The sequence below is a fragment of the Carettochelys insculpta genome, chromosome 1 (genome assembly GCF_033958435.1).
Source record: "Carettochelys insculpta isolate YL-2023 chromosome 1, ASM3395843v1, whole genome shotgun sequence".
NCBI classification, from domain to species: domain Eukaryota; kingdom Metazoa; phylum Chordata; order Testudines; family Carettochelyidae; genus Carettochelys; species Carettochelys insculpta.
The window spans coordinates 338,787,261-338,859,349 of NC_134137.1; positions in this window are offsets into that span (position 1 = coordinate 338,787,261).

A 72,089-nucleotide genomic window follows, 5' to 3' on the forward strand; every position below is an offset into this window, starting at 1 on the left:
CCATTAGACTCTGACAATGGCTCATATCCCCGTCTGATCTGACTTGTTTTTTCCTCTTTTGATACGTACTATTAATAATGGGCCGTTTCCACCTTGCTGAATAGACCTTGTCAGCTCTGGCCCTCCCTTTTACTGGGACCCCATTCTTTAAATACCCCTCCGAAACCCCACCCCCACTCATGCATCTGATGGAGTGGGTCTTTGCCCACGAAAGCTTATTCTCCAAAATATCTGTTAGTCTATAAGGTGCCACAAGACTTCTTGTTGTTCTCAAACCTATAGACTAGCATGGCTACCTCTCTGATACTTAAAGCGCTGACTGTTGCTCAGGCCTTTTAGGACTCATTGTCAAGCCCTCTCATTACTACTACAGGAATCTTTGCAATACACATGATAGGTGGTCATGCGACTAAGTAAAATCATGCTGAATTACAGATGTTGCCAAACAAGAGAGTTCTGGATTAAAGATGTTCAACCTGTGATCTAAGAAAATGCCATGTGATTAAATTGATTGAGTAGATAGCATAGAAGCAACTTGTCCTATGCAATTTAGAGGTACGAAGAAGGAACTCCTGTCTGTGTATCTGAGAAAGTAATAGGAGAAAGTCATTTGTTGAACCTTAGGAGCTGTGCAACTTACACCATTCAAGATATGTAGCACCAGAAAGTAGGGATCATGGTGATGCCTTGCTTTATTCAACCTTCACATTCTAAAGTCATTTATTTTCTTTTGACTTCAGCTGATGCAACCCTCATTGTGAACCTATGATAAACTTTTCACTGCATATTTATACTACCTATACATGCCAATTTTGGAGTAATAGGGAGGACTATCTGTGTAAATTGTGTAAATATGCAGCTCAGAGTCTCATTTAAGTTAGTGATAGTAGTCCCAATTTTCACCACAGCTCTCCAAGGCATTTCTCTTGAAAAGGGGCTTCTACACTGGCAAATTGCAGCTTTCTACTTCATCTTTCAGTGCAAGAGCTGATTGTATACATAAATACATTGGAAATAGTGTGTTCTCATTTTCTTTCAATAGATATTGTGTGCCTTTAAAATCATTCTCCTATACATGTTGGCTACGTCTACACTAGCACACTTCATCGAACTAGCCTCTTTCGAAGTTAGGACATCGAAATAGGCTACTTCAACACGTATCATCTACACGTCCTCCAGGGCTGGTACCATCAACATTCAACGTTGAAGTAGCAGAAGGGAACATCCAAATGAGCCACCCAGGAAGGAAAAGCTGAGCGTCCACACACACAAGCGCTCCCCATTGAAATAAGGGGCCAGCAAAGCCCCAAGCTGCTCCCTTAAAGGGCCCCTCCCAGACAAACTTGCCCTGCACTGCACAAGATCCACAGAGCCGACAACTGGTTGTAGACCCTGTGCATGTGGCACGGACCCCCAGCTGCAGCAGCAGCAGCCAGAAGCCCTGGGCTAAGGGCTGCTGTACGTGGTGACCATAGAGCCCCTCAGGGGCTGAACAGAGTGTCTTTCAACCCCTCAGCTGATGGCCGCCATGGAGGACCCCGCTATTTTGAAGTAGCAAGACGCGGATCGTCTACACATGCCCTACTTCGACGTTGAACGTCGAAGTAGGGCGCTCTTCCCATCTTCGGATGGGAATAGAGATTTCGACGTCTCACTGCCTAATGTCGATTTCAACGTCGAAATAGCACACGGAGCGTGTAGATGCAACACGTGCTATTTCAACGTTGTGCCGGCTACTTCGAAGTAGCCAGCTAGTGTAGACACACCCGTTGTTAGATATGGAAATTCAATGTTGCCTTTTGTTTTGCTTTCCTTACACTAAAATAATCTGAATATCTTATTTTGCTTGAACAAAATAATCACTGTTGGGCAGAGGCTAAGACTGGAAAATATCAGCCTAAAAGATAAAAGTTTTGGAAAGTTAAGAGCAATTAAATATAAAGGTTTAGGAAATGAATACCAGTGCGAGCTTTAAAAAAGCAATTAGTTGTCATTCTATGCATTTTTCTTCATTGCATTACTCTTTAATTTTAGTTTACTGTTTTCAGGGACATTGTCTTAAAATTTTCTTCAATCATTAAGATTTATACCTTAAAAAACACTTTGCAGCTATATCATTGACAGACAGAGCCTTGTATCACATTTCCAAATCAGTAATTGCAGGCCTCTCCTGCACTCCCTACAAATAGGCTTGATCCTGCTCCCACTGACATTAATGGAAAAACTTCTAGTGACTTGAATGATGCCTAATTTGCACATTTAGCTTTGCTTTCTTTCACTGTTTGTTTGTTCAGTCTGGGGCTCTCCTGAAAGCCTCTTTTTTCCCCTGCACTGTCAGCAATTATTGCTGTTATAATGGAAGACTCTAGAAATTTGCAAGCTGAATTAGAAACATCTAAAATTTCTACATTGCTTGAATATTTCTAGACTAAGGCAGAATAATTCACTTATACCCAAATATAATTCACTTATACCTCCTGTAAGCTACCCAAAAACGCCTGGAACTAAAAGTTGTCAAGATAATAATGTTTTCAAGTCACTCATAGCTAGCTTGAACAAAGATGGAATACTTAATACCCCAACCTTTCTGAAACTTTCCCAAACAACTTCACAGGTGGAACAAAAACTAAGTCATACCAAGATTGCTATACCACAACAAAGCTCAGATCATCCAAACCATGCCAGGTTAAATGTGCATTTGAATCACGTACATCACTTACATCTGATAGTTTGTGTCATATTTTATCTTACAGTGAATTAGGGGTATTTTTATTTCTCCTGACTTCCTACTGAACTGTTTAGATGAACTCTGAGGTGGCTTTGTTGACTAAGTTTCCATTGCCTTCCTCAGATGCTGTGGTGCTATGAAGAAGAGTCTTCAAAAAATCCACAGAGGTTTGTTAGACAGAGCAAAATCCTGTGATAGTGTCACAATAAACAATCATGATTAAATTAAAATGGTGAATTTTTTGCCCAGCCAGAAGTTTTAACCTTAAAAGCAAATGGTATAAATAACGTAAAACAAGCCAGAGAGAACTTTTTAAAATAATGACATGTTAAAATAATGACATGTTCCTGATGCTTGCTCTAAGTCACATCTTGGAAAATCATCATTAAAATGTAGAAGTCCAGGCACAACAAAAAAACAAATCAAACCAAAAACAGTCACTAGGGAGTTAGAGATAGGTGGCAAGAACCACACTAATGATATACCATCTAACACTGTCACAGTTCTAGGAAAGTCAACATTTTCAAGCATTCTGTATTGTCTAAACACTGGAATATTCTTGCCAGGACAAGTCTTGGATCTTAAATGAAGTCCATTTACAGGGCACTGCACAGTCATTCATTCATTCTCAGAGGGACAAAGATCTAAGCCACATATAATCAACCGTAAACTAGGTTTGACGGGGACAGGGGAGGAAAGCCCACAGGTAAGTGGACAGCATGAATACATGGGAGATGAATTTGAGATGGGAGGGAGTATGGGATACACTGGGAGAGTAAAAAGAGGGCCAGGGCAAAACTGGGAGGCAAGACCAAATCAATGTCTCAGATGACTATATACAAATGCAAGAAGTATGGGAAATATACAAGAAGAATTGGAAGTACTAATAAACGAATACAACTATGATATCGTTGGCATCACAGAAACTTGGTGGGATAATACTCATGATTGGAATGTTGGTATTGAAGGGTACAGCCTGCTTAGGAAGGACGGACAGGGAAAAAAGGGAGGAGGTGTTGCCTTGTATATTAAAAATGTACACACTTGGACAGAGGTGGAGATGGACGTAGGAGATGGACGGGTTGGAAGTCTCTGGGTTAGACTCAGAGGAGTAAAAAACAAGGATGAGGTTCTACTAGGAGTCTACTACAGGCCCCCTAGCCAGGTGGAAGAGGTGGATGAGGCTTTCTTTAAACAGCTAACAAAATCATCCAGGGCCCAGAATTTGGTGGTGATGAGGGACTTCAACTATCCAGGTATATGTTGGGAAACTAATACAGCAGGGGCCAGACTGTCCAATAAATTCTTGGACTGCACTGCAGGTAACTTTTTATTCCAAAAGGTTGAAAAAGCTACCAGAGGGGAAGCTGTTCTAGATTTAATTTTAACAAATAGGGAGGAAATTATTGAGAATTTGAAAGTGGAAGGATGCTTGGGTGAAAGTGATCATGAAATCATAGAGTTCACAATTCTAAGGAAGGGTAGAAGGGAAAACAGTACAATAGAGATAATGGATTTCAGGAAGGCAGATTTTGGTAAACTCAGCCAGCTGGTAGGTAAGGTCCCATGGGAAGCTAAACTGAGGGGAAAAATGGCTGAGAAGAGTTGGCAGTTTTTCAAAGGGACATTATTAAGGGCCCAAAAGCAAGCTGTCCCACTGCATAGGAAAGATAGAAAACACGGCAAAAGACTGCCTTGGCTTAACCAGGAGGTCTTGCATGATCTCAAACTAAAAAAGGAATTGTATAAGAAATGGAAACTAGGACAAATTACAAAGGATGAATATAGGCAAACAACACGAGCATGCAGGAGCAAGATTAGAAAGGCTAAGGCACAAAATGAGCTCAAACTAGCTAGAAGCATAAAGGGAAACAAGAAGGCTTTTTACAAATACATTGGTAACAAGAGGAAGACTAAGGAGAGGGTAGGGCTACTGGTCAGTGAGGAGGGAGGAACAGTAACAGGGAATTTGGAAATGGCAGATATGTTTAATGATTTCTTTGTTTCTGTCTTCACTGAGAAATCTGAAGGAATGCCTGACATAGAGAATGCTAGTGAAAAAGAGGTAGGCTTAGAAGTAGAAATAGGAAAAGAACAAATTAAAATTTACTTAGAAAAATTAGATGTCTGCAAATCACCAGGGCCTCATGAAATGCATCCTAGAATCCTCAAGGAGCTGATAGTAGAGGTATCTGAGCCTTTAGCAATCATATTTGGTAAATCGTGGGAGACGGGAGAGATTCCAGAAAACTGGAAAAGGGCAAATATAGTACCCATTTATAAAAAGGGGAACAAGAATAACCCAGGAAACTACAGGCCAGTCAGCTTAACTTCTGTGCCAGGAAAGATAATGGAGCAGGTAATTAAAGAAATCATCTGCAAGCAATTGGAAGGTGGTAAGGTGCTAGGGAACAGCCAGCATGGTTTTGTTAAAAACAGATCATGTCAAACCAATCTAATAGCTTTCTTTGATAGAATAACAAGTCTTGTGGATAAGGGAGAAGTGGTGGATGTGATATACCTAGACTTCAGTAAAGCATTTGACACGGTCTCACATAATATACTTATCAATAAACTACGCAAATACAACTTAGATGGGGCTGCTATAAGGTGGGTGAACAACTGGCTGGATAACCGTACCCAGAGAGTAGTTATTAATGGTTTTCAATCCTGCTGGAAAAGTATAACTAGTGGGGTTCCGCAGGGGTCTGTTTTAGGACTGGTTCTGTTCAATATCTTCCGTAACGGTTTAGATATTGACATAGAAAGTACACTTATTAAGTTTGCAGATGATACCAAGCTGGGAGGAGTTGCAACTTCTTTGGAGGATAGGGTCATAATTCTAAAGGATCTGGATAAACTGCAGAAATCGGCTGAGGCAAACAGGATGAAGTTTAATAAGGACAAATGCAAAGTGCTCCACTTAGGAAGGGACAATCAGTGTCACACATACAGAATGGGAAAGGACTGCCTAGGAATGAGTACAGCAGAAAGGGATCTAGGGGTTATAGTGGACCACAAGCTAAATATGAGTCAACAGTGTGATGCTGTTGCAAAAAAGGCAAACATGATTCTGGGATGCATTAACAGGTGTGTTGTGAACAAGACACGAGAAGTCATTCTCCCGCTCTACTCTGAGCTGGTTAGGCCTCAGCTGGAGTTTTGTGTCCAGTTCTGGGCACCGCAGTTCAGGAAGGATGTGGAGAAATTGGAGAGGGTCCAGAGGAGAGCAACGAGAATGATCAAAGGTCTAGAGAACATGACCTATGAAGAAAGGCTGAAAGAATTGGTCTTGTTTAGTTTGGAAAAGAGAAGATTGAGGGGGGGACATGATAGCAGTTTTCAGGTATCTAAAAGGCTGTCACAAGGCAGAGTGAGGGAACTTGTTCTTCCTTGCCTCTGAGGATAGAACAAGAGGCAATGGACTTAAATTGCAGCAGGGGAAGTTCAGGTTGGACATTAGGAAAAAGTTCCTAACTGTCTGGGTGAGCAAACACTGGAACAAATTGCCAAGGGAGGTGGTAGAATCTCCATCACTGGAGCTATTTAAGAAGAGGTTAGATAGATGGCTTTCAGGGATGGTCTAGGAAATGCTTGGTCCTGCCATGAGGGCAGGGGGCTGGATTCGATGGCCTCTCGAGGTCCCTTCCAGTCCTACTCTTCTATGATTCTATGAACCTACAACATCACAGCCATTACAGCAGATTTAGGGCTGCAGTAGCATCTGCATTCCTTGCGCTCCTGTTCATAAGGATTTTAACATCTGTATCCATCTATATAACCTATCGGACATAATCTCCCTGTTCTCTCCTATAAACTCCAGGCTTTTGGTATACATTGTTGCTTGGGATTAATGTGATGACAGTGACGTTCCTCTCAGCTAAACTTCCATACAGCCTCCTCCCCTGTTGTTACCATGAATGGCTATTACAGAGAAGCAGTTACCGGGTAGGGAAAAAAGAAGAGCCTAATGATGGAGCTGAGTCAGTTCTCAAATTAAGGAAGTTTTGGAGTGTGAATTCTTGTTTTTTAACCACAGTTCTGCATTCAGCATTTGTGCAGGGGAAGGTAAGAGTAGTGGAGAGATGTCCTAGCAATGCACACCTCTGGGAGACCTATCTCAGTGAAGCAGAATGCCTTGCGGAGCTCCAAGAGCTCCAGGGGAAAGTGTGTACTTCCTCAACTATGGAGGGCATTCAGCATCTATTTCTCTGCATGACCACTTAGATTCCATTGGGATGTCTTTTAGCCCAGGGGAAACTAGCAAAAAGAAGCCTGTGCACTTCTGAGATTGGAGGGACTGTAACTGTGGCAAACTATCCAGAAAGGGGTCTCTAAAAATAATGTAACCAAAATCTTCTATGAAAGCCCAATACATTCAAGTAGTTCTCTTCTGTGGTTCATACACAAAGGCTATGTCCACACAAGACGCTTTTCCCAGCAAAACTGGGCTTTTGTCAGGTAAAACCGTGGAGCGTCTAGATGCAAAATGTGTTTTGTTGACAGTTTGTTGACAAAACCCACCACATGTGCTGCTGGCAGCATTGTACCTCTCCCTGTTCAGGTATAACGCCTCTCTCGACAATGTTCTGTCAACAAAACAGCCATATAGATGATCTGGGGCCCTTTTGCTGACAGACAGGGCATCTGTTTCACTGTGCAGACCTGTTTGCAGAGCTTCCGGTCGGCTGTTCTGTCGAGAGAGAACTGGGCAGTCTGGCTGCTCTCTGTCGACAGAGCAGATTTCTCTTTTAATCTGCTTTTATGTGTAGACACAATCTGTTGACAGAAGTTTTGCTGGGAACTCCCTTCCAACAGTGACTTCTGTAGATAGAGGCTTCTCAAGGAGAGGTAGTTAAACTGTTTCAGGCTATGTCTATACTAGACGGTTTTGTTGGCAAAACTGCAGAGTATCCAGATTTCCAATGTGTTCTGTTGACAGAAAGTTGACAGAATACAGAATTTTTGTTGACAGCTGTACCCCACTCCCCACGAGGAATAATGCCTCTGTTGGCAGAGATCTGTCAACAGAAAGCCAGTCTGGACATTCCAGCGGGGCCCTCTGTTGACAGATAGGGAGTCTGGGACACTGAGAACCCCTGTCTGCTGTGCTTCTGGTTGGGTTGTTTTGTTGATAGAGCATCTGGGTGGTCCAGCCACTCTCTGTTGACACAGCAGATTGCTCTTGTGATCCACTTAGCAGTTTGTCCACGATCTGTCGACAGAAATTTGTTAGAAGACATCTTTCCACAATAACTTCTGTCAACAAATTCCTGTAATCAAGACATAGCCTCAGATTATTATAAATGGAAGCTATATTATAGCAATAAAAACAATTTTAAATTTAATTTTTCAAATTGTTATGACCTGTATTGTCGTATCTGGAGGATTCAACTGATATTCTTTGCCCCATACAAACACATCAGAAGAGACAGCCTTTGCCAGAGTAATTGTATGGTCTGCTCTACACCATTGCTGGAAGTGAGCCTTCTAGCCTGGATAAGTGGAGTCACAACAGCAGGTTGGGTTTGAGCTAGTAATCTAAAACAACAGTCTGGTTATTGCATCTCAGACTCTGAAGTCTATGATGTGGTGGGCTTGAATGCATGAGCTGCTGTGTCCACACTGCTAATTTTAGTATTTTAGTTCAGATCTGTCTAACTAGGCTGGGAGGCTTCCTCCTGTCTGCAGCGTAGCATGCCCCGAATGAGAGGGGACACACTGGAACTGTAGAATAGTTGGTTTAAGGTGATAGCTGGTTTGCATCCGAGGCAGGAATGGAACTCAGTACTGCAGTGGCTTAGACATTGATATGAATCACATCTCTGTTCTTAAACTTTATAAAGTCACCATTTCACTTTCCTCTAGTGTTGTCCTTAATATGCCTGGCTTGTAAGCTTTTTGAAACCACATGGACAAATTAGTAGTGATACAATAAAATATAATACCAAGGAGAAAATTTGAATCAAGTGTGGATAATTCACCTTTATTCTTATGAAGGAACCTACTACTCCACTTTACTTTATCCTCTTTGCTTTTCTATAGCAGTCTTTTTGAGATTAATGACTAACTTTTCCAGTTGAGGGGTGGTGGGGAAACTACAATACAACGTATTTTTGTTGCTTCTTTCTGCATACTTCTATTTTGCATGGGCTTCTTCTAAATCAGACTCCTTTTGCTTTTACTTATTAATATACTGCACTCTCTCTCCTTCTTATTTCATTAACAATTTTAACATACTATTCCAGCAACGAGCATTATGAAAGTTAGTGACAGGAATAAAGTAAGTGCTACATTTTTGTTTACTGAAAAGGATAAATCCATAACTAAACCAACACATCCTCTATCATCTCTACCCATGAGTCCTTAGTTTTCATATGTGTATCTCAAAAACTATTGATTTCATACAAATAGATGCAATATGTTGGCTATGAAAACTTTTATAGGGCTCAGATGCAGAGTTTTGATTGACTTAGAATGGTCATATTGGAGCTTGTCTCCTACAAGACAAACAAAAAAGTAGAGTCTAATTTTACTGTACTTGCATATGAAGAAAATATTAATATGTTTCACATTCCCTCTGAAGCTGCAGCTATCCCATAAATCAGATTACAATTCTGAAGGAGGCCTAAGGAAAGTAGATAAAGCAAGCACTCTTGCCCTTGTCCTTAATTCTCAAAGAAAGTGCTCCCTGTCCAGCCATTAATAAGAAGGAAACCAGAAGAAATATAGGAAACTGTTAACTATTAGATGAAAGTGTCAGGGATTCCATAAAATCTGAGCACTTCAAATTGAGCTAAAGGATTAACCAAGTCAAATGATTTCATTTGGTTCTAACAGACAACATAAAATTTAGGGCTTTAGCTTTCCTTCGTGCCTTTGCTTTCCAAAAACAGAATTATTGGCCTTGTTTCTTCAGCCTGTGTGCCATGATAACTCTTGTAGTATCATGGCATGAACCAATACCTTTAAAATGATTGATTAATATTCATGATGAACTTTCATATAATTATTTAATACTGATACTAACCTCTGCTTTTATCTCCTTTGTCCAAAAGTAAAACTAATGAGGGTTACGTGTGAACAGAAGATAAAAAGCAAGAGTTGTCTTGTCAAATGTCCTACGAACAACTGTTTTAAAACTCTATCAAGAGTGTCTGCTAAGTTGTTTTTCCCTAGGGAGCTTTTACGGTATTCAGACAAGACAGCTTTCTTCACTTCCAGGGGCATGCCTATGCGCTGTGAGTGATGAAAGCTACGTCTACACGTGAATGCTACATCGAAATAGCTTATTTCAATGTAGCGACATCGAAATAAGCTACTTCAAAGAATAACATCTACACGTCCTCCAGGGCTGGTGCCGTCGACGTTCAAAGTCAACATTGGGCAGTACTACATCGAAGTAGGCACTGCAGGGGAGCGTCTACACACCAAAGCGGCCCACATCGAAATAAGGGTGCCAGGAACAGCAGCAGACAGGGTCACAGGGCGGACTCAACAGCAAGCCACTCCCTTAAAGGGACCCTCCCAGACACACTTACACTAAACAGCACAAGATCCACAGAGCCGACAACTGGTTGCAGACCCTGTGCATGCAGCATGGATCCCCAGCTGCAGCATGAGCAGCCAGAAGCCCTGGGCTAAGGGCTGCTGCACACGGTGACCATAGAACCCCGCAGGGGCTGGAGAGAGCGTCTCTCAATCCCTCAGCTGATGGCTGCCATGGCGGACCCCGCTATTTCGATGTTGCGAGACGCGGATTAGCTACACGTGCCCTACTTCGACGTTGAACGTCGAAGTAGGGCGCTATTCCCATCTCCTCTTGAGGATAGCGACTTCGACGTCTCGCCGCCTTACATCGATTTCAACTTCGAAATGGCGCTCGCCACGTGTAGACGTGGCGGGCGCTATTTCGAAGTTGGCGCGGCTACTTTGAAGTAGCCGGCACGTGTAGACGCGGCTGAAGAGACTCAATTCTTGGGACCTGCATTGGAGCTGAAAAAATTTCACCTGGACGGTATCATTTTCCTTTTAAAATGAAGATTGATTTTAACATTCACTCTCCCCTGTACAATATCTTGAGGGCTGTTAAAGAGCTGTCTTTCTTGACATTAATAGAATAGTTCATTCCGTAGCTTCACTTAAAAGTAAACGTTGTTGGGACAAATTTTTCTCAGTAGGTAAATTTGGAGTCTTTCTACTGGTCTGAGTAGAGTTACTGCGAATGAATGCCTGTAAAGCTGAGTAAAATCTGGTTCCCTGGATCAAATTCTACCCTTTGATAGAGACTCATACCTCTCATTAACATAAATGGGCAAAATTCTGATTCCAATCTATACAACCCCATTGAAATCAATAATGTTATCTTGGGTGTAAAGGCAGAAGCTACGTCCTGTGGAAATTAGTTGGAAACATTTAATAACTTCAGTGCAAGCTGAATCAGATCTTGCACGATAGCCCTAGAGGGCTCAGCTTATGTGTCAAGGTCTGAATTTGTCCCTAAGTTGGAGGGACTAACTGTAATCATTTTTATTCTTCCTTAAATTAGGTATCTATTGCATTTTCTCTTATTTTCTCTTTCTACTTGAACACTGGGTTTGTAGAGAGCTACATTTTTGATGGGTTGATATTGGCATGATCAGGCAAGTCTGCACCTCTATCCGCAGAATTATTGTAGTTATAGTTTCAGTGACTACAATTGTAAATGAAAATGGATATTTCAGCATTTTAGGCAGTAACTGTTTTTACAGAGGTTTTAGGGTAATATTTTCTAGCAACATTTTTCAAGGATACCTGAATAACTTTCATGTTTGAATTGAATGAACAATACTGTGTGCAGTTTCAATAGCCTCTTTAAACTAACACTAACATAATTTAAATACCTCCCCTGGGTACAATTATTACTCCCAAGGAAATTCTGTGCCAAAATTAAATCTTCTGTACACAATATTTTAAACTTCTGAGAAAAATTATGCACATTTTGTCAAAATAACACACGTAACCACACCTTTTTCAATTATTGCTGACAAATTATTCTGAAATAAATCACCAAAACAAACTGCTCCACCCACGGTGCAGAGCTTCGTATAGGCAGGGGGAGCTTCTGGGGCTAGCCCCAGTTGCTCCATGCATGGAGAGGAGAGGGAGGGAGTAAATTTGGTCTTCATCTGCACCCACCACACACAGCTGCGACTAAGGTCCCTAGGTGTCTGGGGCATTCTCTTCCACCCAGTGATTTACATCTACATGGGCAGCCTCTGTCAACAAAACTCTCCGTGTACACAGTTAAAGCACTCTCTCAAGAGTTTGTCAGCAAAACTCAGCTGTTCATTCGGCATTGTTGTTCCTCTCTCCAGTCAGGTATAGTATCTCTGTTGACAGTGTTTTATCAACAGAGCGCCTGTGCAGACAGTTCTGTTGACAGAAAGGGCTTCCGTTTCCCCAGGCAGCCCTATCTGCAGATCTTCTGGTCAGCCGTTCCATCCACAAAGGGCATGGCAGTCTGGCTGCTCTCCATCAGCAGAGTGGCTTGCGCTTTCAAGCTGCTTTTATGCAGACACAATCTGTTGACGGAGGTACTGCTGAAGTTTCCCTGTCAACAGTGACCTCTGTCGACAGAGGTAGCCCAGTTGTCTGTACAGATGCACCTGAGCTGCCAGAGATTTGTAGTGAATATTGGTGCAGCTTCTCTTTGTTTCCCCACAAAAAGCATTTCTTGTAAGGAAACAAAGGGGATCTGCCAGAAGGGTGTGGCATTTGTCTGCTGTGCTGCAGTTGCACAGAGTTTCCCCCGGAGTAAATTATACACGTGACTAAAAGGGGATAATTTCATCTCCATCTCATACATAAAATTAGACAACACAGGGTAACTAACCTCATGGTTTTATTTTGCCAATACACATCCAACAACAGGCCTCTCCTGGGGGAATGTTTTTTTGGGAGAATTTTTAACAAGTTTAATGAAGAAAATTTGTTTACATGGTGGGGAAACTGTTCTCAGTACAAATTCTGGTTCCATTTAATTGCTTCCTGTGCTTTCAGAAGATGGGAAAATAATGCAAGAGTTATAAAACCCAGTTGCAAAGAGAGGAAGGAAGGGAAAGTTGAGCCAGGTAATTTTTTTTTCAGACAAGTAGCTTATCCACCAAAAAATGCAGTTTCAGGTCATCCAAAGCAATTTGTGTATTTGACATCTATTTGCCAAATAGTTTTGGACCCAAAATTCTTCTGACTAGATTCACAAGGAGCTTAGGCATGATTCTAAAAGCAATTGGGGAACAAGGGGCAGTGCTACCCTTATACCCAGAAGTCCTGATAGCGAGGTATCTTGCCTGGATGGGCAGAATTCAGGCCTCATCCCAGATTAGAAATTCATACATGCAACTTCTAAATTGCTGGTGAGTGCCCTAATTACTGGGCTATTGGTTGTCAGGTGACAACTTACTTCTCCGCAGGTTTTGTAAATCTGGTCCTCTGTTTCCTTTGCTTTTAATATAAAGCAGGCAAATGTGCTTAGAAATGAAACTGCTTGTTACAGGTTGAATTAAATGATATTTTTCTTGACTCTCAACTTTTCAAAAATTTTGGGAAAAAAATCAGTTTCAGTGCCAAACTGAACTTTGTCTCTACATTTTGGAACTGCCAACAAACAAATTCACTCAGCTCTAGGAGAAAAAACAATGTCTTGTCACGATGTGTCAACCCTATTAATTAATGTAGGGTCCAGCATTCAAGATGCTGATTTTTCTGGCCCCGATCCAACAAAATATTGAAATATGTACTCAGCATTAAACATGTGAATAGTGCCACTGATGTGCCAGAACACATCAAGGGCTTTTGGAGTCTGATAAAGAAATAGACTACAGGTAGGGAGACTCTAGTTTCTGTGTACAGTCAATTGTAAGTTCGGGTGCTTGTTTTGCTGTATTATATACACAGTAAAATTCCTTTAATCCGGCCTCTGATCATCTGGAAAGCCTGATGGTCCGGCATCCCCCAAGGTATGCGTACCTTGAAATTCATGTAAGTTTCAGGGGTGGGTTGGGGCTGTGCAAGGGGGGCAGGGAGGTTAAGCTGGGGGTGGGTTAGGGCTGCAGGGGGCCGGGGGGTGGAGTTGAGCCAGGGAGTGTGGGGGTTGGAGCCGGGGCATGCGTTAGAGCTGGAGAAGTGCAGGGGTGAAGAAGCTACAGGAGCTCAGGGGTGAAGAGGCTGAGAAGCGCAGGGTGGTGAAACTGAGAAGCCCGAGAGTAGTGAAGAAGCTGCAGGAGTGTGGTATCGAGAAAAAGCTGGAGATGTGCAGGATTGGTGAGCTGCGACAGGGGAGTTTAAACTAGGGTGTGGGGGTTATGGTGATGTCCAATAGTTTGGAAAATTTGGTAATCTGGCATCTGTCTGGTCTTGGATGGGCCAATTTAAAGGAATTTTACTATACAATGCTTTTTTTGTGCTGGTAGAGTTCTGCCATCTCAGGAGCCCCAACCATGGGATTGATTGGGGGTAGTGGGCATGGAGCTGGCTGAGTACCAGCTCTTCTTTTTTAACAAAAAAGGCACTCTGTGTGTGTGTGTGTGAGAGAGAGAGAGAGAGAGAGCAAGCATGCGTGCGCATATATATATATATGAATTTTGCTTGAGAGTCTTCCAATTAATTGGCACTGAGTTAGCGCTACATCTAGTTGTGCCGTACTCCAACTTACTTGATTGTCCCCTTTCTTTGTGTTTGCATTAGTTAATGCCCCTCCAGTACATAGCACCACCCAGCACTGAAAGCTGTCAAGCATTAGCACAGAAGGATGGCAGTGAGAAAAGTGGCAATTGTCCATATCACTTTTCACAGCAAATGTAGCACCCCATTCCTTACTTCTGTACTGCGGCTGCTGTCCTGGGGCTTGCAGCTGGAACCTCATGAACTATAGGTGAGGTATTGGGGACGCAGGGGGTGGAGGACAGCCTGAGTGGTGGGGCTCCAGCTGTCCCCTCCATCTCCACCTCTGAGGTCGTTACAGCCTGTCTGCCAGAGACCCAGGCACCAGGGGCCGTCAGCCCAAGTTCCTTTAAGAAAAACAAAAATACACAGCTTGATACATTCCCACACCTCCCCATTGTTTGAAAACTGCTGATCTATAGCAAAAGAAAAACGTAATAAAATAAATTCACTGATTTCCTAACAAAAGGAGTTTAAGCAAATTATATACCATGTGCACCAAACGTATTATTGTCCAAATCTTGTAGATCTACATTTCAGGCAATCATCCAGCATTGAAGTGACCCACAAAGATAATAATTAATAAATTATTTGTGAATTTCAGAATGATTTATTTTCTTGCCCACAGCACAGATAGACGGCTCTAAACTGTATTTGCACCTGACGTGGAAGTTGCACATGCTTGCTGCACAGATGCAAAATGAGTGAATTGCTGACCTGTGACCATGTCATGGTGTAAACTGTGAGATACATCATGGATGATTGCCCAGCATCATGGAGTTGTTGCTGCCATTCACATGGCTGCCCCTTCTCCGCTGAGCTGAATTAAATACCCTAAGATCCAACTGCCGTCACATTCTTCCCTGCACAGTTCCATTATCAAAAGAAGAAGAGTGCTTTATTAAACATGAATTAAACATATCAACCCCTTTCCCCTAAATGATGGATATTAGAGTAGCAGAGTAAGACACAAAAAGGTTAAATAACTTGTTCAAGTTTATACCCTGCAAATCAATGATAAAGCTGGGAAAAGAGCCCCAAAGTCCTGACTTCCAGCTCCATGAAGCCACTAATCCATACATCCACCTAAAATCTCTTTATCTTATTTCCTTGTTTATCTGACATGCTTAACTTAGACAGGTTCTTGTATTTTATTTTCAATCAGGTATTTTAAAGTAAGGCCTCTCTTACCAAGGCTTATTTCAATAGAATGAATAATCCATTACTAATATACATTTTTCTTTTTTCAGTCCAGACGTACTCTGCCTGAGGCACAATTCATTATCACAATTATTGTTAACGGTAAAAATCAGGTTTTCCAAAATGTACATTAGGTAGCTTAGAGCAATCTTTGTCAATCATTCTTTCAATTATGGAACCCTAAAAAATTTTAATGTGTGTGTGTGAGAGAGAGAGAGACAGACAGACAGACAGACAGACAGACGTTGGATCCTGGAGATCCCTGTGAGACTGTTACTTGATGTGCTGAAATACCTGTGAGCCTGCATAGCTCCCTTTTGGGGTTCTCAACTACACTGTCCTTCTGAGCCAGACCTGCCGGTCTCCTCCAGCATTTGCACAGAGTTGGGGGCTCACAGCCTTTGGGAGGGCTCAGTCAAAGGGACTTGCCACAGCAGCCAAGTAGTAGGTACACAGCCCCAGTGGGACTGGAACCCCAGAAAAATGAGTCTTTCTCTGTATAAAGTTTTATACAGAACAAGCTCCTAAAATGTTCATCCTCTTTATCAATGAAAGAAAGATGTATCCCTGTTTCCTCCTTCCCCATGTAACAATGATTTACACTGTCCAAGACGGTAGTGGTTTTAGTTTGTAGCTTCACAAATAATAAACTGTCCTGTGGCACCTTAGAGATTAACACATCTATTAGGTCATGAGCTTTCATTGGTTTTGCCACAGGATTGATTATTAGTTACACTGTGTTCATTACAAAACAAAAGTGATCTTATTAAGTATACAAAAGAGACAGCAGGTAGAATAATTGAAGTTCCTAAACAAAATAAAACAAAAAGTGCCAGGTAAGTCTAACACGCTAAGAGACTTGTTTAATGAAATGTCTTACCCAGCAGTAGTTATAATAATCTTTTCTCACAGGCTGGAAAACTTCACAGCCTGAACTTAAATCTCCCCCATGTCCAGTCTTAGATGTCTCCATCAGTCTTTCCAGCTGGGGTGGTATCTGAGTGTCCTGCTGTCTGGCAACAGCTGCTTAGCTTGGTTTCCCACCTTTAAAGAGATTTTGCTCAAAGCAGGAAAACTTACTGTGTGCTTTATACTTACATTTTAAAATGGATGCCTATATCATAGCATAAACACGGGAGTAAGCTAGATTGGGGTGCACAAAGTAGGGGAGTGAGTTTCCTCATGGGGTGGGATATTTCATAAGAGGTGCACAGCATGATCAGGGCTGGGTCTCAGGATCATACATCTCAATAAAAGGTTGAAATATGGCACTGTTTTATGTATGCGCATTCACATTTATACACTGTTTACTAAAGTGTTTACATTCTACAGACCTATTTTCTGACACATTATGAACTTTTTTGTTTTGTTTAACATAACCAAAATTTCCATTGGTTTGGATGACATTAGACATGTTGGAGGTGGGGGGGGGCAGCTAATTGCAGTGATGAAAGTGGGGCCTGATGTAAAAATTTTGCTCACCCCTGCACTAGGTCACATATTGCAAGCATTCTCACAGCATGGGACACTTAGCAGAGCAATTGCTTATGTCACATCTACTCTCGGCAGCTATGCATGGAAAAGAGCACTTTGCTTTAGCCTGATTCTATTCACATTGGCCACTTTTGATAATCCCATTTATATACAGCAATTCCATACAGAAACCAGTAATATTTGGAAAGGACTAAGGTGATAAATTCCACAACTAACAATTCTAGCCTACATACAGATGATGAAACCATCCCCTTCTCCATTAAGTCAAAGAAATTTCAAAACCAAACAATAGCACCCAGACAGAGCACCACCTGCTGGTAGAGGTAGCTCTATACTGGTTATTACTTTATAGGTGGAAAAGAGAAAGAATTTTTGTTTGTTAGTAATGGTTTAGATGTTCTATTAAAAATTGGTAACTAACACAATCCCAGCTGTCTCCCCAATTCTCTGATGGTTACTAAGCTCTTGCTGCCAAGAACTTCAATCTACTAAGAATCAGAAATTTCTCATACCATTGTTAGTAGTTGAGAGTGCTTCTTACTTCCTCATTAGAAGAATAACTTTCAGTCACATAACAGTTAACAGTGTAAATTTCCAGGGCCCGAATGGCTTATGGGTTTTGGCACTGTGAAATATTTCAAACAAATAAGAGGATGAGAGGTCTTAAAAAGACTGCTTTTTGAAATAAACAAAATATATTATCTGCTACCTAATCCAGGATGATTGGATATGAGGACAAAGCTGGATGAGATAACTAAATAATATGTCAACCTCACTATAATGTTCCAGACACTTAAGGGGAATCTGACAAGTGTTTCTGATAAAAGTGGTTGTGTATGAAGATTGCAGAGCTGAACATCTTTATGTCTGGATAAGAAGCACTTGTATTAATAGTAAAATGAAAAATGTGTTTCCACAGCAATAGTAAAATGAAAAACGTGTTTCCGCAATGATGAGTGACACTGTAAATTTGTTATGGTGTTCCTCCTAACTGGAAATCAAGTAGGAGGATGAACTTACATCAGGTTAAAAACAAAGGTTCCTTGGTTAGCTAATAAAATAGATGTAAACACATAACATTTAATAGGCTTTTCAACTTGAAGCTAAAACAACTCCCTTACAGGAAACCCCCATCATTAATCAACATCATTGAAATGGGGAAGATCTAAACACTTTCCAAACTCCAAGAAAAAGAATTTAGCGAACATTTTTCTACCACTAAGATTCAAATCGATAACCTTTCCGATAACCCTTTCTATTTCCTTCTTTTTGCCAAGAAATGACAGGAGTCCTGGAACTATTTTGTTTATTCTGCAAAACACAGGCTTCTTAGCTTGTAAGCTTCCTCTTTGCCAATCTTTTACGATAAGGGGCATTTGATATATAATTTCAGATATAGTTCTAAAATAAGAGACAAAGGAAAAGAAAGGGATGTTGCCATCATAGAGATAGAAAATGCAGACACCAGGAACTAAACACTCAGAAATATATCTTATTGGACTCCCATTAATTCAACCTTTCAAACATTTGTTTTGCTTCTTTCAGCACTAACTACCTGGAGAGAAAGCTTTGAAAAGTATCAAACTCTTCCCTCTGTACTCCCCTACACCCTTGGGGATGAAACAAGTATATATAGTTAAGAATGAGGCTGGTGCTGTCTTTACTGACCATGATTCTTACTACTATCTCGCAGCACTACTTTGCTGCCTCACTGTGCCCATCAGACTGTAAGATGCCTGGGGATATGTATCATATGCCCGTGAGAAAATGGCCAGGTTTACAAATGCAATTGTAAAATCATCATCTTTTCACTTGGCATGCACCAGTGTATTCAAGAAAAAGAAGGCTGGGTTTTTCACATTACTTCCCTGAGGCTGAAACAAAATCTGTATTGTGAAAGGCTTCATAGATGTAACAGACCTTGACAGGCTAAGAACCTATATTTACTGCCTAACTTTATCTGAACTGCTACTGTTTCCAGTAGTCTACATTTCTTTAATAAACTTCTTGTCCCTCACTGAAAGTTGATTGAAATCATTGGATGGCTCATTTTAGATTTCTATCAAACCCTTAATGAAATTCTAATTTGTCACTAAGGGATAGTTGGATTTTTAATTTAAAGAAATATATGGACACTTTATGTTCTGTCGGTAGTTAAGTGGTCAATGTGAAATTGCCATGTGAACTACAAAGCATTCATATTATCTTTGGTGATACTTTTGGCACTTTTTCCCATCTCCTTCTGAGGATTGTCCAAGGCCTCATGGTTTGTAGGCATAATGGGTTAAGCCAGGTCTTGGCCCCATTCATATTCCACCTTCTCTGCCAAGCTCAGGTCTTGTTGGAGGCCAGCAGATGGCTAGGTAGGCAAGTGGCCTGTGCTGGGGTGTCTGATGGCCTGGCATTGGGGAACAAAGGCAACCCAGTGCTGGGGCTGGGGTTGAGGGCAGGTAGCAGCACCACACTGAAGCCGGTGCAGAGGCCAGTAGCTGATCCAGCACTGAGGGTGGCGCGTGCCCCAGTGCTGGTGCCAGGGCTTGGTCCAATGGGTAATCTAGTGCTGGGACTGGCGCTGGGGACATAAGGTAGCCTGTGCTGGAGCCAATGACAGCCTGATGCTGGAGGCAAAAGTAGGGTGTTGGGTGACCCAATGCTAGGGGTGGCCAGTGAGCGGCAGTGGCCAGTGATGGGAGCAGCTTGCAACCAAGTGTTGGGGGTGACTGCTGAGCCAGCACTGGGGGAAGTCAGTGGCCTAAGCTGGTTTGACCAGGACTTCTCAGGCCACTGGGATGAAGACTTGGGTGAAAGGGAGAGGGTCATGTGGCTAACCTTGCCAAAGGGTGGACTCATACACTGCCCATGCAAGGCCCCAGTTCAGCCAAATACTAAGACACATGCTTTACGTACCATTGATTGAAGTGTTGTACAGAACAAGAGTGGACAAAAGTATATGCTTAAAGCAAATTACATGCATAATGCTTTTCAGATTCAAGACCAAGTTACTCAATATCTTATAGGGTCATTTCTCAAATAACTGATCTTCTCTGCACTTCCTTTAAAAGTATTATTTTATTAGCTGGGTGTAAAAGAGAACATCCAACTGGTTTTTCATATCTATGGTCAATGGTCCTGAAAACATTATGAAAGCATTTTTATAGATCATTCAGTTGGCTGCATGTTGTGCCATTATCAGTCATGCAAGTCTTTTGCTGTGTTTCTTGAACTTGCTTTGACATTTTTACTCTGATTGCTTTTTCAATGGTACCTATTGTGTGTTCGTGTATCTATCTATCTATCTCGTGGCAGAATTTGTTAGGAGAGCCAACTGTGCAGATCTAGGAGGAATTTACTTGACTATGGATATATATTTTTTTATTTGAAAGTTTGTTTCAGAATTAAAAACAAAACATTATTTAGGCAAAGTCCGTGTTATTCTTAGGGGTCTGAAAGGGTATATACACAGCACAGAGCAGCAAATCTGCCAGCCAGTGTTGATATATATGGGCTAGCAGGGCTCATGCTCATGCTATAAAAATAGTTGTTTTGAAGTTGCGACTTGGGCTTGACCTTGGGCCCTGAAGCCTCCCCCCAACACTTCTCGAAGGCTTCAGCTTTCAAGTCACACCTCCAAAGAATTGTCTATGCAACTGCTTGTAGAATGCTAGGGCAAACCAGAGTCCACTGAGTTGAGCCTGGAAGCTTCTGTGGGTTGTTTAGGTGCATCCAGAGATTAAGAGAGATTTCTAAGAGCACTGAAAATTATGCATTTCATTTAAAGGGTTTTTAATTTTGCACAGTTTATCTCCCTTGGCTACTCATTAATCTCACTATAAACTTTCCTGTTCTATTATGTTTGAGGTCACAGTAGTTGAAAGCAAATTAACACTTGCAATTGAAAAATACTGAGTTCATAACCACTTCACATTAGAAAAAAAAACACTATGTTATAGATATAGATAAATACTTATGACCTTTCAACAAATAGCCTCCTTGTCCTTTTCCTTGACAACATTTCATATTTAGAGAAAAATCAGCCCAAATAGTTCACATTTAGTAACATTGTAAGTGACTGAAAACAGGGTAGTCATGGCTCAGAATGCTCTGAACCTTTAATTTCCTCAGTCCGCATCAACTCCAAATGATGTGCCACAGGTTCTATACCTGGGTTCAGACCTCTACATCACCTTCAGGTTCACTTCTCTCCAGTGTCGCAATATGTCAAGGTGATCCTTGGAGAAACTTTTCACTAGTTGGTGGATGTGGGTTCCCAGGGTCATGTTGGAAACAGGGACATAGGTGGTCTAGAGTGGTGGTCAGAACAGAAATAAGATCAAGCGGGGGAGCTGTCGACCAACTTGGGAAAGGAAATTGGAGTCAGAGCTGGTGTAGGGAGAGAGACACACTGCACTGCTAGAAGGATACAACTCAAGTACCAGATCCTTAACGGTTGCTACACAGTGCTGCAATCTACTTTTAGAAAAGCATATATTTACTAACAGATTCAAGTGAATATTGAATATTAATGGAAAATGAGATTTAATAGCCTACAATACACCAAAAGCAGCTTCTCATCCTCAAAATCCTTCTGCAAAGTTTACTGGTATTCAGTCGTTCCAGGATATATTCCTTCACAAGCCACCCCCCTCCAGCATGGATTGTCCTCCAGTGCACTGAACCAGAGGGTGCTATCCTTGTACTTCCTGTTATAGTCTAGTACACCTTTGAAGTGAATTTCTGTTGTTTGTTTTCCAATGTGCTGCTACCATGTTGAGTTCACACCCCGCATCAACCTGCTTTTCCTGTTGAGTTTACATGATACTGCAGCTCTCATTGTTCCTTTTCTCACAATGCTCAGTCTGCATATCAGACACTTGATTTTCCTTAAGTCTAGAAGAAACCTGTTTTTTTCTATTTATTTGAATACAGACTTTGAAGCCTAATATTAGTGGGTGCACATAATTTCTCATATAGTTAATATATACGATATTAACCACCTGTGTGTGACCAGCTTTCACCTGATACCTCAGGAAACATTCTTCATAGATATATAATAAGTATTAAGTGTGATGAGTTTGTCAGGTCTGATAGGAGTCGCTGACAAAACAATGAATCCTTACAGAGTTGCCGTCAGTGTTCCCTGTAAGCTGAGAACTTGAGCAGTTGCCAAGGAGAGATTCAGGTGCTGCCCAGCTGCCTAGCAGAGTGCCCACAGCATGCAGAGCAGGCAGCATGTGTTTCTATTGATGGTGTACATCTTCACATGCCTGGATAAATACAAAAAAATATATTCTGCTCATAGATGGAAAAAAATTGAGGGAACACTGGTCGTCACTGAGGGTTCTTCAGGTCACGTCAAGCAAGTTCAGTCAGAAAAAAAGAACTCTATTTTGAGAAAAAAAACACTGAGATGTTGAAAATTGTTTTTATTCCAATGCAGAACAAAATCAACTTTTCAATTTCCCCCATGAAAACCAGATAGTGAGTCACAATCCATAATAACCAAGTAGTTGGGACCCATCTTCAAGTTCCTTCAAACTGCAAACTGCCTTTTCCACATCTTATTGAATGTCATAAGCACTAGACTAGCACCTGCTCTTTGATGGGGTTCTGACAGTTTCCCTGGGTTGCAACCTGGAAAAGGAGTGTGGTTGAGTCCTCTGGATTTTGAACCTGGGCTCCCTCTCACACTGTGATCAGAGAACATTGTGATCATTTTCAATGATCTAGAAAATGAGGTAAGCAGTGAGGTGGCAAAGTTTGCAGATGACACCAAGTTGTTCAGGACAGTCAAAACCAAAAGGGATTGTGAAGAACTACAAAAAGATCTCAGCAAACTGAGTGATTGGGCAGCAAAATGGCAAATGAAATTTAATGTGGGTAAGTGTAAGGTAATGCACATTGGAAAAAATAACCCAAATTACACGTACTACATGATGGGGTCAAATTTAGCTACGACAGATCAGGAAAGGGATCTTGGAGTTATAGTAGATAGTTCTCTGAAGACATCCACGCAGTGTGCAGCGGCAGTTAGTAAGGCAAATAGGATGTTAGGAATTATTAAAAAAGGGATCGATAATAAGACAAAAGATATCATACTTCCCCTATATAAAACTATGGTACGCCCACATCTTGAGTACTGCGTGCAGATGTGGTCTCCTCACCTCAAAAAAGATATATTGGCATTAGAAAAGGTTCAGAAAAGGGCGACTAAGATGATTAGGGGCTTGGAAAGGGTCCCATATGGGGAGAGGCTAGAGAGACTGGGACTTTTCAGTTTGGAAAAAAGGCGATTGAGGGGCGATATGATAGAGGTATATAAAATCATGAATGGTGTGGAGAAAGTGAATATAGAAAAATTATTTACCTTTTCCCATAATACAAGAACTAGGGGACACCAAATGAAATTGATGGGTAGTAGGTTCAAAACTAATAAAAGGAAATTTTTCTTCACACAGCGCACAGTCAACCTGTGGAACTCCTTGCCCGAGGAGGCTGTGAAGGCCAGGACTCTATTAGGGTTTAAAAAAGAGCTTGATAAATTTTTGCAGGTTAGGTCCATAAATGGCTATTAGCCAGGGATAAAGTATGGTGCCCTAGCCTTCAGAACAAGGGCAGGAGATGGATGGCAGGAGATAAATCACTTGATCATTGTCTTCTGTTCTCCTTCTCTGGGGCACCTGGCATTGGCCACCGTCGGCAGATGGGATGCTGGGCTCAATGGACCTTTGGTCTGAGCCAGTATGGCCATTCTTATGTTCTTATGTTCTTATGTTCTAACATTAAGGTTGGAAGAGACCTCAGGAGGTCATCAAGTATAACCCCCTACTCAAAGCAGGACCAATCCCAACTAAATCATCCTAGTCAGGGCTTTGTGAAGCCATGGCTTTAAAACCTTGAGCGATGGAGATGCCACCACCTCTCTAGATAATCTATTCCAGTGCTTCACCACCCTCCTGATGAAATAGTTTTCCTAATATCCAACCTAGACTTCTCCCACTGCAGCTTGAAGCCATTGCACTTCATTCTATCATCTGTCACTACTGAAAACATCCTCTCTACGTCCTCCTTGTAATCCCTCTTCAGGTAGTTAAAGGCTGGTATCATATCCCTCCTCACTCTTCTCTTCTGTACACTAAATAAGCCTAAATCCCTCAGCCTCTCCTCATAAATCATGTGCTCCAACCCCCTAACAATTTTGTTGCCCTCTGCTGGACTCTCTCCAATGTGCCCACATCCTTTTTGTAACGAGGGGCCCAGAACTGTAGCAGAGTTGAAAAATGGGAAGAATCACTTTCTTAGATCTGCTGGCAATGCTCCTACTAATGCAGCCCAATATGTTGTTAGCCTCCCTGGCTACAAGGGAATATTATTGACTCATGTCCAGCTTCTCAATCACTGCAATGCCCAGCGCCTTTTCTGCAGAACTAGTGCTTAGCTAGGCAGCCTCCCAACTGTAGCAGTGTTTGGGATTCTTATGTCCTAAGTGCAGGACTCTGCATGTCTCCTGGTTTAACCTTGTCGGATTTCTCTTGGCCCTATCTTCCATGCTGTGATAAACTACAAGCCCCTCCAGGCACTGCACTTACAGAGCCATATACAGGCAGGAACACACCAGACAAAGTTACATGAATGCTTTACCAGCTACTCATGAGTCAACAATAGAGATGCTTCAGACAATTCCCCACAGCTTCGCAGCTGAGGGCCCTAGAACTATTCTGTCTTGCGTCCTGAACAGATTTTCTAATTACCTGGACCAAAATGTACTGTTTTAGATAAAATCTGCAACAGACATATTAACCAAAGAAAGATAGACATTTATTATAAGCAGTAAACATACAGATCAAAGTTTGTTACCTAAGAAGTGAAAGCAAAATTGCATCCTGAGCTTTGTAAACCAGACTGGATTTGAATCAAGTGGTCTCTCACCTGCTAGATGGTAGAGTTCCATAATGCACAGGCTGGGACTCTTCCCCAGCTTGGGACCACTTGCCCTGTTCAGTTTTAACTCCAGATGTGTTTCCAGGTGTTGAGTAGTAGGGGAAGTGAAGCCACATGATTACGTCAATTCCCTTCTTTTATTGTTTCTTCTAGATTGCTGGAAAGATCCTTTGCTATGAGATGAATCAAGTAGTGTCTGTCTATTTTCTACAAGATCTCTTGGAGAAGTCTCCACTGTCTATAGCTCCTAGGTTAGCTGTTGTGGGCCATCACCAGTGGGTAGCTTCTTCATTGTTGTGCTTGAAAGGTTGGTTGTGGGTGTTCCAAGCCTTATAAAATATTTCATTGATACACACATGGAAACACTTTATAAATTCCCATCACAAACTGATGCACTTCTGTAAAAACTTTGATTCTTTAAATGGGCATTTTCTGCAGAAAAATTTGTTATTAAAAAAATCTGGCCAGCTCTCTTCATAAATATAAATTTTCCTAACAGATGTTTTGGAGAAGAAGTGGGTCTTTGTCCATGAAAGCTTATGCTCTAAAATATCTGTTAGTCTGTAAGGTGCCACAAGACTTCTTTTTTTTTTTGAAGATACAGACTAACAGGGCTACCTCTCTGATAAATTCTCCTGACATCCTTATTTGACATTTGCCACGGTTATTATGACAGTCTGTCCCTTCTCAGAGTCTCCCTGGTCCATTCCCACCAGGGAGTCAAAACTCAGGCCTCTGCCTCATTTGGAATAGAGTTCTACAATTTGCCTTATCTTAGAACAGGTCCTGGCCTGCATCCTTTGGGCATCCGTCAACTGCTTCAGCTGGGTCAATGGTGTTTGTCACCTGCAAGCACTTTTTCTCTGGAAGCCTGCAAGAGATCCATTAGCCAATGACACAGAAATGGCTTTTTAAATCAAAGCATCATTCATGTGTTACTCACAGTACCATGTTTATGCAGCAAGGGGTAAAACAACAGCAGACGTACTTTCCTGGGTCTTATTTACACATGGGTACTCAGTCCATCTCTGGAAAGGAGATATAGCTGGTACTGCAGCAGTATATTCCATGTCTCTACATGACTCAGTCATACTCTGCTGATATGGTCTAGTGAGGTCTCTTAGCCCACCCCAAACTGCATTTACATATAGAATCTTTATGAATTAGGATCTCCTGTGATCCCAGCCTATAATCTTGTGAAGAGTAAACCATTCCCAGCCGGATGGAGCCAAGCAGGTATTTTCTTTCCATTGATTGCTTAGCCACTGTAAAGTTAAGGAGCCTTATCTTTGTTATTGTGTTTCCTGTGGGTTTCTCGCCTAACAGCCTTTTATGGATTTAACAGTTGGCAGTCAGAGTAGGTGATAGCAAACATCACCAGAGAGTACATTGAAACAAAAAAGCAGTCATGTCGCACTTTAAAGACTAACAAAATAATTTATTAGGTGATGAGCTTTCGTGGGACAGACTCACTTCTTCAGACCATAGCCATACCAGAACAAACTCAATATATAAAGCACAGAGGTACAAAATTGTTATCAAGGTTGGCAAATCCGAAGAGCAGAGGGGCGGCAGGAGTGTGGTGTGGGGTGGGGAAGTTAAGAGTTAGATAAAACAAAGTATGTTAAAGAGTCCTTATAATGGAGTCCTTATGATGAGTCTTTATAATTTGTATAATGTATATATTGTAAAAGAGTCCTTATAATGAGTCTGTTTTGGTATGGCTATGATCTGAACAAGTGGGACTGTCCTATGAAAGCTTATCACCTAACAAATTATTTTGTTAGTCTTTAAAGTGCTACATGACTGCTTTTTTGTTTCAGTAGAGTACGGACTAAGACGGCTACCTCTCTGTCACTGAAGCTACGTCTACACGTGAAGCCTACATCGAAGTAGCCTATTTCAATGTGGAGACATTGAAATAGGCTATTTCGATGAATAACGTCTACACGTCCTCCAGGGCTGGCAACGTCGATGTTCAACATCGACGTTGCGCAGCACCACATCGAAATAGGCGCAGCGAGGGAACGTCTACACGCCAAAGTAGCACACATCGAAATAGGGGTGCCAGGCACAGCTGCAGACAGGGTCACAGGGCAGGCTAGCGCTTCCAGGGCAACAGCTAGCCGCTCCCTTAAAGGGCCCCTCCCAGACACACTCAGCCTGCACAGCACGCAGTCTGCAGAGCCACAGGCACGCAGACCTTGGGCGACGCAGTCATGGACCCCCAGCAGCAGCAGCAGCAGCAGCAGCCAGAGGTCCACCCAGCCGCCCCTGCAGCAGCAGGGCTCGCCCTGCTCCATGCCATGCGGGAGTCAGCTGAGCACCTCCTTGCCACACAGGAGGAGGAGTGGCCTGCAGGGGAGGAGGACTCAACCCCCAACCCTGCAGCACCCTGACCCCCCCCACCACGCCTCACACGCTGGCGGCTGTGGAGCTACCCCACCAGCACCGACTGGTGGGAGCGGCTGGTGCTTGGGGAGTGGGACGACGACCGCTGGCTCAGGAACTTTAGGATGAGCCGGCAGACATTTATGGAGCTATGCCAGTGGCTCACCCCCGCACTCAGGCACCAGGACACCGCCATGCGGCATGCCCTCCCAGTGGAGAAATGGGTCGGCATCGCTGTCTGGAAGCTGGCCACTCCAGACAGCTACCGATCCATGGGCCAGCAGTTTGGCGTTGGCAAGGCCACCGTCGGGGCTGTCCTCATGGAGGTAAGAGGACCCACGGAGGGAGGGGGGGGAGGCAGCCCTGGATGGTCAGGGGGGCCCTGGCAGGGGATGGGAGGGCAAGGGAGGGCAGGGGGGCCCTGGCAGGGGAGGGCCACGCACACCCTGCTCACCCCTCATTGGTGCTCTCCCATGTGCTTCCCCTGCAGGTCATGTGCGCCATCAACGCCATGCTCCTCCACAGGCTCGTGAGGCTGGGGGACCCAGATGCCACCATCGCCGCCTTTGCCACCCTGGGCTTCCCCAATTGCTTCGGGGCTCTGGATGGGACTCACATCCCCATCCGCGCCCCGGTGCACAGTGGAGGACGCTACATAAACCGGAAGGGCTACCACTCAGTGGTCCTCCAGGCCTTGGTGGACAGCCGGAGCCGTTTCCAGGACATTTATGTGGGCTGGCCTGGCAGCACCCACGACGCCCGGGTTTTCCGGAACTCGGGCCTGTGCCGCCGGCTGGAGGTGGGGACCTACATCCCCCAGCAGGAGATCCCTGTGGGGGACACCACCATGCCCCTCTGCGTCATCACAGATGCGGCATACCCCCTCCAGCCCTGGCTCATGCACCCGTACATGGTCCATCTGTCTGCCAGCCAGGAGCACTTCAACCAGCGCCTGAACCACGCGCGCCAGGTGGTGGAGCACTCATTTGGCCACCTCAAAGGGTGCTGGAGATGTCTCCTCACCCGCCTGGATGCGGGCCCCACCAACATCCCCCAGATTGTGGGTGCGTGCAGCGCCCTACACAATCTGGTGGAGAGCAAGGGGGAGGCCTTCTTTCACGGCTGGGCTGTGGAGTCCGGCAGGGCCGACGTGCAGCCACCCGCTGCCCCCAGTTGCCAGGTGGACACCGAAGGGACCCGGGTCCGGGAGGCCCTGCGGGCCCACTTCGATGAACAGGCCGCGGGGTGAACGCTGGCAGGCCCCCCACTGCCCCCCCATCCTCCACTACACTCCCTACCCCTACCCCCACACCACGGAGCGCCCAACAGCACACCCCCACCCACACTTTTCCTGGACAAATAAAAGCAGACACTTGTTTGTGAAATCAAACTTGTTTACTTTGAACTCTCTTCTAACTAAAACTAACTATATATAGGGACTTCTAACTAACTTAAATATGAAAAGTGTATGTATATATTAACAAAAAAAAACAGGGATAACAAGGAAGGGGAGAACTATTTACATGTGGGGGAAGGATCAGACTGGGCAAACGGGGGGCGCAAATAAATAAATACAAACTATATATAACGCAAAGAACAAAACAGTGGGGGGAATATATACAAGAGGGGGGGCCTGTCCTGGGCCCCACGCCCCTATAGTCCAGCACTGGGAGTGGGCGGCCGGGAGCCCCGCCTCTGCCGCAGCCCTGTCCGGGGCTGGCTGGGGGCCGGGCAGACAGGCAGATACGGCCGGTGAGTGTCAGCTGGCCCCAGGTCTCCCTTGGTGGAACAGCCCTTGGTGGCGGGTGGCGGGGCGATGGCGGACAGCGCGGCGACGACAGGAGCAGCAGGTGGCGCGGCTGGTGGAGCAGTCAGGGCGGGCGCAGCGGCGGCCGGCGTGGCATGGGGGACCAGGTAGTTCGCTATGCGGTTAAAGGTCTCCATGTAGGCCCCCCATGCCTCTTGGCGCCAGGCCAGCGCCCGCTACTGGAGGTGGAGGAGGCGTTGCTCCACCCGCAGCCGCTGCTTCACGACCTCCACCTGCCGGCGGTGGAGGGCCAGCAGCTGGGGGTCCGTCGCCATCGGGTGGTGGTGCTGGGTCCGCCGTCTTGCCCGCCGTGGGGCCAGTCAGTCCTCCGCCGCGGGGCTAGCCTGGAGCGATGGCCCCGGAGGGGATTCCGGGACCACTGACGCCTTGCCGGCACTCTCCAGTCCTTCCAATGGTGCAGCTGCGGAACACAGGAGGGGGGGAAGAAGAGTGGAGACAGCCGTTGGTGTGGGCCCCGAGCCATGGACCTTGTCCCCCCACCCCTGTGCTGCAGGTTCCCCATCCCCATCCCCGGGAGATGCTGCTGTGATGGGGTTCAAGGGTCCCCCTGCACTGCACCCCGTCCCCCGGCGGGAGTGACTCTCACTTGACTCAGCAGGGTCTGACAGGAGAGGTTACTTAGGCAACAGATGCCCAGTTTCTCCCAGAAGTGACAGTACAGCAGTCAGAGACAGTCCTTCAAACCTGTCCTGGGGAGAAGGCCCCAAGGGGTGCCCCTCTGGGGTGTAGCTTTCCCCCTCCTCAGGCTGGCTGCCTTCTAGCTCTCCCTTCCCCTAGCCTCTAACTGAGGCCCCCGATTCAATCCCAGTTTGGCTCCTCCCTCCTCTTTGTTCAGGGCAGAGGTGTAACCTGCCAGTTGTAGCCCCAGGATCATCCTTGGCCACTGGGAGCTATTCAGCTTGTTGCTCATATCTAGCTTGAGATTCGCATTTACACTCCCCCCACTCCATCACATGCTGCTGCTGCTGCGGCTGCTGCTGCTGCTGCTGCTGCGGGGTGTCCCACCCCCTCCTCCCGGGGGACCCTAGAGGTTCTGCTCCTGCCAGCCCTGGGTATGGGGCATGGCACTGTCGTGCTGGGGGGTGGCGGGGCAGGGGCTGATGCACTTCTGTGAGGGACATGGAACTGCTGTCCTTGGGGCCATGGCCATCTGGACATGTGGAGGGCCCTGGCCACAAACCTATTACCCCCACCCCTCAATCCCGGGAGTGTACACTGGGGGGGTACATACCTGTAGGTCCACTCCCACGGTCGGGGGACACCTGGGGGGCGGATGGCTGGCTGCTGCTCCTCGATGGCAGGAGGATGTGCAGGCCGGTGTCAGTGGAGGAGGAGTCCCCCTCCTCCTCCTCCTCCTCTTGCTCCGGTGCCCCGGGGGTGGGCTCCAGGGGGCCCCCCGGGGTGTGGGACTTACCTCCGGGGCAGACTCCGGCTCCGGGGCCTTCTGGGACTCCTCAGCCAAGGTATCAAGAGTGGCCAGAGGGGAGGAGGTGTGCCGGGGGCCCAGGATGTCCCTGAGCTCCCTGTAAAAGGGGCAAGTGACGGGGGCGGACCCAGATCGGCCGGCTGCATCTTGGGCCCGGGCGTAACCCTGCCGCAGCTCCTTGACTTTACTCTGGACATGGTCCGGAGTGTGGGCAGGGTGACCCCGGGTGGCCAGGCCCTCGGCCAGCCGAGTGAACGCATCCGCGTTCCGCCTCTTGCTCCCCGTTACCTGGAGCACCTCCTCCTCACTCCAGAGCCCCAGCAGGTCCCAAAGCTCGGCCTCTGTCTAGGAGGGGCCCCGCTGCCGCTTGCCGCCCTGGCTGCCAGCCTGCTAGCCCTGGCTGCCCTGGCTCCCCTTGGCGGGGGGGCCCTGGGGGCGCTGGGGTGGCTGTCTGTGCTGGCTGAGGAACGTGCAGGCTGGCCACGTGTCTGGGCTGCCGCCTGCATGTCCTCTCAGCTTCCTGCACAGGAAGGGAGGGGGCGGGGACCTTTAAGGGGCCACTCCACGCGGTCACCATTGAGCTCAGGGGCTGGAGAGAGCGTCTCTCAACCCCTCAGCTGATGGCCACCATGGAGGACCCTGCAATTTCGATGTTGCGGGACGCGCAACGACTACATGTTCCCTACTTCGACGTTGAACGTCAAAGTAGGGTGCTATTCCCATCCCCTCATGGGGTTAGCGGCTTTGACGTCTCGCCGCCTAACGTCGATGTTAACATTGAAATAGTGCCCAACACGTGTAGCCGTGACGGGAGCTATTTCAAAGTTAGTGCCGCTACTTCGAAGTAGCGTGCACGTGTAGACACGGCTTGAGAGTGTATAATATCGTATGTCCCTATTCATAACAATTTTCTTACAATATTTACAGGGAGGTGAAAGTAACTTAAATTTCTTAAAACTACTGTCCTATTGTAACCTTGCCAGGCTGGTGTCAGGGCAGGGGGCTGGGGAGGGGCTTGCAATAGGATAGTCCCTGTAAGAAATGTAAGCATGGGATGGCGTGCAAGGGCTTAGTGTAGGCAGTGGCAGTGCAGGAGTCGTGGCAAGAGGTGGGTTGCCATATCCCTGGGGCTGGCTGGGGTGGTGGGGAACTGCACTGCCCAGCCTCCCAAGCATCAGTGTTGGGTCATCTAGAGCCCCTTCCCTCCCTGGCCAGTCCCTTCTTGGGGCACTGAACTGGGGTGCACCAGCTGACTCTCTTCTTTGTTTGCAGAGGAATTAACTGACATAGGCTACGTCTACACGTGAAGCCAACATCGAAATAGCTTATTTCGATGTAGCAACATAAATAACGTCTACACGTCCTCCAGGGCTGGCAACGTCGATATTCAACTTCGACGTTGCGCGGCACCACATCGAAATAGGCGCTGCGAGGGTACGTCTACACGCCAAAGTAGCACACATCGAAATAAGGGTGCCAGGCACAGCTGCAGACAGGGTCACAGGGCGGACTCAACAGCAAGCCGCTCCCTTAAAGGGCCCCTCCCAGACACAGTTGCACTAAACAACACAAGATCCACAGAGCCGACAACTGGTTGCAGACCCTGTGCCTGCAGCATGGATCCCCAGCTGCCGCAGCAGCAGCCAGAAGCCCTGGGCTAAGGGCTGCTGCCCACGGTGACCATAGAGCCCCGCAGGGGCTGGAGAGAGAGCATCTCTCAACCCCACAGCTGATGGCCGCCATGGAGGACCCGGCAATTTCGACGTTGCGGGACGCGGATCGTCTACACGGTCCCTACTTCGACGTTGAACGTCAAAGTAGGGCGCTATTCCGATGCCCTCATGGGGTTAGCGACTTCGACGTCTCGCCGCCTAACGTCGAAGTTAACTTCGAAATAGCGCCCGAAGCGTGTAGCCGCGACGGGCGCTATTTCGAAGTTAGTGCCGCTACTTCGAAGTAGCGTGCACGTGTAGACGCGGCTCTTGGCCTCTAAGGACAGAACAAGGAGCAATGGGTTTAAATTGCAGTAAGGGAGGTTTAGGTTGGACATTAGAAGAAAACTTCCCAACTGTCAGAATGGTTAAATATTGGAATAAATTGCCTAGGGAGGTTGTAGAATCTCCATCACTGGAAATATTTGAGAGCAGCTTAAATAGACATCAATCAGGGATGGTCCTGACCTGAGGGCAGGTGACTGGATTCGATGACCATTTGAGGTCCCTTCCAGTTCTAGTATTCTATTATTCTAATACACTTCTTCTTCTGGGATTTTTTTGCAACTCTTTCCAGTTATTTCATTTGTTATTTCATACATTCTGTCCATGATAAGGCCTCTTCTTCCATTTGCAATAATCTCTTTTCTGCCTGGTTTTCATGCTTTCAAATAACCACAGAGTTTTAATTTCTCCTTTTAGGCCACCATCCAGAAAAACCTGTATGCATGTGTGTAACTTTGAGCACATGAATGGCTTCACAAGGACTACTTTTGTACTTAAATTATGCATATGCCTAAGTGCTTTGCTGGATCTTATTTAGCTCTTCTGTTGTTGTTTTTTTTTTCCCTCATCCAGCCTCTAGGGAATAGAGATTTATTCTTGATATTGTTCTGTGAATTCCCTGCATTTTTTCAAAATCCTCTTGATTCTGAGGTGGTCAGAATTGAATCATCTAATTTAGTTTTAATTTCACTGGTTCATTATACTAAGGGATTCTCACCTGCCTCATGTGATGATAGTAAAGAATCGCAGAAAGTATTTTCTTTAAACACTGAACAAAAAACCTTAAGTACCTGCATAAATAGCCACACAGTACACTGGTTTCATTTTTCATTGTATTGCATGGCATGATTATATCCATTTTTGCTGCCCACTATTTCCCTCAGGTTTTTATATGCTTTACTGGTTTTCAGATACAGTATTTCCTCCCCACTGAAAACTGCATTGCAGTTTGTTTTCTCTCAGACATATTACCTGGCACTTTTAAAGACTGAGAGAATGTCAGTTGGTTCCTTCCAGTATTTATTTAAATTACATCTGTAAGTCCTTAGGCAGGGAGGAAGAATGAGCTAGTGGTTGGGGCACCAGCTTAAGCCAGGAGATACCCCTGTTTAAGTCACTGTTGTGCCATGGACTTTTTATGTAATGTTGGTCAAGTCAGATAGCTTCTTTTGGGTACATCTACATTACCAAGTTTTGTTGAGGAAATGAATGTGAACACACAGAAGATGCCAAAAATAAGTTATCAAAGCATGTGTACACATGCTCCCATGTCTACAGATTGTGTTCACATCTTTAGCTCCCTCATCAAGGGGGGAGCAATGCAGTGTAGGTATATATCTCCCAGTGCCTGGCAATACCATCTGTCCATAGATGTTGTGATATGGTGGAACGAGTGCAGAGCTTCTTGGAACCATGGAAAACATTCCATCAGGCACTATTTTGTTCAGGGGCTTCCGGCATCCATTCACACCTTTTTTCCCACCATCATTCTCTGCTGTGCACTCCAGTGTCTGCAGCAAGAAAGAATGGATCCCATCTTTTCATATTTGTGCAGCTACACCTATCACACTGCCTAACCACACTTGGCTCACAACACAAAGGGGAAAGCTAAATGGCTATCCCACAGGATAGTGGCATGGTGTGCTAGGAAAACATAGACATGGGACAATAACAGCAGCATTCAGGTCAATGCACCTGGGTTGGTCTATTATACATAGAGCTGGCAGGGCGGAGATTCCACAACTATTTCATAGAATGAGGAGATACATTTAGCCAAAATCAAGCAGTTAAGTGGTGTATAACCAGGAGCTCACATATGTACCAAACATGCCTGAAATATTTGTTTTGTACAGCAGGAGTTTTGCATTAAGAGGGATGTCCTCACTTGAAAATATGAGGGTTCTGCAAAAAGTCTTCATGAGTGCAAGCAAGCCTATCTGCAATAACTTTGCATCTTCCCTCTATCTGTCCTATATAGATCAGACCTCACATTGTATCATTTCTGTTAAACCTTCCCATCAAGCTTCATTCATGATCACTGGCTCAGATCATCCATCATTTAGTGTCATCTGCTGCTAGTCATGAAATCAGAATCTGGGCATTTCTTTACCTTGAGCATTTGAGCAGGAGCTGAATTTTAGAGCTTGAAGCAATCATCTAGCTTATTTGCTGCCCCTAATCCTTTCATTTGTGTATAGACACATAAGAACATGAATAATCTCTTTGAAAAATCTTATTATCAACCTTATTTCCTCAGTGTTTTCTCCCTTCTATATATCATCTATGTATCCTTGTAAACATCAGTGTTTGTGAAAGCCAAGGACACACTCAAACTAACTTAATATGGACATGTAATATCATGGAATTTTAACAGATTTTCACCCTGCACTCTTGTCATTTTTGCCAGTCCTATAAGAGAATCTGAAGACTGCTTTAATTATATTATATTATATTATATTATATTATTTCAGAAATCCTCATGTTCATGAAACATGACTTTTCTTAAATGGGTCTGCCTGAAAAGCACATTTCAACAATAGTTTGATCCCAACGGCATTTAAGTTTTGGGTTTAGCTGCTTCAGGTTAAAAATTAAAACATTTTATGATGTATCCACCAAATGGAGTTCAGTGCTTCAGGCATTTTAGCTTGTTTCAAAGTGTGCAAACAGCATCTATTTTGAAAATGCCTTTTATAATGGAGTGCCAAGCAGTATGCATGAATGTTAACACAAAAGAAAATGGACCATATGGAGAATAATAAAAAAGTGTATTTCAGAAGATTGCTGCATTTTTTCAGAAGTCCCTGCCTCAAAATTGGGAACAGCTATGTTAAAAAAAAAGAGACCTTTTTCCTGCATTGTTTTTTTTTTTTTGTTTTTATTTCAACCAGTATTTTATGCCCTATTTTGGGGATGGTTATAAAATCTGTTCATAAAATCACAATGTAATATTATAATTTTTGTTTTTTTCCCTCTTTAATATATTATCTTGGCTGGACAGATTATCTTCCAGTCTTGTACAGCCAACTATAGCAAATTTCCACTGACTGCAATAATGAGGGCAGCACTAATTAAACATAAGCTTCCCTCCTGCTGAACAGAGCCAACAAGCTGCCCATCAAGACTTAACTTGTTTTTCTTTAAGTAAATGTGAATTTTCTGATCAGACCTTTTTCTTCCCATAAGGAACAAATATTCAAGAACTGTTATCTGCAGAACTGCTAATTGGATTGTAAGGTCAGGACAAGGAGTTGCAGCATCAATAGCAGGAATCATAGAATCACAGAATACTAGAACTGTAAGGGACCACAAGAGATCATTGAATCCAGTTCCCTGCCCTCTTGGCAGGATCAAACGCTATCTAGATCATCCCCGAGAGGCGTCTATCTAAACTGCTCGTAAATATCTCCAGCGATGGAGATTCCACAACCTTCCTAGGTAACTTATTCCAGTGTTTAACCATCCTGACAGTTAAGTTTTTCCTAATGTCTAACCTAAACCTCTCTTGCTGCAGTTTAATCCCGTTGTGCCTTGTCCTATCCTCAGAGGCTAAGGAGAACAATTTTCCTTGTAACCTTCTTTGAGGTATTTGAAAACCACAATCATGTCCCCTCTAAATCTTCTCTTTTCAAAACTAAAAAAAAACAGTTATTTCAGTCTTCCCTCTTAGCTCATGTTCTCTAGACCTTTAATCATTCTTGTTGCTCTTCTCTGGATCTTCTCCAATTTCTCCATCTTTCTTGAACTGGACACAATACTCCAACTGAGGCCTAATGAGTGCTGAGTAGAATGGCAGAATTATTTCTCATGTCTTCATTCATTTCAGCGCCTCATTACTATTCTTCGATTTGGCCATTAGCATGGCCATTTTGAAGTTTTGGTAAAGTGTGGCCACAGCCTGGGTTTTATAAATGCATGTTTGAGTATCCTGTCTTCCCACAAACTCCACACAAAGTCACGTTAGTGCTGCCACACTTGAGTGGCCAAACATCAGCTGTTGCAGCCGTACATTGTGGGAACCTACCCACAGTTCTCTCAGCCTCTCATTCTGTGCCCTCCTGCCAGGCCCTGCTGCACCCCCACCACTGGCAGCACTCACCCTGCTGCCTGGTTTCTGGGTCCCCACAGCTTGACTATTGCTGCTGCATCTGGCTTGCAGGAACTGGGAGCCAGGTGCAGCAGGGAGCCAGGTACTGTACTGGTCAGTTTCCCAGCTCCTGAGAGTGGCAGGAAGACAGGAGCCAGGTACAGCAGCACCAAGAGTTTTTCAGCTCCCTACCACCTGCAGGAGCTGGGAAACTGACCAGGGCTGCTGCACTGGTCAGTTTCCCAGCTTCTGCGAGTGGCAGGGAGCCAGGAGCCAGGTGCAATAGAGCTAGTCAGTCTCTAGAGGCTAACAAATTTGATTCAAAGACATGGCGCTTCCACACTAGCCTTCCTTTGAACTGTTAAATTCGAACTTGACGTTACACCCACCGGTTCCAGCGATATTATGATATCAATATTAGTGCTCCCTAAATTGAGCTAATGGTATTTACAGTGAAGATAGTCACTCAGTACAATCAAGCTAACTGCCCTAAATTTGAGTTTATCTTGTAGTGTAGATGTAGTTTAAGACACAGTGGCTGTGTCTACACTAGCCCAAAACTTCGAAATGGCCATGCAAATGACCATTTTGAAGTTTACTAATGAAGCACTGAAATACATATTCAGCACTTCATTAGCATGCAGGTGGCTGCGGCACTTCAAAATTGATGCAGCTCGCCACCACGTGGTTCGTCCCGACGGGGCTGCTTTTCGAATGGACCCCACCTACTTCGAAGTCCCCTTATTCCTATCTGCTCATGGGAATAAGGGGACTTCAAAGTAGGCGGGGTCCTTTCGAAAAAGAGCCCTGTCGGGACGAGCCGCACAGCGGCAAGCCGCGTCAATTTCGAAGTGCCACAGCCACCTGCATGCTAATGAAGCGCTGAATATGTATTTCAGTGCTTCATTAGTAAACTTCGAAATGGCCATTTACATGACCATTTCGAAGTTTTGGGCTAGTGTGGACATAGCCAGTGTGTAGACATGAGACAGGAGCTCACACGAAGTATACACAGTCCTAAGCCCTGCATATTATACCATGGCTCTCCTGGCCTTACTGAACAGAAGAGATACCAGGAGACATGGCAGCATGGTAGCATGGCCATTAACTTAAGGTCTGCACTAGGAAGAAAACAACACCCTAGGATTAGATCCACCATGGACAACTCCACTCGGCTCACGAATTTTCTCAAAAATTTTCAGGAAGAAGAGGCCTCCAGAAGGAGGACTTCTTTCCAGAAGAACCCCCCAGAGGCAATGCTTCTACACGCTGTTTTGGAGAAAGTGGCATGTGTAGAAATGGCTAGGGTGTCTGACATCTGTAAATGCAACAGATCCAGTTCTCCTGGGCCAGAATAGGTGCTGCCACTTGCACAAAGTCTTACATAAGGCTTTCAGTTGCAGACAGAAGAAAAAGTTAATATATTTGAATTCGTTCTGTAAACCAGAATTAGTTTCACAACACAAAAAAGCAGTCCCGTAGCACTTTAAAGACTAACAAAATAATTTTTTAGCTGATAAGCTTTCGTGGGCCAGACCCACTTCTTCAGAAACTGGGCAGATATGAAGTGGGTCTGTCCCATGAACGTTCACTACCTAATCTATTATTTTGTCAGTCGTCAAAGTGCTAAAGAACTGCTTTTTTTGTTTTGTGAAGATACAGAATAACACTGCTACCTCTCCAGAATTAGTTTGTATGATTTCCAAAATGTCGCATGCTGCTTAATGCTCCCAACTCTGATGCTGTGTCTACACAGCAAAGGTATTTTGAAATAACTTTGTAAGCATTTACACAATAATAATAATTTTGCAATAGCATTAGGCTTATTTCGAGAATGGTAAACATCCTTGTACGAGGAATAATGCCTATTTCAAAATAGGTGTTTCGAAATAGGGACTGCACAGACTGAGGCTGTGTCTACCCTTCTTCCTGTTTTTTTCTTTTTTTGGTGTGGGGAAGAAGGGTCTTTCAAAGACGGGGTTTACTTTTGAAACAGTTGCATCTACACTGCTTTTCTTCTTTTCTTCTTTTGAAAGAAGCTCTTTCAAAAGAAGAATATGCAAATGAGCTGCCAGATATGTAAGTATGCACTTCTTTTGTATTTTCTATTTCCCTCATTTGCATGCCTCTTTCAAAAGGGGAATGCAAGTGTAGACACAGCCAGGGAATGGAGCCTATTTCAAAATAACCTATAGTGCATCCAATGGCTGTTTCCAATAGGCTTTATCCTGTATGGACACTCTATTTTGAAATAGCTGAGCACAATTTCAAAATGCATTTTGTGTGTAGTAGCATTATTTTCCAATAAGCTGTTCTGCACAATCTCTTTGGCTACAGTTACGCTAGAAGAATCTGTCAACAGACATTTCTAAAGTAGATTGAAAGAGCAATATGCTCTGTTGACAGAGTGGCTGGACTGCCTGGTCACTCTCTTAAAAAAACAACCAACTGGAAGCACAGCAGACAGGGCTGCCCAGTGTCCTGGAACCTCCATCTGTCGACAGAAGGTCCCCCAGAGTGTCCACACTGCTTTTTTATTGACAGAATCTGTCAACAAAGGTGCTCTTCATCATCTGGGAGAAGCAGAAGGTTGTCAGCAGAAGTTTTGAGTTTTGTTAATAGATTGTTAACAAAACGCATTGTGTGTGGACATGCAGTGATTTTTGTGAATATTTTGTTGAAAAAAAATGCTAGTGTAGCCATAGCCTTCCAGAATAGCTCATTTCAAAATAATACTGCAGTGTAAACATAGCCTGAGAGAAAAACTGGAAAAGACATGGGGCATATAAATGTGTCCTCAGTCACTGATGAAGTAATACACTTGAGTGTGACCCAGCATATAGGAATCCAAACAAGATAGAATGTCACTTTTATTTGTCTGTACTTGTTACTTATGTTATTGGCAAGTGAAAGTCTGTAACCGGTATTGCAGTTGTCAGTGTTAAGGTTCTCCCTTAGGACTTTCAAAAGTTTGATCCTCTTTTCAGATCTTTCTACACCCCCCCCCCAATGTACCCCCCCATATATATAGATAGATAGGTAGATATAGATATTTTTATGTAGCAGATCAGGAAGAAATATATCTATATCTATATATATATATATAGATATATTTCTTCTTGATCTGCTACATAAAAAATATCAGCAAGTAGACATTGTATTTCTAGCCAAGACATTTCTGTTGATGATTCAAATGTTGCTGCAGGGAAGGATTATTATAAAGCTATATGTATGCTCATAGAGCATGACTGGTATGGGATCAAACTGCAAGAAGTATGTGGGAGTTCTACTGGGAACATGTATTGCTTCGGGTTATATCAGTATTGTGTGCACAGTCAGATCACCTGTAGTCTTATCAAGGTAAAACTGACGGATGGATGCAGTTCTGTGTCCTCATAGTTTATATTTAATTTTATTTAAGCTTCCTTGCTGGGCTCCAGTATGTACCTGTGTACATACATTCACAGTGGAGTTTTTCTTTTATTTAGCACAAGAGCACTTAGTAGTATAATTCATCAGAAAGCTGCATCAACGTTATATTTATAACAAGGATTCAATAGCCTCATTGTAATTTAAAATTTCAATTCCCAGCAAAGGAAAGGATGCACAGGCATACAAACATAACAGGCAGGTTACAATAAACACAGGAGGGAATACAAGTGACCCAGTGCTGGACTTATGCGAAGCCACACACAAAAATGCTTGGCACACTGTTGAAAACCAGACACTCCATATGGCCCGTTTAGACATGCACAATGGCTTTGCTGTGTTTCTCTTACAGCAAATGGAAACAGTTGCCATTTCTGGGATGCCAGATGTCTTGTCAAGCAGCCAAACTCATGTTTAATTGTGTGGCCTGCCTAAAGTTGACAAAAAGCTTCAAGTGTAGCGCAGCTCACTGAGTAGAAGTTCATCAAAAGCCTGCCTCTGACTCAAGGATATAGTAAATTCTCAGCAAAGTTCGGCCTATGTGAAATGGTTGGAGGTCTCAGGGCAGTTCCTAGTGCATAGCTATTGCCAGAAGAAAAATGTCATGAAAAAGGGGGAATGCTAAAGGTTAACCTCTAAAAAGATGTAGAGGGGATGAACACATTAGAGAAGTATTCTACTGTTTTGATCCAGCTCAATTTTACATTCCTCCCCGTGCTATAGATACCACAAATTCCCTAGGATTCAGTGTGGCATTTAAAGTAATGGCATACTGTGTAATTAATTTCCCTCTGAAGAAATTTCCATGAAATTCAGCTAATTTCCCCCCATTTTAATTTAATCTGATCAGTCTTATTTCTACAGTATTAATTATTCGTTTCCTTCCTTTCATATACATCTAGAAGATGCTGATATTAGTATTAAAAGGAGAAATTATCATTTTTAGTTTGCAGCTAATATTCCAGAGTTGCCCCAAGAAAACTTGGGGGCCTATCAAACATATTCGCACTGCAGGAATGTCAACCCTGTGAATCTAGGAGGAAGGAACAAGGAGTGTCACTCACAAGTCACCATCTCCATTTACCTGGTCCTACCAAAGCATGCAGTCTCCGTCTCCACAGGATCTAACGTGAACAGTTTGGGATGCGGTCAGGGATCCCTGGAAGCCCACTGAACTTCAGGGCATAGATTAATTCAGACCCTGTCTCCCTTAATAACTTAGATCTCCTCACCTCTTTGGCGTTCCTGACAGAGGTACCACTGGAGTGAATTCATAGTATCATGACACCTGCAAGACCACACTTTCAGGGACCAGGCTGAGGATGGGAGAAGCAGGCACCAGTGTGGAGGCCCAGGCCATTGTTGATATTTTCTGTGTTCAGAAATAGTAGATCAGAAACTGAGCAGCAAAATTTTAGCAGCTGCAAACCTTCAGCTAATTTTGGCAATTGTCTTGATCCATTTTTTTTGTTAAGTTCTCATGTGTTCATTTAAGGACTCCATCCCCTTTGTCTTCTTAAAGAAAGATGCAGAAAATGAAAAGACATTTTTCCTCCTTCCTTTTTACTTCTTTTTGGTGGTAGGCCTTTTAGAAGAATGGTACCTGAGATCTACCATTGACTGCAGATTGTGACCAAAGATGCACTTTTTCCTGTACTTTTCTGTACCAAGGCCAAATGGCAGGCCTCTCTCTTTTAGGTGCTAGGTTGTTGTCTCCCTTCTTCATTCAGTTCTCCCAGAACAAAGGACATAGAAATTGCTCTATTGCTTGGGTCACATTTCATTTGTGATCCAGAATTCAAGCTACATCGGTCCGTTTAGAGTAGAGACAGCAGTCACTTGGTGATGTTTCTGTTTCTTTTTTCAGAACTATAACACTTAGGTCTATGTCTACACTAGCACACTACATCGAAGTAGCCTATTTCAACATGAGAACATCAAAATAGGCTACTTCAACGCGTACCATCTATACATCCTCCAGGGCTTGTGCCATCGACATTCAACATCAAAGTAGCGACAGAGAACGTCAAAAGGAGGCGCCACGGAAGGAAATGTGGAGCGTCCACACACACAAGCGCTCCCTGTTGAAATAAGGGGCCAGCAAAGCCCCAAGCCGCTCCCTTAAACAGCCCCTCCCAGACACACTCGGCCTGCACAGCACGAGATCCACAGAGCCAACAATCAGTTGCAGACCCCAGCTGCAGCAGCCGCAGCAGCAGCAGCAACCAGAAGCCCTGGGCTAAGGGCTGCTGCACGCGGTGACCATAGAGCCCCGCAGGGGCTGGACAGAGCGTCTCTCAACCCCTCAGCTGATGGCCGCCATGGAGGACCCTGCTATTTTAGTGTAGCGGGACACGGATCGTTTACACATACCCTACTTCAACATTGAACGTCGAAGTATGGTGCTATTCCCATCTTCGGATGGGAATAGCAATTTCGATGTCTCGCAGCCTAACATCAATTTCAACGTTGAAATAGCACACGGTACGTGTAGATGCGACGTGTACTATTTCAACATTGTGCCAGCTACTTCGAAGTAGCCGGCTAGTGTAGACGCACCCTTATTCTTCCTAAGGTTTCCGATATGATTACTTGCCTTAAAAGTCCATATTGTTCCTTCCACTAACATTAGCTTAAATTTTGCTGTTTCATGATTTTTTTTTTCTAAAATGTTTCCATGAAGCAAACCAAACAGAGGTACAAACAGGAATAAAACACATTTTTTTATTTGGGAGAATAATTACAGGTGGGTTTTTCTTCAGTGTTCACCCAGTTGTAATACTTAATCTAGTTCCATCCTAACTGTTGCCAAGGCCTTTACGTGATGAGGACTTTGAAATGTGAAATTCAGTGAGGTTACATGGAGCTGTAATCATTTTTATAGGTCTATAAGTATATGAAGATTATGGAAATATCACTGTTCTGAAAAACTACACTTGGATTATATATAAAAGATGATAAGTATCAGAGGGGTAGCTATGTTATTCTGTACCTGCAAAAACAATGAAAAGTCCTGTGGCACCTTATCGGCTAACAGAATTTTTGGAGCATAAGCTCTCATGGGCAAAAACCTGCTTCATCAGATGCAAAACATAGTTTGTGACCTGGTGGATAAACACCTTTGAAGCCTTGATATTGAAAATGATAGACAAATATACTCAGTTCTGTAGTTTGTTGAGAAATTCTTTTGTCAAGGAAACTCTTCTGAAATTTGAAAGATTCTAATCCATGAATCATAAATATGCTAAGCTAAAGCATCAAGGGTAGTAGGATTTCTTTGGAAAGATGAGATTCAAGTGTCCTAAAAAGCGCTTTTTTTTTCAAGTAACTTTGTAATTTAAATTAAATGCATTTGTGTTTCATGGCCTCAAGCAATCTTAGAAATCAAGTAGCATTGTCATTTGTACCCAGTATGATACTCACAAGAAAAAGTCAGGAATAAAGATAGGGAGACAGAATTCATATTATGCCTCCAAGCAAACTGTGTCATGTAAGAATAATAAATTTCTAACCAAACACCTCATCCAACCTCTCTCATTCCCGCACTCCCAAAACAAATATAACAAACCTCCTAATGAAAAAGGAAACTTAGCTGTTGCCTTAGATTATTAAAACTATTCTCCATACCAGTGAATCTTTCAAAGTACCCAGGTATGCAACACAATGCATGACAGAGATCTGATGGAACAGGTTGTGGCTTGTCCAATATTCTCATGCAAGACAGGTGACATTGCAGGGGAAAGGAAAGCCTCTCAGAGCCATTAATCCCCATATATAGGAGTGGGGAGTCATGGAGACTTGGGCGTTGATACCTGTACTGCACTAAACAGGGCCAAAAAGCAGGGGAACTGTTAGGTATAAGTACCTCCTCCAGGAGCCAGGGGAAAACGGGAGGCAGATTGTGCCTGTCTCAGGCTATGTCTACACAACAGCTTGTGCTGGCATAATTCACAGTCTTCCAAAATATGAATAAACCACCTTCTTGAGTAACACAAGTTAGGTTGACGTAAGCACTCGTGCACAGCGCTGTGTTGGTGGGGGAGCTTCTCTCACTGAGACATAGCTTTTGTCATTTGCAGAGGTGTTTATATTATGCTGAGGAGAGATCCCTCCTGTCATAGAGCATCTTCACAGGACGCACACAGTAGTGCTGCTACAACAGCACAACTGTGTCCCAGAAGCACTGTATGTGAATACGTGGTCTGATTCTTTATCTTTGAAGCAAATCTTTCTCAATGGGAAAAGTGAGGGGACACATTAGCTTGTGTGGAACACAGTGAAATTTGGGATTAAAAGGAGTGATTTCCTTTACAGTGAGGTAAACTTGAAGGATTTGCCGAGGGAAATGGTCAGAACCCCAACATGGGTCACAACCCAATTTTAATAAGGTCACCAGGATTTGAGTTAGATGGGTTGGGACCCAGGCCTGAAGCTAAAGCCCCAACCACACAATCTTGGGGCCGAAGCCAGTGCCCCACTTGCCTACCCCATGCTGAGGCCTTTGAGCTTCAGCTTTGGCCCCTCTGCTCAGAGAGGCAGCACTTGGTCATATTCAGTTTTCAGTCCCTGCTCCTGAGGTCAAGTAGTAATTTTTATTGTGAGAAAGGGGTCTTGGCACAATGAAGTCGAAGAACATCTGGCTGAATGGAAGTGTAAGCAGTAGAGTATCATTTGTGAGAAAAGGATAATTTTTTAAATAATGGGCTTTGGTTTATTCACGACATATGATATTTTTCATCACCACGCTTTGAAAACATAAGGATTCATTATCACATTTAGGGATATTAAAATTCTAGAAGAAAAACTGTTTGTAGTATTCATAATTCATATTGTATTTATTCAAGGATAATAAAGTTTAACACACAATTAAATTTATTAGAGTTTGTCAAACACACAATTTTAATTCTTTGGAAAGTCTCAACATTTTTGGGAAAAAGAATTTTGAATTAGACCAACTCTGCCCTCCCCCAGATTTCTGTGAAATGAAAATAATTGTTATTGGACTATCAAAAGTTTCATCTAGATAATGATAAATCAGTTTATTTCAACAATGTCAATGTTTTTCTCTATAGTAAATTCTTTTAATTTTGATTATTTCATGTAAAAATATGTTTAATAAATACAAATGTAAAATAAGATTATATAAATAATGTTATATACAATATTAAATTATATATACATATATGTATATATATGTACACTTTTTACTATATTGAAACAATGTTTTGGAAGTGGCCTTTTTTACACTTTTTGCCAAAAATGTCATAAAAATGGACGTTCAGTTTACGTGCCTTGACATTTTGAGAAAGTGGCATCTTCAATAAAAACCTGTTCTAATTATTTTTTTCCAAGCAGCTCTACTACTGATGAACAGCATTCAGACAAATAATTTGAACTTCATATATTTTAAAACCCCCAAACTTTTCCTTCTCCCAACTTCTGACAACTGTATTTTTTCCCGAGAAGACAAAAAAATGGGTCTAGGGAAAACATTGAGTCCATTAGCTTTCATGAACACAACCCATTGTGTTCCAGGAGTTCTGCTGAACATAATGACAGAAAGCATAATGGCTGAGGAGTTTAAAATTACATATTTTGCATTCAGAGTGGAAGTCACCTTGATTTTTTAGCTCTCCTATGCAATTACATTAGCACTAACAAAGTGGGGGAGTTGTAAGTTGTCAATTTTGCAGCAAAACAAGCATACCATGTACACTGTGATTCACTGAAACACAGAGCAAGGGAATATAGCTATCTCTAATAAGTACATAGTAGCCAGGGTATGCTTTTCTCATCAACTACAATTTGTGAAGATAAGTTAGAAATGTCAATGTATCTATTTAACATATTGTATATGCACGCTTTTGTTCTTCTGCTAGATATTTTAAAATGCATATCTCAAATTGAATGCTAACTTCTGTCTAGCAGAAACTTCCATGGAGAAAAATATGGTAGAATGTTAAAAAATATATATGGCACAATATACAGTTGGATGATACAAAATAAAAGTCAGTTTTGTGCAAGAAGACGTCTGCCATTGCAGGCATTCACCATTTAAATTTCCTCTGGGCCTTATCTAAAGTCATTAGAGGCAACAGGCTCACTTTTCTGGGTTTTGCATCAAGTCCTAAATCATAGTTTGAGGGCTTACATAGTGTATAGCCTGTGTGATTGCTCTCTGCATAGGGTGAATTTCATCATTGCAATGCTGATTATTAAAGAAAAAGAAATCTTAGGTAGCTAAATTCTGCCATGATGGAAAGAAGAATGGTAGCAGAGGTAGAGCAGTATTTAAAAAAAAAAAAAGATTTTTTTAATCTGTTGCGAAATTAAACTGGACAGCAGATTTACAGAATTCTTTATAGAAAAAAATTAAAAATATTTGAATGTAAACATTTTCTTTGAATTTGGATTAACTGAGGAATTGTAATTTCTTAGATCTTTGTATCTCACTCCTGTTTGGAAAGTATGTCACCAGGAGGTTTACAGTGTACATGAAGAATTAATGTATCAGACCATGATCTCTTCATCTTCTTTTTCCCATTGTTTTCTTTCACAATTACTACCTTCTGACAGCTGCTGCCATAAATTATATAAATAAATATGAAAAATCATGGCAACTTCCTAATTCTCTCTTTAAGGAGGAAATGAATTAATTTTCATGGTTCCCATATAATATGCATAAAAAGTTATACAACCAGAAAACTATATCTGACTTTGCATAAAGTTATCAATACATTTAGCTTTCCCTTTGTTTTTCAAATGCGATTTCCAGTGCTTTCCTCCTGGAACATTGCTTAACCAATCAAGCAAATAGCTGTCATTTCACTTCAGAACAGCTATTTTTAGATACCCTTTATGTGTGATGATCAAGAATTAGGAAAATAAAATATGTAGTTTTGTAGAATTGTATCGAAAAAAATAAAATTACAATGTGTTCAAAACTCAAAGTTCAGGTTGGGTTTATAATGACTATTAGAAGGAAACAGATCAGCTATCTGTATATCATTCTCTATTGGTTCCATTCATGAACTTGCAGAATTAGACCCTTAATAACTAATTCCTAGTCATTAGCTAGTAAATCACATAATATTAACCATTTTATTTGCTCCACTAACTATCCATCCTTAGAAGCTAACGACTACTGGAATCATAATATCATCAGTATCTAACACCCAAGAGCTGTGTTGGAGAAAAGCAACATCTCTCCCAGAAGCATCCGTCCTTCAATCCTTTCTAGGGAAGGGGCAAACACAGTCTTCGCTAGCTGATTCGCCTAGGGTTTTATATTCTACCTAATATCTCAGCCACGATGGGGAATGATCCCACAACAGCCTTGCCTCTCTTCTGTTTGTGACTATGGAAGAGTGAAAGGAATCACTGTTAATATGTCCTCAAGAGTTCATTAAAGGCCTTTGATGGGATGTTTACTCTCATACTTGCCTGACAAGGTTAAGACAGGCTAAGGAGGCCAATTAATCAGACAGGCCACAGCTGAGGGGGATCAGTAACTCCCTGACTGAATATTGGGGAAGCCCACCTGAGAAGAATGTGCTGAGCTGGATTTATAAAGATGGGAAGTTGGCAGGAATAAGGAAACTCATTCCCTGGGTTGTTGGGTTTCAAGCAGGTGTAAGCCCAAACCTACTCAAGGGTCAAAGCATCTTTCTTTGTCTAAGGTGTAAAATTAATGAGCCTGGAACTCAAATAAACAGAGGTGCTAAGAAATGAAGTGGGTAAGAAAACAGCCAAGGGCTAGTGTGAGGGTCATAAGCAGGGGTTCTGAGGAGGATATGGAACAGAAAACCATTGAGAATGTCTGCTGCTTTTCAAGGCTGTCAAGAGAGTTAGTGAAGGTGGATCAAAGGAACTCTGCCTGATATGTGACTGAAACTTGGCCGTGTAGATGCAAGGGGACTCCTTCAGGTACCATCTTGCCCCTTAGGAGAAGAAAGGTGTGTTTGGTAGGCAGGAAGCCAAAAGCAGCCTAGACTAGGTCACTGAACAGAATGAAACCTGGAGTATAGAATGTACCCAGTTTCCTTGAGCAGCCACTGGGTAAGTGATACAGAGCAAGCAGTGGGAAGATTGCCCATTAAAGTTTGTTCCAGAAGAGGTATGCTCAGGAAGGACAGGACCACTGTAACCCAGCTGGAAGGACAAGTCACAAAGAGGACACTGCATCTGGAGTGGGAGGCACAAAGGCAGAGGATGAGGAAGCTACTGTGGAGACTCAGAGCCTGAGTGAAAGGCTGTTGGGAAACAAGCAAAGAGCCTAGAAGAGAAACTAATAGCTGCTGAGCAGTCCTTCCAAGGAGCTGCAGAATATGTGCAATTTTCCTGAAGGAGAAGTTCAGGAATGCTACAGAGCACCAGGATAAACTCCTGACTGAATGAGGAAGAAGCCCCGATGAGGAGGAATGAGCTGCATTTACAAAGACAGGAAATTGCCCCTGGAGAGGGATACATATCAGAGGGTCAGCTGAATTAATCTATCTTCGGAAAAAAAAAAACACCAAGTAGTACTGTGGCACCCCACAGACTAACAGATATTTTGGAGCATAAGCTTTTGTGGGCAAAGACCGGCTTCATCAGATGCTCCAAAATGCTAGTCTATAAGGTGCCACAGGACTTATTATAGAAAGGGGGTGACAGCAGACTGCTTGCCTGCAGCCTCTTCTCTGCTGCCAGCTTGCTCTCCCTAAAAGTACAGGTAAGGACTACTTGGTATTGTTCATGATGCTGTGGGTGCTATTCTTAAAATAGCAGAAACAAAGTTCTCAAGGGATGATTACGCTTATAATCAGCAGACTCTAACAATTATGTACCCAGCTTGAGACAATTAAGATCTCTGATTTTCAGAGACCAGGTTTTCAGGAAATTCATTCTTCCAACACGTGGGGCTATGCAGAATGCTTGACTCTGACTTATGCACAAATTCAGCCTTTTTTAAATGGTCTGGAATTGCTCAGGTAATGGTCCCTAAAATATGAAGACACTGTAATAGAGTTCATATTTAGCCATCACTAAAGTATATATCTAAAGCCTTTGTACAGCCTTATGTGGGGAAGTATTTATTCATGGACGTTTTCCTGCTCATTAAGACATCAGAACAAGCAGGGCCAAAGCCTCAGGTGGTGTGAATCAGCAGAACTCCACCAGTGTCTGCAGTTTGGACAATTTATGCCAACTACAGTTCTCTCTCTGACTTCATTTTGTGGTGATTTTGTCTATTCATTGTATTTGCAGCTCAGGCACAATTTTTGTAAAAGCTGCCATGCATAGCACTGCCACTGAATTCAATTGGCATTCAGTGAGAGTTCTGCAGAGGGCTTGAAGGGTTGGATGTCTAATTACTGCTTAAATTGATAGAACTCTACTTCATTACTATTCACTGAGATTTTAGGGGAGAAAGACTTTGCTGTATGCCTATTGTCTCACTCCTTGACCTGATTTTGGTATCTGACAAAGTGCTTTTCATACAACAGAAAAAAATGAAATCACCATATGCTTACCAGGTACTCATGATCACAGGGTGTCATGATTTAATGATTTTGTTACTGGCAATAGTAGAAAATCTTATTGAAGCTATTGTACTGGTGATAATGTGATTATGCTCTCCTTAAGGGTCTATGGTTTTGGTGGAGACTTATTGAGATGCCACAAATATTAAAGATAAATTCATTACATCCTGCTACCTGTAGCCACAGGAGGGTTAAAATCTGAGGTTAAGACATAGCAGGGGAGAAGAGCTTGCTAAAAGGCTCAGCTATGCCAGAGTCAGCCAAGCAAGAGATTACGCCTAAAGCAGAGAGAGCAAGTAGAGATAATGGGTTAATCGGAAGGAGGCATTTGCATATCTACTGAAAGGTTTCCCTGAGGAAATTACAAGAGTGGAAGCTTAGTAGGGAAGCTGGTATTTTCTTTGTTCCATCTCCAGTAATGGGTTTTGTTGTAAATATTAGCAGGAACATAGATATATTTTGAAAATAGCAGAAGCATCAATTAAAAGACAAGCTTTGATGAGTAGTGTATGTAGCCAGTCCCAGAGGTATAGGGGAAGGTGCTAGAAATCCTCTGTTGGACATAGTTGGAATACATTTCTTCTAAATCTGTCAGTCATGGTACGTACACATGTTTAGCTCCTGGGATTTCCAGACTGAGAAGATATATTCCTTTTAGCTTTCTTGAAGCTAGTCTGCAAAAAAGAATGTAGCCCCAGTGGTATGAGCTGCAGGATGGGCCAGCTGCCTTAAGCGTTCATATGAGATCTTAAATGGGCACAAACTCTGGGCACCTGGTTCCTCCTCAGCTCATGCTCCCAGCCTAAAAGTGTTACTTAACCTGCTGGAAGTTATACCCTTAATGGCTGTCTTATGCCTCCAAACACAAGGGGATATAGGTAAAAAAGTTAAGAGGTATGGAGGGAGTTCAATTCAAAGAAAGACCAGGGCTGTTAAATCACAGGGAAGACGGACAATATGGGAAATTACAGAGGTGTAGAAAATGAATGGTATGAATAAGGCAGACCAGACATTCCAAGAATTATGCTGTTGTACTATCAGAGCAAGAACACACATAGTAAAACTGAACGTCAACCTATTTAAAAAGTAACAGAGAGGGAGCCGTGCTAGTCTATACACTATCAAAACAAAAAAGCAGTCAAGTAGCACTTTAAAGACTAACAAAATAGTTTATTAGGTGAGCTTTCATTGGACAGGCCTGCTTCTTCAGACCATAGCCATACCAGAACAGACTCAATATTTAAGGCACAGAGAACCAAAAACAGTAAGCAAGGAGAACAAATCAGAAAAAAATGATCAAGGTGAGCAAATCAGAGAGTAGAGGGGTATAAGGCTGGGGAGGTCAAGAATCAGATTAAGCCAAGTATGCAAACGAGCCCCTATAGTGACTCAGAGAATTCCCATCCTGGTTCAAACCATGTGTTAATGTGCCAAATTTGAATATAAAAGACAGCTCAGAAGTCTCCCTTTGAATAGTGGTGTGAAAATTTTTCTTCAGTAACACACAAACTCTTAAGTTATTAGCAGAATGGCCCACTCCATTAAAATGCTGACTAACTGGTTTGTGGATCTGGAGTGTTTTTATGTCTGTTTTGTGCCCCTTAACTCTTTGTCTAAGGGAGTTAGTCTGTCCAATGTACAAAGCATCTGGGCATTGCTGGCACATGATGGCATATATGATGTTAGTTGAGGAACATGAAAATGTGCCTGTGATTCTGTGAATAACCTGTTTGGATCCAGTGATGGTATTTCTAGAGAAGATATGTGAACAAAGCTGGCAGCGGGCTTTGTTGCAAGGAAAGGTTCCAGGACTGGTATTCGTGGGGTATAGACTGTGGATGTTGGTAAGAATCCTCATAAGGTTGAGAGGTTGTCTGTAGGAGACAACAGGCATGTCACCTTGGGCCTTCTGGTGTTTGACATCCTGATTAAGGATAGGTTGTAGGTTTTTAATAATTCCTTGCAGTGATTTGAGTTGGGGGCTGTAGGTGGTGATTAGTGGTGTTCTGTTCTTGGAGTAGCTGGTCTCTGGGTTTTCATCTGGCCCTGTCAATTTGTTTTTTTGTTTCTCCTGGTGGGTAATGCAGGTTTATGAATGTTTGGTTAAGATCTTGTAGCTTTCGGTCTCTGTCAGTTGGATCAGAGCAAATGCGATTGTGCCTAAGGGCTTGACTGTAAACAATGGATCTAGTTATGTGTGCAGGATGGAAGCTAGAAGTGTTTAGGTAAGTATAGCGGTCAGTGTGTTTCTGGTACAGTGTGGTACCAATCAGGCCATCCTTGATTTGTACTGTAGTGTCCAGGAAATGTATCTCTTGCATGGAGTAATCGAGGCATAATTTGATGGTAGGGTGCAGATTGTTAAAGTCTCTGTGGAATTCTTCTAGAGTCTCTATACCATGGGTCCAAATCATAAATTGATGTCACTTTTATAATGTGTTTCCCTGTTGCTATGCTTGATGCATATTCAGTAGGGGATATTTCCCTTTATCCTTATTTGTATTTCTTCTCCTTACTACTGGTGAATTTTCTTTTTCCTGTATGTCAGTATATCATTGATCTTAACTTATCGTATTTTATACATCAATTTGTTACCATGGTCCTTTGTGTGACTACGAATCACGTTTGTTTTTATCCTACCTGCTTATCTGGTCTGATCTTAACCTGTTATTCTTGGGTTTTTCCAAATTGTGGTGTACCTTTTTAAGTTTGAGGATATTCTTGGAAGTCCCCTATAACATTTAAGGTGGCTTTAGCTTATTATATAGGTGAAAGGTCCTGAATATATGCACACTGACTTTGCTGTCTAGTGAAAGATCCCAAACACATGTCAACCAACTATGTTATCTGGGTGAAGGTCCCTGACACATGTATGCTGACTTTGCAGTTGCTCAACATACAGGATGCGATCTGTACGTCTTTTATATCCTTTATATAAACCTATTATGATAATCCTAACAAACCATAAAGAAATATATTTTCTTACAAATTTCCTATTTATAGACAAGCAAATATGTTAGCCTTATAGGCAACATTTTCAACTCAGCTCCTCTCCCCACGTTTCTATTATCTTTTTTGAAAACTACAGCTAATCTCATTAATTCCTGAAGCCTGCACCATACCAATATAATGCATAAGAAAAATAATAATGTGTATCAGTTCTGTGGTGTCTAGCCACCGTTAATGCTCAAGGCACATCATGCAAAACACAGATAATTAAAACAGCAATTAAAATACCATAAAACACAATCTAAATAAGGCAGATATACTAAGTTATTGTGCCATATCAAATGGCTTGAGGGATTCAAGAAGAAGAAAGATATACCCTCTTTAAAAGAGACTAAGAGTGCGTCTACACTAGCCAGCTACTTCGAAGTAGCCAGCACAACGTCAAAATAGCACATGTTGCATCTACACACGCCGTGTGCTATTTCAATGTTGAAATCGACGTTAGGTGGTGAGATGTCGAAATAGCTATTCCCATCCGAAGATGGGAATAATACCCTCCTTTGATGTTCAACATCGAAGTAGGGCATGTGTAGATGATGCGTGTCCCGCTACTTCGAAATAGCGGGGTCCTCCATGACAGCCATCAGCTGAGGGGTTGAGAGACGCTCTGTCCAGCCCATGCAGGGCTCTATGGGCACCACTTGCAGCAGCCCTTAGCCCAGGGCTTCTGGCTGCTGCTGCTGCAGCTGGGGTTCCATGCTGTGTACACAGGGTCTGCAACTGGTTGTCAGCTCTGTGGATCTCGTGCTGTAAGTATGTCTTGGAGGGGCCATTTAAGGGAGCGGCTTGGGGCTTTGCTGGCCCCTTATTTCGACGGGAAGAGCTCGTGTGTGTGGATGTTCCACATTTCTTTCTGGGGCGGCTCCTTTCGATGTTCCCCGTTGCTACTTCGACATGGAATGTCGGCGGCACCAGCCCTGGAGGACTTATGGACAATACATGTTGAAGTAGCCTATTTTGATGTCCTTACTTCTAAATAGGCTACTTCAGCGTAGTGTGCTAGTGTAGACGTAGCCTAAATCTTCAGCAATCTCAAGGGGACAAATTCAATAGTGTCTGTCAGTGGGAGTCTGCCAGAGGAAAGACTGAGAAAAGGTATAATGAAAACCTCAGCTTAGGGTCTCAGGTCAAGAGGAAGGGAATTTAACAGTATCAGGACTTCACCTGTCTTGGTTTTACACACTGAGGAACCAACAATCCAAATCATGCTACTTAAGGTGTAGTTTTAGAAAGTTATTAAGTATTTGCTTAGATTTAAGGGCATCAGTTAAAACTTCTTGTGCTTGAAGTTAGAAGTACCTTTTTGAGCTGGGGGTTAGACACTGAATGAAAGGTAAAGTTTCTTGAAATCTGCAGGATAGTTACGAAATGCTTTGTGTACTAATTTTTACTGTAATTTGTTTTAATTATAGTTTGAAACATGGGTCCCCAAACTAAAAGTCAATCAATCTGCCTATTCTATGCAATATTTGGGTTACTACCTTAAAGTTCAGTTTGGTGAGGTACTTAGTGCCCTTTGATTTCCAATAGGATTTAGGTATACTCAGCTTCTCACAGGATGAGGCCTTGACACAGTAAAAATGTGCTTCAGCCAGGGCTGACAATGGCTTATTGTGAACCCCAGGCAAAACACAATGGCTTCAATTTATTATGCAAAAAAATGGAAGGTGGGGGGGAAAACCCTAGATTAATACTGAAAATCCTACAGGCACAAATATATAAAATGGCACGTGGGGCAAATGGCATACAATTTTCATCTTGTAAATGGCTTTGCCAGTTGGTTTCTAGGGATGGAAACGACACACGGTTAAACATTACGTAACTGGAGAATATTGTTTTAAGCAAAAGAATCTCACATCATCCATCTCCCTCCTTCAAAACACATTTGTGCTCTGAGACCTAGGAACATACAAGATAATAAGCCAAATCCTCTGAGGGTGAAAATTGGTGCAACTTCCAGTGACACAAGCAAAGCAGTTGGCCACCAAACTGTATTCCTTTAAGATCAAACCATCATCGGGCTTTCTGGAGCCTTGCATGTCAGGACAGTATTGTTTGTCTAATAGAAAAGCAGTTCCTAGAATTATAATGATCATTACCACTAGTGCCTCGAGGCCCTAACTGAAATCTGGGATCTATTGTGCTTTGTTCAGTGTATATACACATTGTAAGAGACTGTTCTTGGCCTGGGAGAATTTATTGATATAAACAGATAAGACAGAAGGCTGGTGGGAAAGAAGTTAAAAGCTAACTAGAGTTGCAGGACCTGAAAGACTGAACTCTTAGATTGTAGGCCACTTGGGATAAAGACTTCACCTTTTTCTATTTTTATGCAATGCTTTGCATGCTGTTTTGAGCCAGTCACTCCTCCTGGATCAGTGATCCAGAAGTGAAACTCTCACACTCATAATTTGTGATACATGTACCTTTATAAAAGATAAAACAGAGAATAATTTAGGAAAGTCCTTCTGCGAAGTTCATGATGTTTGTGTAACTCTAATAATTAAAGACACAAAGCTATACTATTGGATATATCCCAAAAGAAAAGCATCTCCCTAAACAGGAATTAAGATCAAGTGTTTTATTCTCTTAAAATGTTATCATTAAAACATTTTGGCAAAACAATGATAGCATGTAGAACTCAGGTAATCTGAATCACAGACTTAGCTATAAGGCTATGTCTACAAGGTGCTGTGGCCAGTGCCGCTGCTGGCAAAGCTATGCAAAATGAACTTCTCGGGATTGCAAATGGTGTGCTGTTTGCACACTCCTGAAGCTCGTTCCATAGCCCCTGAGAGATCGATGTCGACAGAAGGGGGTGTTGGCACTGCAGAGGCCATGTGGATGTGTCTCTGCTGGCTAAACCCCGCTTCCGTCACCAGTCCCATGTGCCTCAAACTGGATCAAACTCTGAGGCATAAGGGACTGGTAATAGAGAGGGGTTTAGCTGGTAGAGGCACATATATGCGGCCTCTGCAGTGCCAGCATCCCCTTCTGCTGATGCTGAACTCTCGCAAAGCTATGGTAATGAGCTCCGGGAGTACGCAAATGGCATGCCATTTACAATCCTGAGAAGCTCATTTGCATAGCTCTGCCATCAGCGGTGCTGGGTGGAGCACTGTGTAGAGCCAGCTTAATAGTACAACACAAAGAACTTGTACAATTTAGTAATAATTTGATTAGAAATTACATGTAGATTTAATCCCCCCTAGTAATTTTTATTTGAATGATTACACACATACATGTTTGGTCCGTGAGAAGGTGAAGCTGATCTTCAGCCCTTTACTTATGACACAGCTTCTTTATGAGCTAAAACAAAGAAATTAAAAGGGGGAAAAAACAGGAAGTCCACTTCTCAGTAGATTATTAAATCCAGATGGGAAGCATTTATACCTCAACAGATGATGAGCCAGTACAAATAAATCAGCATACAGACAATCATTAGCAATTCAATTAAATGTGAATGTAAATATTAATTAGAACTTAAAGGCAATAGCATAAACTAAATAAGTGATGTGTTCGGTGGCATGGGGAGATCTGATTGCAGAGTGGGAACCTACTGACAGTTCCATTGGCATTTGATGCACTAATTAAAGTGTGATTCATAGCTTGCCACAGGGGAGGGGTTCATATTTTATGCATGCTCCACACTACGGTCACCTCTCAGAGTGAAATGACTTCAGATATGAAAGTTAATAAGGGAAAAAAAATCAAGCAGTCCTGTAGCAAGTTAAAGATTAATGATTTTATTTATTAGGTAATGAGCTTTCATGGGTATGGAAACCATCTTGTATAAGAAGCCATGTCACATCCCTTCCTTCTGCACGCACACAGGAGCCTGTACTTTCCTTGACCTGTTTGGGAATGGCAGGGAGGATGAGCTCTATGGAATGTGTTAATGGACTGTTTGGAGTTAAGGCTCCAGCTCCCCAGTACCTGTTTCTCTTTGCTGATAATGGTTTCTCTTGGAGAAGTGATTTACGATTCTCTAACTAATTGCCTCTGACACTGGGCTTTGTTTGTGTAAGGGTACAAAATACTAGAGTTAGCTGCATCAAGCAGCCTTGCTGGACCTGGTTTTACTAGTGTCCAGTTTGGCTCATCTGTTGCCTTATTGGATTCAATAAAGCTGAATGTTAGCTGCCTAAACACAGAGAAGTCATGTGCTTCAACAATGGGTAAGACCAGCTTCATCAGAACAGAATATCAGAACAGATTTTGAAGGCAGCACTGCCTCTACCAAGAGTGTAGAAGAAAGGGTAGCAGTACCACAACCCCCTCTCCCTTCCCCACACAAGAATCTTGTGATCTCCTCACATAACACCTTTTGCTCGTTAGGACTTCTAATATTACAGCTCTGTGAAATTTCACATATAAATATCTGAAGAGCTTTAGTACTTTAAAACTTTTATGACTGGCATTGACCAAAATAGGCCATTAATTTGGTAGGACCCTACTCCTGAAGGGGCTACAAATTACTTCTTGCTCTTTTTTTTTAATCATGGGACCATATTTTCTCTGTAACTGTAATTTGACTTTTGTTGACCTTATCTATATTTCTTCCTTCATTCATTTTTGAGCTAGTTGGCCAAAATTAGCCAAAGCAAAGGAAGGCAAGTATTACAGTCAGGTTTCTTTGTCTAAATGAAGTAGTACAACTGAAATTGCTGGTGGAATAGGCACAGCATTTAGTTTCTCAAATGGCATATTCATTGCTTCATTTACTGCCACAAATTTCATATACACAATGCTGTTTAATTCCCTGAAAGGACCATTTGGGTGCCATTTCAAGATCTGAATGGACACTCTGGGGCCCTATTTTAGGCTCCAAATATTTTATTTGGGTTGCCACACGGGAATTTTGGTGTATGTATTTTGCCTACACCACAGGGGGGGTAGATGCAATTTTGAGAATGGGGAGATGTGTTTGTGGTAGTTAAGTTCATGCTACCTGAGCTTGAATTAGCATACTAAAAATAGGAATGTGGGCATTGCAGCACTATCAGTGGTTTGGACAAATCACCTAAGCTCTGAACAGCTGCTGTTGCTCAGATCCAGAGGATCAAGTGGGTCAGGAATCTGTCAACTAGCCTATTCACCACCAATCCTCAATATCCACATTGCTAATTTTGTGTGCTCACTTACAGTGAGCTAGAATCTGTCTGTGCTAGGATGGAGTTGGAGAAACATTTCCTTTTGTGATGAGTAAGAAACCGAAAAGCCTTGTCAGTGAAGACCTAAGGAGACGTTTTTAAAATTGAACACACAACTACTGTAAAGATTTAAACTCTGAAAATTTTCAGAAAGAGATTTGAGCTCTTCACTAGTGTTTGTAACTGATGCCAGCTTCCTGGACACACAAACATCAGCATGGCCGTGTCTACACTAGCCCAAAACTTTGAAATGGCCATTTTGAAGTTTACTAATGAAGCACTGAAATACATATTCAGCGCCTCATTAGCATGCAGGTGGCCGTGGCACTTTGAAATTGATGCGGCTCGTCCAGACAGGGCTCCTTTTCGAAAGGACCCTGCCTACTTCGAAATCCCCTTATTCCTATGAGCAGATGGGAATAAGGGGACTTCGAAGTAGCCGGGGTCCTTCCGAGAAGGAGCCCCATCTGGACTAGCCGCATTAATTTCGAAGTGCCGCAGCTGCCCACATGGTAATGAGGTGCTGAATATGTGTTTCAGTGCTTCATTAGTAAACATCAAAATGGCCATTTGCATGGCCATTTCAAAGTTTTGAGCTAGTGTAGATGTAGCCCCTGTGTGTTTTGTGATTTTCCTGTAACAATGGCTGCCAGCGAAAGCAATTTCAGCAAGCTTAATTTAATGAAGAGCCTAGCTAAGAATGTACCTAGGGCAGCAAAGATTACAGTATCGGACAATTATTTCCATAGAGTTCTTGGAAGCAAACCGGATAGATTAGGATGAGTTAATTTTTGAGATTGATAGGAAGATCCCTGTGTAAAAATACTGAGTGGAGAGCACATTTTTCGGTGGGGGATGAGTATGTGAGGGGTCTAGACCACGCTGTGCACACTACTGGGTATCCTAACATGTTGGCTGTGTCTACACTTGCATTTCCTCTCAAAAATGCAAATGAGGTTCATATTTACATATCTGGCAACTTATTTGCATATTTCTATTTCAAAATAGCCTCTTTAGAAAGAAGAAAACCAGTGTAGACACTGCTCTTTCGAAAGTAAACCCCATCTTTGAAAGAATCCTTCTTCCCATAAAAAAGGGAAGAAGGATTCTTTTGAAGACGGGGTTTACTTTCGAAAAAGCAGTGTCTACACTGGTTTTCTTCTTTCTAAAGAAGCTATTTTTAAATAAGAATATGCAAATGAGGTGCCAGATAAGTAAATCTGCACTTTGTTTGCATTTTCAATTCCCTCATTTGTATACCTCTTTCGAAAGAGTAATACAAGTGTAGACACAGCCATTGTGTCTGTAAACCACCTCACAGAGGCCACTACACTCACCAGAGGTCTCTGGAACAAAACATATCTCTTTCTTTGCCATAGCATTACCATGTCCCTGCCACTCCAAGGGGATGGAGATCCAGGCAGGAGTGGTATGTAGCTTGCTACTGTTGCCCAAATGAAACTTCTTTGCAGCCCCCTTTATGACAGCAGAACACAGCACAAGGGCCATATTAGGGCTGAGTATCCAACTGTGTATTTAAAGTAGTTTCTATAGGAATGCTAAGTTTGTAACTTCTCACACCTAAATTTTTTGGGTTGAGGGAGAAACTTCAAGTCTTCACAGCAGTGATTTTTTGCTTCTTACTGTCCTTTTAAGTTAAGCCAAATTTTGTTTGACTCTACAGTTAATGTGTGATTCATCAAACCACATTTTGTAATAACTAACTAGACAATCTGTAATTGATTTGTACTTGGTTTACAGACTCCCAATGAACATACTGTATCAACACTTTATATGTATCTGTTTTTTCAAGTTTTTCTTTTCTGTTTGCTTCAGCAGTTAAAAAGGCTATTCCACTTCAATGGAAAATCAATAGGAAACCAGAGAAAGAAACATCAGCTATGTGGAAGAGAAGAGTTGTGGAATCAATCTGTGCAGCAATCTTTTCACTTGTATAGCTCTTAAAATATATCATTAGTCTCGTGTCACAGCAGATGTGAAACATCTTCAAATACACAGGGTTTCTGTTGTTCAAAGTGGCCAATGAGTTCTATTTCTGGCTCGAGAAAGCCTGTGATATTCTGGAAAAATGCATGCACTGTATACTCCTGGTTTTCTGAATAATCAGGAGGGGCCTCCCAGAGATCCCTCTACAGATCTCTTATCACAGCCCTGCTCACTCCCTCCAGTGACAGCAGAGCTGTAGAGGGATCTTGGAACTGCCACTTCTGCCCTCCTGATCGGTGACAGATACAAGATGTAGGTGGAGAGTCTGCAGACATAGTGGGATAGAGCTGAGACACATGAATCTCCCCTGCTAGGTCCACAGCCTTCTCTGCATCTTGTGCCTATGGGGATTATGTCACTCTCCCTGAGGCTGCTGTCAAAGATGCAACAGCTTTGCTGTCACAGCTCTGCTCACTGAGTCCCATGACAGTGGAGCTACAGAGGGACTCTGTGCTGCCCCAAGTGCCATTTGGCAGCAGTGCAACCTCCGGAGGCCATGCCAGTCTCGGTTTTATTATCTAACCTCTGCTTTATCCAAATCCCTTCTTTTTCCCCAAGCATGGGTTTCAGAGAAGCAGGAGCACATGCTGTATACATACCAAAGTGCTTCTAGCATTGTTGTGAAATAATTGAATTAAAGCAATTCATTTCTTTCAATACCGCAATAGACTGAATTGTGGTATCACAATAAACTCCTACAGAAAATAATGAACAGTTTCAATTCAACAAAAAGCATGAACTCAGTCACATTCTAATGTTGTGATAAAGCTCCTTTCTTAATGCAATTTCCTATATATAGTGTCTGCCCAGAGGAGAATTTTGAGAAAATGTGATGTCACTTAGATGAGCTGTTTTCAAATTCAGATACTGAAAAAATAGTGGAAGGTTGGTTTCTTTCTTCCCATCCCCCTCCTCATTTATTGCAATTTTTGGGAAATTGTTCTCATTTTGATTACCCAGACTTAACACAAAATTGTACAGTTTTGGATGACTATATATTAGTTTTACCATGAGGACTAGCGCACAGAACTCTGTTGGAATGAAAGTTGGGGGGGAGGGTTATTTTAACAGTGTGGATCACTAAAAGTGGGGCGGAAATGTGTGCTGCCATCATGTGGCATTTCCCTGGAGTAGTGCAAAGCAACAGAACACAGACTACAGGCTCATGTCCTAACTGACAATCATCCTGGAAAAAAAAATCTAATCGGGCCACTTTTAGGGTCAGTGTCACAAATCTTAGTTCTGCAATCATTTTTGAAGATGCTGCATTTTATTACTGATGGGATATAAACTGTGAAAAGGGATATTCCTCTTCCTCACCCAGTTACATATCTTGAAGCATACAAAATCTTGCTTTAGGATATGTAATTGACCAGGGACAGGGAAACTTGGAGTATCGCTAGCTGTCATGGCTCATTAATATCATAAGCAGCGTGGGATAGGAGCTGATGTGAGAGAGGGGCTGTCCTCTCACACTCTGTTGACATCTGGTCCAAATGACAGTGTATGGCAAGCAATAAAATTGAATGTGCATACACTGATCAGCATATACAAGCTTCCAACAACTAACTGGCCAGCCCTTAATCTGCCAGCCTTTGACGGTTCTTCCAGCTATGGTGGTGACATTAATTCCTACCATGTTCATTGGTGATATCCTGATGACAATGCAGAAGGAAAGAGATGCTAGTGGAGTGGGCATCAGTCAAAGACCTACAACTACTACTACTCTATGATCCAAAGCAAAATGCCAAGCTTTCACAGAGGAAGATGGGTAGAAGGCTCTTCATCCACCATTGCCTTTTAATCTTTCAAGCAACTGCTTCATGTTGTCACAGTGCATGGAGCTGACCTAAAGTTACAGTATTAGCCATCTTTGATCACTATAGGCCTGTGGAGAGCAATAATGAATAGCTTTGGGAACGTCCAGTGAAGGCTTTTGAAAACTCAGTGGGAGGTCTTTCAAGCAGAACTAAAGACATATGTCGTGAACTGACAGAGTTGGGCTTTACATGTCTAGCCAATATAAATGACTCCTTCCAAATTTTCTACAAATTAATTCAGGAAGCTTCTAAGAAATCAATCCCTTGAGCTTATCATTGACAATACATCCCAAGATGGCTGTCACAGGCAATTAAGCCCTCCTAGGAATTCAATCTGCTGATAATGAACAGGAGGCTGTTAATAAGAGCAAGGAACATATTCAACTGCTGGATGAAACCAGGCATGAATGATAGAGGGTGATAGTTTCAAACCTGGATTTTACTCATTCTCACCAGAAAGACTGACAGATCATCAAAAGACTTTACGGAGATTCAGGCCTAAACAGAAAGGAGTTTGCAGTAAACACAAATACTAGTTGCTACTGGCCTCAAATAAGTTTTCAGGCATTAAAATGAAAATGAGGTTTCAGAGAGATTCTTGGCCCCTAGTGTAGGTGAGGACTGGCCTGTCTCCCAAGGTCTGTAAGAAAGGCTATGTACCCTAGAACAGCTACCTACTTAGCTGCAGTTTGGAAATCATAATAGGATTAGAGAAAGGTGGAAGAACTCAGTGGAGTGCTTGGTGAATTGGACATTCAGAAAGAGATTTAACACAAATAACTTTAAGGGGCAATGCTGAGCCTTATAATGTACACCTAGCACAATATCTACCATTCTTCTTCATAAAATGGAAAGTGAGTTAAAGAGAACAAAGTGGCATAATTGAGAAATTTCCTGAGCCAGCAGAATTGTGTGCCCCCAACCAGTTCTAAAGAAACATTGAAAAAATGAAATCTTACAAGACTTAATGAAACAGTGTGGACTTAAAAACAGCTCCTCCTAAATTTCAGATGACTGCCTTCCAAGACTGAAAACTATAGTATTCTTCAATCTGGATGTTTCCAGAGGACTCTGGCAAATTCCTTTAGCTGAAGAAAGTGATAAACTGACTTTATTCACCACACCCTTTGGGAAACTTTGCTTTCTAAAATTACCTTTTGGAGTTACTAGTGCACCTGAAAATTTTCAAGGAAAGATGAGATGGGAATGAACACAACTGACGCTAATTTTCAAGGATAACATTTTAATATATGAGTCTTTGAGGGAAGAGACAAGAAAACTCTCAACGAAGTTTTAAGTCTAATCAATTAGATGAGACTGAAACTACGCAAGGAAAAACAACATTTTCTACCTATCCCAAAGTAAGTTTTTGGAGAAGGCAATAAAAATATCAATCCTAGTCCTGTGAAAATAAAAGCAATTTCAGAGTAGAATGGACACCAGAATATAACAAAACTGAGATGCTGACTAGGAGTACTTTATCCAACATATTGTTTCTATGGAAGGCAAATCAAGAAATAGTCTTCAAAAAGATCAAATAAATTATCTCATTAAATTAAATGATCTCTAATAAATTATCTCACATATATCAGCATGGATGCAAGCAGCTATGGACTATGTGGTGTACTGTTGTAAAAATAGGGGTCTGAGTGAAAGCCAGGTGCATTTTTCTGTCACACACACAAACAGAAAAATGCAATGCACAGAATGGAAAGGAGTTGCTGGCAAGTATATGAGCATGTGAGAACTTATATAGATGTCCATGTGGATTGGATTCTTTTACACTGGTAACAGATCATATATCACTTGTAATCCTTATCAGTACTTTTTTTTTTTTTGTGCTGGTACTTGCCGGTTCTAAGTACCAGAACCTCAACCGCCCCAACCATGAGATAGGCTGGGGGATGGAGATGGGGAGTCGGCTGAGTACCAAAAAAGGCACTGATCCTTCTCAACAGGAAAGAGCTAGATCAAGCTCCACTAAGATTACAGTGTTTATTGGTAGGAACCATTTAATTTATCCTGGTTGCTAAACATGCTCATGGGAAAAATCTGGTTATAGCAGTTACTCCAGGACAAAACCCAGCAATACACTCAACTATTATTGTGCTCAGAGATGATATAAAGGCCTACATGAATGATGGATGCATACAGACCAGTGTCTGGTACATACACATGTCAATTCAGAGGACACATGAATTATTTTTCCAGGTAGACATCCATAAAGTCACAGCTTGTGTCTGTCAGAAAATTTCAAGTAGTGATCTTTTTTGCACTGTAGCTCTTATTTTACACAAGTGTAGATATAGCTATACAGCTATACCATATTGTTCTATATTATCATTGTATTGCTATTTATTTGGTCTAGAAAAATCTCTTTCAGATTTTATTTAATTTGATGCAGATCGCACTCTAATATGAATTGTCTGATCTAATATAAATTAATTTGAAATGGGTTTCTCATTGTCTCAAAAATCTCTGAATAGATTTATAGACCTTACTTGAATATGACCTAATTTGATCATAGGAAAAAGTGATATGAAGCAATGAAAGGAAATCAGCTGTAAAACTGCAGGGGAAAACTTAGGATTTAGTTAAAAATGGAATATATGCCACTATTTTTCCTTGCCTTGATGATGAGCTTGATATTGTATTATTTGAAATGAAGGCCAAAAATTTCATTTGATTCAATTAAATGATAAATTTACATGTCTGGGACACAATTTCAAGGGCTGATCCTTTGATTTTTAGAACCATTCCATACACGCAAACAGCTACTGTAGTTTAATGTTGCTTTGCTATATATACAACATGCACCTAAACACATCAATGAAATGTATAGTACCCTAACAATCTATTATTGCTGTATGTAATAACACAACAAAAAGAACCACTTCTTTAGTGAAGAGTCATTCAAAAACCAGTTTAGGTTTCAAATTATGTACATACTTAAGTGTTTTACTGGGCTGAGGTCTAGGAAAATGATAGGATACCAAAGGGAGGCTGTCAGTAAATCCATTAAGTGGAAGCCAGTAATGCAAGAGAAGATATCATGTCACAGAAGCTGTCTTAGCAGTAGCTTGGAAGGGCTCCTCTCTACCCAGATTTGACTTCATTTTTGCGGCCAATTGGTGAGCACTGAAGCAATTTCTAAATGTCCGTGCCCATGATGTTAGAGAAGAGAGAGGGGAGGATTGCATAACTGGTCCACTTTATTACCAATACTCATCTGAGTGAGCACTGATTTGGCACTGGTACAATCTTTTATCCATCTTAAGCATATAAATTCACACATCTATCTCAACTTCCATGAAACTCTTCTTTAGTAATATTTAATATCATGAATATTAATAGGCAGATGATGAATATTATTTTACCCGCCTCTGTTTTCTGTTTACAAGATTTTCAGTGAGAGCAGCATTTTTCTACATCAGGTGGATACAGTGAGTACAGAGGATGTGATCCTGAAAGTATTCTACAGTGCGAGCAAGAACTGAGCAAGAAACACAAAGAAACACTGTTAACAAAAGATGCATTCATCAAGTTACAGGCTTGGTGCAACTATACACTTATCTATCTTTCCAGGCCTCAAGAAAGGAAGAAAAAACATGTTTAAAGGTCAGCAAGGACAAAGCCTGCTCTGGATAGTGCCCCTCCTACGCCTGCACCATTCTTTCCAGACCTTTAACTCTTACATATCCCAACATATTCCACTTCTACAGAAGGGTTCTTCCCGGTCAAGCATTTGTCTTTTCTTTTGTACCTTCCTCTTTTCTCTCATTTCCCACATTAATCTGTTGCTTAGGTAACAGAAGTCACTTCCCACATCATTGCTGGAGGGGATATGGGGGAAGTACAGGAGAGCATCCTGTGCTGATTAGGAGAACAAGAAGTTATCTTTCCTCCCATGGAGTGTATGAGAAACTATCAAGATTAGCTGACCTTGGAGGTAAGGGTCCGACTGAAGTTGACAGATAATTTACAATGGAAATATGATTGGAGATCCAATTTTTTTGGGTTCCTGAGGTCAAGGCTTTAGGGATACAGGGCAGCCTGGAACGGTTTAGGATATGTTGATGGGAACTTGAGTATGTTAGGAACCTTTGGGCTGAAGATGCACTTTTAAGTGTCTCTTCACACCCCAAGTTTAAAACAAGCTCCTCCCCTGGTTCTTCATACAAGGAATGAATGGGTATTGAATGAATTCTAGTAGCAGTGTCTCTGAGAAAGCTAACTGCCTGGTAGCCCAGGACTAGTACAAGGGCTATTTGGACAAACAAAAGTATTATGTTTCTTTCCTGCCAGAAAGCAGCAGGAAAGGTTGGGGATTGGCCAAGACAATGACAGACACAGCAGCAGAGAGATCAGAAGGAAGTAGGGGAGCACAGTATGAGCCAAAGGACAGCAACAGAATTCAGCTCCCAAGGTTATGGAGAAGCTGTCAGCCACAACGTGTAATGCCTTGCAGGAAGGGAAAAGGACAGGGATCTCTCATCAGCATAATTTGATGCTGCCTGAGTGTAAACATCACTATGTGCAAGCTCTGAGTCTAAGCTATTAAATTTGAATGTACTGACCACTGGTGCACTAATCAGATGGCTGTGGGACTGGGCTTATCAGATGCCAATGGATTGTCCAGTCTTCATCCTTCAAATATCAGCTGCAGGCAGGGAATTTATTAAAAGGTTGTTTATTTTATTTCATTTTATTTTTGCTTCCTTTTTCTCCAGAAAAGACCACAGCATTTTATTTTGCAAACCAGTCAAGAATGGGTTCTAGTGGGGAAAAAAACCCACAGTTTTATTTCAAGGGAAAAAATGAGTCTTCTCTGCAAGGTAGTTTGGTGAGAGCATCATACATTTAGCAGCAGCTGTTTGTTTTTTAACCAGTCCTAGGTCACTTCATTCAAACATTTGTACTTATTTATATATTTCAATTTATAGCAAGTGATTTAGAGCAGGTTCTGTCTCCTCTTCTGTGACTGCATGGTGCCCAGCTCAAGAGTACTGCAAAGTTCATTTTGAAAAATATTCCAGATTGAACCTCTGTATTCTGGCACCTTGGGACCTTACTGGTTCTGAACAATAGAATTTGCTGGACCTTGGGAGGTCAGTATTGTCAGCAGCATTACCAACACTTCCCCTGCTTACTGGACTACTAGAAGACATTTTGGGGTAAATTACAGCTGAATAATGTCACAGAATGGTGAGGACCAGGGCTGATGGCTGCAAATAAACTTCATAGTAAAGTAATTTGGCCACACCCTTGGTAAGTGGTCATTCAGCTAACTAAAATCATGGCAGATTACAAATGTTGCTGGACAAGAGAATGCCAGATTACAGAGGTTCAACCTGTAATAATAGTTTGAACATTTATTCAGGTTGTAGGTTAGTTGGCTAGAAAATTAAAAATGCAGTCAGGCATGTTCACTTAAAAAACACACATTCACATAGACTGGGTTTATAAAAAAAGTCTTGAAGATATCCAGTTGTGCTGTGGAAATGTTTTAGGTAACAGAAACAATCAGATGAAATCAGCACTAGTAAAAGTTTGAGTCAACTGATCTGGGGATTGATGTAATCTGAATCAGGAACTTTCCTAAGAGAATCATTACAGACCAATGTGTGGATGCCTTAGATTTCCATGACTCACTTTTCAAAAAGAGGAGACCTCTACTTTGTTGTGTCTACACTACAAATTACCTTGGAAGTTAACGTCAAAGTAAGGGGCTACTTCGAAGTAGCCTGCAGAGTGTCTACACATACGTTTCCTTACTTCGACGTTAACGTTGAAGTAAGGGAGGCTATCTTCAAAGTCACTACTTCATTCCCAAGAATGGAGTAGTGGCTTACTTCAACCGGTAACTTAGAAGTTAATGTGTGTAGGTGCTCTGCACTCCTTACTTCAAAGTAAGGAGTCCTCCATGGAGGGCCCCCCCCAGTGGATGGATACAGTCTGGCCAGCCCAGGCAGGGGTCTATGGTCCCTGTTGGCTGCCTTAAAGGAAGCAGCTCCCTGGCAACCCCAGGCAGGAAGCTGAAAGTGTGCCACAAGCAGTGGCAGCACAAGCTCTGCCCTGGACTGCCCCTGCTCAAAGCACCTGCCAGCCTCAGCAGTCCCTACATGGCAGGACCCCCTCCTGCTCCGGGGGCTCCAGAGGAGGGGTCCCAGGACTCACAGGGCCCAAGCAAGGGCAGCGCTAGGAGGGGACCCCCCTGGACAGAGGGAGAGCTGAAGGACCTCCTCGCTCTGTTGGGGGAGGAAGAGGTCCTGAGGCAAACAGGAACCCACCAGCACAATGTGGAGGCATTTGACTGACTGGCCAGTGGTCTCGCTGCCCGAGGAGACCCTGACTGCCCTGGTAGCAGCATCTGAATCAAAGCGAAGGAGCTGTGCCAGGCATATATCAAGGCCCGTGATGCTGCCAGCTGGTTGGGGGCACGGCCCATTCACTGCCTCCACTACCAGGAGCTGCACAGGCTCCTGGGGCTGACAGAGGTGGCCAGCCCAGAGCACCTGGTGGACATCTCCGTTCCCCCTGCTGCAGACAGTGGTGAGGAAACAGGCCCCTCCAGCACCACCAGCTCCCCATGCGGAGACTGGCCCACTGAGACCAAGGGTGATGACAGAGGCTCCAGCGACGGGACCCTCATCATCGCCTTCCCGTCTGCAACACTGAGCCAGGCATCATCCAGCCGGGCCTTGCCCCAGCTCCAGGAGGTCACAGCCAGTACATTCAGGGCGAGTGGGACATTGCAAGGGGTGGGGATGGAGCTCCTCCCAGAACCGCCCCACAGTCCACACACCTGAAGATGGTGGAGAGGGTGAGCACGGGCTGATCCTTGCCAAGTGGGAACCCTGGGCATCTGGGATCCCATGGGCCATCGGGCATCAGGGAGGAGGGGCAGGGGGCAAGGGAGTGGGAGATCCAGCACCTCCCCCACAGTCAGGAGCCGGCACTCATGGTCCGTCCCGCTGTCCCCTCCTGTCTCCACAGGTCCCTTGCCAGCCAGCCATCCCTGCAGTCCTGAGCAGGCAATGGTTGCGGAAGGCCAGGATGCCACCTTATCGCCTCAGCCCGCATTCCCCCATGACTGTGGTCAGGCCCCTCAGAGACGGCAGTGGAGGGATGAGGTGATGGTCCCCAACCGGGTGGTCGTGCGGGAGCTGACGGGCATGCTGTGGGAATGGCTGGTGATGGAGCGGGACGTGGGGTTGAGGCTGGCCAACAGCATGGATGCTGTGCTCCAGGCATTGGCTGTCAGCCTCACTCAGCCTCCTGCCCCCCTCACCAGCCTGTCCTGTGGCTGCCCCTCCAGCTGCAGCTGCCCCTCCAGCCGCTGCCCAATGTGTGGTGGACCTGACGCTGGCTGAGCGCCTTGAGCTGGTCCAGTGGCTGCTGATAGAGGCAGGCACTCCTGGCCCAGCCCCAGTGGCCCCTCCTGTCTACCTCGTGGGGGCAGAGCCCGCGGCACCCCCACCCCAGCCCTACCTCCCCATGGTCCTGGCACTGTCACAGCCCTGCAGGAGATCTCAGTCCCAGAGTGGTAGTAGCGGCCATGGTCAACGTGGTTCCTGGCCCCCTGCACCTCAAACCAACTGATCAATCCTCATCCCAGCCCCGCCTATCCAGTCCACTCTCCCACCTGAGCCCCCACCTCCCCACTGCCAACCAGTCCCCCCATGCACACTAAGGTTTCCACATTCCATTCAGTATTGTATGTTACTTTATTTACCCCATTAAAGCCTCCCATTCCCACCCTAGCCCGCGTCCCTGGTGCTTCCTGGCGCGGTGGGTGGGGGGTTGTGAGGGGTGCAGGGTGGTGTGGTGTGTGGTGTGGTGTGTGGCTGGGCGGGGTCAGGGCTGTCCCTGTGTGAAGGCCCGGTACAGGGCATCCCGGACCCGACCCCATCCTTCTGTGCCTCATGGCACAGGGCAGCAGGTGGCTGCTAATATCTGGTCCCCCGGTCTGCGTCCCAGCCCTGCATGAAGGGCTCCTAGCGGCCATCCACAAAGTTGTGGAGGGCACAACAGGCAGCAATGACTGCGGGGATGTTCGGGAGGCTGACATACAGCCTAGTGAGGAGGCAGCAAAACCTCTCCTTCAGCCTCCCAAACCCCAGATCTACTGTGCCCCTGGCATGGTTGAGGTGACCATTAAAGATGCCCTGGGCCGGTGTGGTGTGGCCGGTATAGAGCTGCATGAGCCATGGGTGCAGCGGGTATGCGGTGTTGGCCACAATGCAGGGGGCATCGTGAAGTCCCCGAGTGAGAACTCCCACGGGGGGCCATACGTGCTGTCCTGCATCCAGCATCCCAGCCATGAATTCCAGAACACCCAGGTATTGTGGGCCCTGCCACCCCACACACACATCCAGGAAATGGCCCCTTATGTCCACCAGGGCCTGGAGTACCACTGAGTGGTACCCCTTCCTGTTTATGTAGGCACCCCCACTGTGGTCCAGAGCCCAGATAACAACATGCGTCCTGTACAGGGATCCAAAATAGTTGGGGGAACCCAAGTCCGTGAACCCAGCAAGGGCAGTGTCCAGGTCCCCCAAGGTCATGCCATGTCACAGGAGCACTGTGTTGATGGCTTGAATGACCTGTAGGGGGAAGGGGGGGATGTCCATGACCACCGGATGCGGGGCCCCCCCCCCACCTGGTGCCCCCTGCCCCCCACTGGGAGCCTCCTGCCCCCTGCCTGGTCGCCCCCTCCCCAGGGTGGGTCCATGGTAAGGGCTGGCCATACCTCCTTCAGCACTGCTCCAATGGTGGCCTTGTCTATGCCAAATTGGGGGCCGACAGATCTGTGGCTGTTGGGAGTGGCCAGCCACCATAGTGCAATGGCCACTCTCTTCTGCACCAGGAGCACTGATCACATACAGGTGTCCCGGTGGCGGAGGACTGGAGCGAGCCAGTGGCAGAGGTCCTCAAATATCTGCTGGGTCATCTCAAAATTCCTTGAGCCACCACTCATCATCCCAGTCCTCCAGCACCAGCCGGTCCCACCATTCGGTGCTGGTGCCACATGCCCACTGGCTCCGGCTCGGGGGGCGAGAATGGGGGAGGGGCAGCATGAGGGGGTAAGGGCCTCAAAGCTGGGTCCCAAGACAGTGAGCCGCCTGCACTGCTGGTGCTCCATGGCAAGCAGCACGGCCAGCAGGCTGAGCAGGATTGTGAGGGCATCATCCTCTCTGAGGGGTGGAGCTGGCCTGGTCTCCAGCTGTTCCCCTGTGTACGTGCTGCTGCTGTCTTCAGCCTGTCAGCCTTGAGCACATGCAGGCTGTGGGTGCTGGGAGGGGCCCTTTACAGGGTTGGCTGGCTGGGATCCCGGAAGGGCTTATGGGTCATGCAACCCCATGCCTGCATCATTTCCTGTCTCCTTACTTCGAAGTAGGGAGTATTTGTGTGTGGACATTTAACTTCAAAGTAGGGGAAAGCCTACTTCGAAGTAAGGGAGTGTGTATTTTGTGTGTGGATGCTCCACTTCGAAGTTGCTTACTGAGCACCTGTACTTGTACAGGTGTACCTGTTGTACTTTGGAGTAAGCAACTTTGAACTTATTTTATAGGGTAGAGACAACCCTTGAAAAGTGAGACACTTTGCCAAAGCTAGAGGGTGCAGTGCTGAATGCCTCAGCAGTGCAAGACAATCTTGGCCCCAACCTCTGAAAATGGATACTTATGGATATGTCTACACTTGGCTTGAACTTCGAAGGGGGCATGGTAATTAGCCTGATAGGAGATTACCAGTGAAGTGCTGCTATGAATATGCAGCATTAGGCTAATTCTCCCCACAGCAACTTCAAAGCATCAAACTTTGAAGTGCTGGCATGCCATGTAGCTGCGGGCACTTCAAAGTACCTGCAGTACTTCAAAGTGCCCAGTCTACTTTGAAGGGCCCATGGCTACACGGCCTGCAGGCACTTTTGAAATTTGACACTTCAAAGTTGCTGCAGGAGAGAATTTGCCTAATAAAGTGCTGCATATTCATCACTACACTTCATTAGTAATCTCTCATCAGCCTCATTACCTTGCCCCCTTCAAAGTTCAAGCCAAGTGTAGACATAGCATAAGAGTTTTCAGATGTGAAGAGTGAATGTCTGAGCTTTTAGAACACTTTTAAGCAGCACATGCTGTTTTGACATAATCAAAAACTTCAGCAGGAATGTGTCAGTTCAATCAACACCATTTCCAAGTAACAGGACAGGCAGACTAGCTTGTTGGCTAGCTTGCCTTCCTGGTTTCTGCCAACTTGTGTACCTGCCCATCTGCCTCCGAGAGTTTCCTGGCTTCTTGGCAGTCTGCCTGATGGGGCGGGCTCCCGATTCTCCTGGCTGAAACGCCAGCTGG